A 60,948-nucleotide genomic window follows, 5' to 3' on the forward strand; every position below is an offset into this window, starting at 1 on the left:
ATGCTCTAAAAGGAAACAAAGGCCAAAATATTATTGCATCACTTGGATCATATTTCTTTAATTATCATAGAAAAAAAATGCTTAACATGGTATGTATAAGCTGTTTGGGATTTGAAAGCCTAAGGAAAATTAAGATATTTAATGCTGCCCTCAAATGAACTGAGACAAGGAGAAAGGTTTTAAAATTCCCCCTATATGCAAAGTGGAACCATTGTCAAGCACAAAAATTCATGCTAGAGCACAGCAAAACTGCCTTTGGGAAACAACCCAAATTAACTTAAATTGGGTAGGGAAAACCCTACCTATTTGTTCTGACTCTGATGTCAGCCTGTGAAGGCGTGTGAAGATAGAGACACCAACCCGTTCATACTTTCGAGCCCTACGTGGCGCATCTGACGCACTCCAGGAGGGCAGGACGTGAGGGGTGCAGGATCTGCTATGGCACCACGGCTCCCTCCTCCCCTCCTTCCCAGAGCATGGTGCAGAACAGAGCCCTGGAATGCTGGGGGGATACGGCCAATTATGGACCCAACCCTGGAGTCACCAAGCAGAGCCTGGTCACAGAGTGGTCTCTGCACAGTGAATGGGGAAATCTGTGGTCTGATGGGAGAGGGAGACTCAGGCTGCCTGTGGGGTCAGAAAAGATCTCAGAGTTATGAGACACTTGGGAATATTAACAAAACCCAGCCCTTTGTGTGATGCCATGGTCCCTGGGGTTCCCACCACAGGGCTGTGGGTGCTGGGAACAGCACAGTTGGTAGGGTAACCCCAGCATGTCCCAAGTGCGAGGATCCCCCTGGCACCTTCTGTGCACCTCTCAAAGGACACCCCTACAGGACACCAGCTTGAGCACATCACCCAGAGGTTCATGAACACCAGGGAAGTGGGGAGAAGCACAGATAAGAGCCCTGCAGCTGCCTAAACTCAGTGGGGCTGATCTCAGGTGTCCTGCCAGCAAGACTGGCAGTCCAACTGCTGTGGAGCTTTAAATTGAATTATTTGGGGTTTGACTACTGCTCCAAGAGCCTGGACAAAGGAGGCACCTCCTGGATGAGGGCAGAAGTGCTCCCTGCTCCCTCCTGCCATTTCCAGTGTTTCCTCACTCCCCTCTCCTCTAGCAAGGCTCTCTGCAGGCATAAGGAGCTGGAGAAGTTTCCTGGAAAGGCTGTGCAGAGCAGACACATATTTTAATGTCCAGCATTCACTGCTTGGCTCAGTGCCTTTGGAAGAGCTCCACAAGCTCACTCGGTTGAGCTCAAGACCCATCACCACAGTGTGGGGATGAACCCCAGAACCTCTAGGGTGGGGATGTTCTGAAAGAAGGATATGGGAAAGGGCACTGCATTGAGAACTGCTCCACAACTGCAGGAGAAACATTTCAGCAGCCTTTCCTTAAGGGTCTCAAACATCAGGCCAGTGTCATCAGTTTTTCCAACTCTTCCATGCATGCAGTGCTCCATTAATTATTGTTGTTCATATTCTCATGGTGCCCAGAGGCCTCCATGGGCAGCAGCTCTTGTGGTCCAGAAACAAAAAGTAGCAACACAGACCTTCATGTGAAGGGCTTCCTTTTCAGAAAGACACAACTCAGCAGAGAAACAAAACACCCAAAGTGTGGTGGCTTTTCTTGTGGGGGAAAAAATATCACAAGGAGACAGAGTCAAATATGTAGCAAAGGAAGAAGAAGAACAGGAGTGATGAAGAGAAAGCAAAAGTGAAGTAGGAAGAAGAGAAAAAGGGAGATGCTGAGAGCAAAGAAATGAAGGCAGTGGAAGAATGGGAAGGCTCTGGGAAGCAATAAACAGCAGAGGCATTTAAGAGTGGGCAGTCACTGAGCAGGAACAGTCAGCAGTGGACATCACACCATGGCCACACTCCCAGCTGGGCAAGGTCACCAGGGAAGGGGGCAGAAAGGGCTGACAGATATGACATGGACATTCAACTGTCCCCCAGGAGCTCCAGCTGCCTCCAAGGACAACCCCCTTGGGCCGGCTCACCCAGCACATCTGCAGGGCCACCATGGAGCTTCCCGCCCTCGCTTCACCGCCTCTGCTTTCCAGCTCTTCCTTGCTCTTTTCTTTTCCTTTCCCTTTTACAGAACAGCCCTTGTTTCTGGTGGCTCTCCCAGAGAGATTTGTCTGTCAGATTTTACTCCTTTTGACAAGTCCCAGGAATTTCTTCCCCCTGAGGAAGGAGCAAACCCACGGCCCACCTCCTGTCTGATCCTTCTCCGGGTGCTTTGCAAAGCTGACTGAGCTGTGACTCAGAAGACAAAAAAAGAGCCTTTTCTCCCCAGTGTAGTCAGTGGACAGAGCTGTGCACCTACAGAGGATGATTCAGACCAACTTGGATGTGCAAAACCTTTCAATTTTTGGAAAATGTTCTGAAATCGTCTGAAATCATAAAGCTCCCTATAGCTGCCTAAATAATCTGTGATTTACACTAAAGCAGAGGAGGGAGAAATATGGACTGGGACACTTGGTAGGGACATAATAGAATGAAAATTTAATGGGTCCTCCTTATATTACATTGAATTACATCAAAGCTGGGCTTCTATGAGCTTTTTGGGTCCCTTCCAACTCAGGATATTCTGCAATTCTGTGATTCTACATAATATGGAGTTGTAACTTTCCTGGTTTTTAGAGAGATTTGAATGCATAGAATAACAAAAAAAAGATTAAAATTATGAAGGCAGAAACTGTTTATGTGCTCTCATGCTGTCACTCATGCAGGGAGAAAGTACCCAGAGTGAAATACTTTATGGGGTGAATAAAGAAGAAGAGCATAATCACCTCATTGCAAGCCAGAACTACTGAGAGAATCCCAATAAAGTGAAATCGCTCCGGTCTGCAGCCAAAACACTACGAGATCGAGGTTAGGAAGACCTTGTGAAAGGCTTAGAGAGCCAGGAGTTGTATCACAGTGCTTGGAAAGCTTCTCGCAGCCCCATCCCTCTTTGTCCAGCTCCGGAGGAATGGCGTAACACAACTCTTGTTCCAGCGCTTTGGAACAGCACCAATGATTTCTTTTGTCGCCTTTTTTTTTTTTAATTCCTGGACTCTGACATTGCCTGGCGCTGGCTGGTGAAGAAGTGTGAGTTCCTGGGAAAGGCAGGGATGCAGACAGATGGGTTTTCCATGTGCTGCTCTGCTTGCGGTGACGTGGTGCTAGCACAGCACACCCAGACCCAGCTCACACTCCACACAAGGATTTTCCTTCCGCCCAAGAAAATGAAAGCCTGTAGTGACCCCAGCTGATCATAGCTGCGTGGCAAAATGTGATTTATCTGCTTTACCCATTACCACCCCACCTGAAGTACTCTAAATGAGGAGTGCAGTAACACTATGTATCATAGAGAGTATGGACATGCTATAAACGCTGTTTAAATCCAAACAAAGGACTGCTAACAATACCACCTGAAAGGTTTCTGAGAGCAGTGGATTATGTGTATAATGTAATTACACATGTAAATGTCATCCATTGCTCCTGACCTGTTTTGAGTCAATGGATTGCGTACATCAATAGCCGGAATTAAGAGAAGCTTCACCTTCACAACCGATTTCTCTGCCTGCTGTGAATCATCAACCCCAAATCTTTCTTTGACCAGAAGCAGACAGCCGGGCTGTCCAGCAGACAGCTTAGGTGTGCGTAAGCAAGTTTAGCACAATGAGGCAAGTCTGGATCCAAAGCCTGAAGCCTGTTCAAGTATTCCTGCTCTCATTCCTGCTGGAAAACCTTATTTCAGGGGTATTAGTGCAGCATCTGTGTGTTCATCCCACAGGCTGAAATGAAATAATCTATAACTGCTTCTCCATGAGATTAAATCCCTAAAGGAAATACCAAGGACTGGCTAACTCTTGAAACAGATGATAGAGGAGAAAAATGCCTTTCAGGATCATCAGGAGAAGTCAATGGAGACCTGAGGTAATTTACTCCCAGGCACCAGGACACGTGTGCAGCTCTCCAGGTTCCTTGTCTTCATGAGCACTGTCTACGTGAAGAAATGCTCTCAGGACAGAACAATCCTTCAAGGCAAAGTTTTTGCAACAGAATTAATTTTCCTAATCAGTTCTGCCTTGTATGCCTGGCAGAAATATGACAAAAAACTCAGGTTGTCACCTGAGGAGACGCAATCTCGATGTTGGCTGCTGGCCAACCTGCGGAGGTAGACAAAGATCTGTGTGGAAGACAAGTACCATGGACAAAGTCATGCCAGGACCTGAGACACTTGGATATATAGATTAGATTAGATTAGATTAGATTAGCTCAGTTGGTCAGAGCATGGTGCTGATAACACCAGGGTTTTGAGGTAGATCTGTGCAGGCATTCACTGAAGAGTTGGACTTGATGATCCTTGTGCGTCCCTTCCAACTCAGAATATTTGTGATAATAAAGTTAGTGGGAAATGTGCCATTCTGTGATTATATATTATTATATATTATATATTATATATTATATATTATATATTGTATTTTTTGGAAGAGAGCTGGAGGGAGAAACTGGCTTCTAGGAAAACTCAATCTGGAAGGGACCACAGGAAGTCCCTGGTCCAACCTGTAGCTCAAAGCAGGTCACCTCTGGAGTCAGCCCAGAGCTTCACCCATGACGCAGACATGAGCAGGTGGCATTTGGAAGGTGACTGGCACTGGAGTAGTCACTGCTTCTCCTAACCCAGCTTGAGGCCTATTCAGCTCACCTGATGCAATTCTTAAACAAAAGGCTGACATTTTCCACACAACTTGTAAAGCTGCACAACAGTTTGGTGCAATGGCAAAGCCCAAAGTATGTAATAACTAGTTGGATTAATGGAAGAAGGGCCATTCATTAATTAGTAACAATAAATAAATGTAAGTCAGTATGGTCACCCTTATGCTTTGGGCCTGGGCTGAAGGCACAGGAAAAACCCTGCAAATAAGAATTGCTGCCATAGGTAGAGGACCAACAAATTTAAGTGTCTGCAGCCTCAGCTACTCTGGCCTCCTAAAAGCTTTTTCCAAGGCAGCGACATGAACACTGACACCATCACCACACTGGTGCTGTGCACAGCTTTCCTTCTGCAAGGACACTTCTCTGCTTTTGTCCAAACAGCCCCTCCTTGGATGGGAGCAGCCCCAAGACTATATTCCAAGAAAATTCCATTTATGCCATCACGCTATTGCAGAACCCACATTAGCTCACAAAACTTCCACAAATCCATATTTTTAAGGGCTTAGCATCTTCACAAAAGTATTGTTCATGCTGGTAGGCTATAAAACTGTGTAATAACCTGCCAAGGGAAATTTCAGAAAATTTCTCATCTGAGTCATCTCCATGAAGGGCATGAAATAGAGAAAACCTTTGAAACAAATTACTGGTTCCTGAGTTGGAAAAATGACCAATACCTCACCACACACACACACACACACACACACACATATCTACCAGTGAAGTAAGATCTTTCACATCACTTGCTTTTGTTTCTCTGTTGTTGTCCACATTACTGACTCATTCCTGTTGCATGGCTGAGAAAAAAGTCACACTCTAGTGGTTTAACATAGCTTGGTTTTTAAAGAGAAAATCCATCAGTTATGGAAGTGATTCTCCGTGAGGACTGCTAACAACTTCCTCTGGATCCAACAGAACCAAGCAGCTGGCTGGTTCTGACTATTGACACATGGTTAAACCACTTAAGAAAGCTGGACATGCCTCTTTGAAGGCACACATGAAAACGAACAAACCCTGGGAAGCTCTCTCCTGCTTCCAGCCTTGGAACAGGTAAGTGGGCACTGGCTGGGCTGGCCCCACGTGGTCACAGCCCTGCTGTGGCACTGGCCCCTTCCCAGAGAGCCCAATGGGCCCTGTCCTGGTGGAGCGGCTGGGGCCCCTTCCCAGCAGGGCCAGGCCCCTTCCTGGCAGAGCCCGCCAGTCCTTTTTTTAATTCCGGCGGCTCTGCCGGGCCATGCTGCCAGGGTCCATCCCAATGCCAGGAGCAACCATGTGGCTGGGGCCAGCGCTGGGAGTGGCCCCGCAGCCGGCGATGGAGGCAGCCATGAGGCTGGGAGTGGCCACGTGGCCTGGACTCGTCGGCCAAAATTGGCACGGCCGGGGCAGCGCCGCGTGGTCATGGCTGTCTCGGCATGGCTCGCAATGAACTTTGTTTGCTCAGCTGCTTTTAGCCAGCCATGCTGCAGACAGAAAGACAAAGTCAGTGGCAGCAGCTTTTCTTTTTATCGGTGCCCCACATGAAGAGAAGGCTTGGGGTGGCGCCGGCAGTCAGCGCGACTCGCACAGTGTCGGCGCAGACCATGTGCCCAACAGAGAGGCACGGTGAGCGATTTCCCCAGTGCAGAGCCTAGATGAGATCAATCTTTCAGCAGAACTCTGTAAAAACTGTTTCAGTTGATAGAACTTGAGAACAAATGAACCTACGAACACCAATTCTCTCATGAATCAGGAAAAAGGAAAGGGTGAAGACACGTAAAGAAAAGGACGTGGGACGCTGTCCTGTGGTGACTGTTGTCAGTAAATAATTCTAGTGGGTGCACTGGGATTTGGCCAGCACTAGACCCACTACACACACATGGCACATCAACAACAGCTCTTCCAATTTGCAGGGAATTCCAACATTTTCAGCATGGGTTTGTTGCAATTCAAAGAAAAATAGGCTTTCAAGAGTTCTCATTGAGTAGAAATTCTCTAAAAAGAGCTTTCATAAATGCCACCATCAGGAATAATGAAATAAGAGTGGCTGGGATGGATTTCAGCAGCTGTTGATGGATTTCATCATATTTTTTCTTTGGTCATGTACCAGTGATGCAGCTCTACACTCTCTCATAACAAGACCTGTTACAAAAAAAAAATGACTCAATTTAAATTCCTATTCGCACTCATGTGCTCACTCACAAATCACAGAATCCCAGGCTGGTTTGAGTTGGAATTACCTTAAAGCTCATGTAGTTCCTCCCTCTGCCATGGGCAGGAATACCAGGTTGCTCCAAGCCTTTTTCAACCCGGTCTTGAACACTTCCAGGAATGAGGCAGCCATAGCTTTTTTATTAATTAATCAACTAATTCAGTTCTCTATATCTGAGGAGATAATAAATATGTGCCTAGAAGTATATGAAAACATATGAATCATCTGTCCAAGGGCCATATACTCAAAAATTGTAGGAACTAGAAACAAATATTTATAGGAAGTGCCTCTCTTTAGAGAGGGAAGGCAACAAAGCACAGAAAATTCTTTAATCCTTTAATCTTTTTGGTGCTTGAGCACCTCCTTCTTAGCCAGGCTTCATTTCCATACAATGGAAATCAAACTGTTGGGCACCAAGCAGCAGCACAGGCCTGTTTACTTTGAGAAGGAACTCTGCAAAGCCATGGACCAATATCTTGTGCTCTTCTCAGGTTTCGGTGTTTACCAGGTGGCTCACACAGCAGGTATGTAAACATGGATTAATCCATTAGATGAGAATGTATACAAATAAATGAGTCTATGTCACTAATTTCCCCTTAAACTTGGCATGTAAATGTCACCATAGTCACAGCAAAAATGTCCAGGGATCTGCCCAGGCCTGCAGAATATCAACAGCATCATATAATCAGATGAAACCCTGCCTTCTAGAATAAACACTTTAAAAAAATTAATGTGTAAGCAAAGTTTCTTAGGCTTCTTCACTTCTATAAACATTCATGGCAGCTCTAAATACTCTCACCTGGCAATTTCTGATTCAGTAGCACCACTTGCAAGAGAACATTCATCCAAATACCATCTTGATTATTTGACAGGGTTAATAGCCAGGTGAGAAACTGAAGACACAGTAGATGAAGCTGAAGCAGTAGCTGGAGTTGAAGCTCCCCCAGTACAATGAGAAAGCAGAAAATCAAGTGTCACAATGTGCTTTTAGGTCTAAAGAGAGAAGGAAATCTCTGCCTTGAGACATTTTCTCTGTTCAAAACTGAAAGTGAGTTCTTACAAAAATAGGAAATCTGGTCTGGGGATGTGGAAGTTCCTGGCAGCCTGGTCTACACTGAGATCCAGACTGAGGAGGGAGCACACAGAGCTGGGAGCAGGGACAGTCTGCAAAGAAAGGACACATGGCCCAGGCATGCAGGGGTGCCATCAGGAAGGCCACAGCTCAATGGACTGGGTCAAGGGCAGCAAGAAGAGTTTCTAAACCTACATGGGCAGTATAGCTGGACAAGGAAAATGTGTCTGAGTGGGGCAGAGGATTTAGTGATTGTTGATGCAGGTGGGAATAAGGTTTTGCATCACTGTTCACCAGGAAGGTCTCCAGGCTCCAGAGCTTACAGATGGGGCTCAAGGAGGAGGGGATCCACCAGTGCTGGAAGGGAATTGACTCAAGGTCTCTCAAGAAACCTTCTCCCTTAAAGTCCATGAGATCTGATGGGTGGCATCCAGTGGTGACCAGTGTGCTGGCTGGAGTCCTTGCAAGACCTGTCCATCACCTCTGAAAGGTCATGGAGATCAGGGAAGGGCCCAGGGGATGGAAAAGGTAAATGTTGTTCCTGGGGTCTGTTTGCTGCAAAAAGATAAAGGAGGGTGGGGAAAGTAAATCACATAATGGGGTCCCCGAATGGTTTGGGTTGGAAGGGACCTTAAAAAACTCATGCAGTTCCACCCCATGCCATGGGCAGGGACACCTTCCACTAGCCCAGGTTGCTCCAAGCCCTGTCCAGCCTGGCCTCGGACACTTCCAGGGATTCAAGGGCAGCCACAGCTTCTCTGGGCACCCTGTGCCAGGGCCTCCCCACCCTCACAGGGAACAATTCCTTCCACGTATTGAACCTAAATTTCCTCTAAGTCAGTTTGAACACATTCAAAGATTCAAACAGACCTGAAACTTCTCCCACTATTTCACAATTTTCTTAAGCAATGACAGCACTGTAAAAAGTTGCAATGAGAAGAATGAATTTTACTTTAATTTCATTGCCTTCAGCAATTGCGTGTTATGTTGCAATTCATTTCATTCTGTAATGCTTCCTGTTACAGTAGTTGTTGTAAATCAATCCCATTTTGTTTATAACGTGCATAAAAACATTCTTCATACATAATAATTCCACAAGCAGCACTGAAAACAGGTGGATTTCATTTAATCCCTTGACCAGTCACTTACAACAATTAAACCGGCCATAAAAAAAGTAAATAAAAATACTTTGGCCATCCATGGTTTAAGGAATCTGTTTTCATTTACATCCTGCCTGGGGCAAGGGGAAAAATATTTAATTCAAGTGATTTTCCTTTAAGACTTTAGCAAGGACAATAGGAATTATGCAATGCAGCCTATGAATGTGCAGCCTCCTTGTAACAAACTGTACAGAGTTTTGAAAAGAAACATAGAGGGGAAAAGGACTGTTGTCTCAAGAAGGAAAAGTTCCTATAATTCCTACTGCCTGGTACAGAGAGGGAAGTCATCTCCTTAAAGCAGATCCTGGCACTCTTCTCACCTCAACTCCCAACCATCTGTGAGCTCACCGGGGCCTGGCTGGAATTGTCTTTGATGGGGGATTCTTGCTATTGCTGGTCAAACACAGAACATTTTAATGTCGTTTTAGTTTTGTTGGAATCTATTCTCTCTGCCTAAGAGACAAGCAGAGTAACAGCAGTGCATTTAAGGCCCAGACCTCAGATGGTTTTGAGGCTCCCCAGGCTGGGCAGGATTATCAGCCCAGGAATTGATTAGGATTGGGCATTTGGACATGAGGGCTGACCCTCACTGCTCATTCCAGGCAGGAGGAAGGTACAATGTGCTCCCAGGGCCAGTTCCATCCATGGAGGCTCTCAAGATCCTGCTGCTGCCACCCCTGAGTGACTCAGATCTGACCTGCTTTGAGCGGGGTTGGACAGGGACCTCCTGAGGTCACCTCCAGGCCCAGTGATCCTGTGACCCCATGGCATGGACAGGGTGCCCCGTGTGCATCCATCACTCAGCCCTCACAGTGTGTCACCAATCTTTGACACAACTGACTTCCTGCACTTGTGCAAAGCCATTTCCCTGCAGGATATATGATCCGGGAGCAGGATCCTCAGGCTGACCACACCAGCAACTTCCTCACGCTTACACAACCACAGACTTACGAGGAGTTACGCACCGTCCGTCCTCTCAGCTTCCATGAATGAAACACCGTTTTTCGTGGATTTACAGCCCTTTCCCATGACCAGACATGGTCACTGGTTGGATGTGTTAACCTATGCTGCAATACCAGTGTTGGTCACACAGTTATTAGTGGTCTGTTAATTATGCATCCATTTTCTATGCAATTGAGGGAAAAAATAGCTGTATAAAGGTCAGATTCTGCTTTTCAGCTCTGATCCAAACAGTGACCCGCATTTCCATTGCTGTAACTAGTTTTGTACATGAACAGGATCTGGGAAACTCTTAAAGCCCATGGAGAGGAAAAAAAAAAAAAGCTGAAACTGCAATCCAAAAAGTTCCTCCGGTCTCTCAGAGTAGAAGAAGCAGCCCCATGTTGACCATTTCCAAAGGTCCCATGGCAGGGACATTATGTGGTCTCAACACATCCAATGATAACTTCCAGGTTGCTCTGCTCCTTTAGTCCTCATGATTTGCTGATAGACATTGGCTTTGCAATAGCTAAATCCATGGAGAGAAAAGTAAATATTTTGGTTCAATGCTTGAGGAATCCTCATTTTCTGCACACCATGCTAAACTCTGGCACCTGTATGTAGATCCCTGACATCAGCAGGGAAGGAATTGCAGTCACTGGATTCCTGCAGCAATGCCCATGTGGAAAGTACATATGATCCACCTCAGCAGCCAACAGCAGAGGCATTTTTGACCAACAGAAGCAAAAGCCTGGAGAAATCTGCCCCAAAGAGTGACATGGGTGTCTGAGACATCAAGTTGGTTCCAGTGGGTGTTGGAAAAGTGTTTGCACTCACTGAGCTCCCCCACCTGCTGCAGACACATTTTGTGAAGGGCTGCCCACACTACACCCACAAGTATTGTGGGGGCCCAGAAACTTTTGCATCCTTTTTCTTTGCTAGGAAAAGCTCCCTTGAGTGAGGTTATAGGCTCAGAACAGACAGACCAGAAGAACTTGATGAAACTTGATTCCAGCTCCACCACGGCTCACGAGCTCTCCTATCAAGCCCACATGGGGTTGTTATCAAGCTCAAGTTACTCAGGAGAACAAGCTATTCACTGCACTGGTTTGTATCACACCCCTCACTCTGCCTTTCCACTCAGATCCTTTCTATAAAGTGCTAGAAGTGTTTCCTTGTTGATGAACTCGCCGTTCTGAACCCAGCAATTGCACTTATTTGGCTTTTCTGCAACTTTGATAAGACAGAAGGATTTCATAAACTCCAAATCTCTCCCTTCATATGACTTAGTAAGGTCAGTGGATAAGGCTGTTCCTAGAGGCATTAAAGGCTCTCCTTCCCTAATATCTGTATTTCACTCAAATTATTCATATCAAGTGTTGAAGTTGCACAGAGAGTTCTACACACCAGTAAAAGTGCAATAAAACCATTTCCTCTGGCTCTGTCCTGAACCAGAGCAGTCAGTGTAGGGAAATGCAAGTGATTTGGATCTTTTGAGCAGTTTTTGTACCTAATTGCTGGTGCTTGACAAATACATTAATGCTTGACCAAGGCTGTGTCACTTAAATTTTTCAAATACTTTATATAGAAAGAATCAGAAAAAGACTAGTTTTATGAAAACCTTCTCTGTTTCTTAATGCAAGTTAGGGCCAGTTTTTAAAAATCCCCAACTGTAAATCTGGATATAAAGGAGCCAACCAGCCCTCTGAAAGGAAATCACTAGATGACCAAGAGGGTTTGAAGTCCCCCAGCCCTCTCACTGTGTTATATACCATTTGCCATTGCACAGAGTTAACCTATTCTCTTCATCCAGCAGGTTACGGGAAGCAACAGCAAATATCTGCCCATTTCCTGTGTCTGGGACCGTGGGACAGGCAAGGGAAAGCTTCCCAAAATCACCCAGCTGATGCAAATTTTAGTGGGATTTTAGAAGAAGAGCGGAAGCTCCATTCATCATCCCTGCTCGCTTCAAACAGGAGTTAAAGGTGGTATTTTTATTATTCAGGGAAATATAAACAGTTCCTGGACAGACTGGCTGCATGAGAGCCATGACTAGGAAAAGGGGAACCCCTGAGTTTCCTGGAGAGGGTTTTTTTAGCCAGCCAAGGGGCTGATGCAAGATGCCTGAACCTTGCACACATTGGCAGTGCACGATCACTGATCTGCACAAGCACTGCTCTGTGCCTGCACATCCACAGGGGCACTCCCTGGGCTGCCTGGGTGTTCCAAGCTCTCCTGACTCCCAGTAAGGAGAGAAAACAGCTGCTTTCATTCACCCTTTAACGTACTGTGTAGGGAGAGGGGTCAGGAGAGTGGGGGCTGTCAGGCTTAGCTGGGCAGGGAGCACCATGGTGAGACAGAGGAACCAGCACTGACACCAACACCAACCAGCCTGGAGAGAGGAGACAGGGCTGAGTTCACTGGAGGCTGCAGCTTCTCCCAAGGGACACCTCCAGTCTCCCTGGGGCAAGGACAGGACCCAGGGAATGGCTGCAGCTGTGCCAGGGAGGTTTAGGGTTGGATCTCAGGAAAAGGTTCTTCCCCCAGACGGTGCTGGGGCACTGCCCAGGCTCCCCAGGGAATGGGCACGTCTCCAAGGCTGCCAGAGCTTCAGGAGTGTTTGGACAACACTCCCAGGGATGCACAGGGTGGGATTGTTGGGTGTCTGGGCAGGGCCAGAAGCTGGATCCATGATCCTGGTAGGTCCCTTCCCTCTCAGGATATTCTGTTATTCCACAACTGTGACTCTGACTCACATATGGTGGATGTCACAGCATCCATGTCTAACAAACAGAGGCCTCCAGGAGGGCATCCTAGATGGATCCTGGCAGAAAAAGCCACAGACTAACATGGGACATTGGGAGACTCACCTGGAGAGCTGTTTTTGACACAAATCCTCAGATCAACCTCCTACAGGACCTTTAAAGTTGAAATGATCACATATTTCCTGGAAAAGTGAACACCAAGACATATTACAAAGGTTATTTGGTGGGTGAGACTTCCCAGAAAAATCTCCTTTACCTTGTGTTTGAGAGATCACCAAGGTAAAGCATGTCCCAAGGACAAGCCTGCTGGACACCTCTGGCATGGCTGAGCTTGTCTCCCAGGCAGTGACCCTATGGCCCAGCTGGCCACAGCAGGAGCTGCTGTGCTGAGACCCTGGATGCACCCTGGAAATTTTCCATGCTTCAGAGAATCATTCCCCAAAAGCTGATGCAGCTGAAGTGGTGCTTTTTGTGCATCAATCAACATGAAGCCTTTGGCACTGGCTCAGTGGAAGTTACCAAGAGGAGATGTGCTGATCCCCTTCCTCTCCCACTGGGAACGGGAATCTCCAAACTGCTCATCCCCTTGTATGGGCAGCACAGGAACAGTCCTTGCTGGGAACATGAAGTTCCACCCTTTTCTCCCTAATTTGCAAACACTTTTCACAGGAGAAAAATTCTTGCACACGACTGTCACCACAAAACCTCATGTAAGATACTGACGTCACAATCCTCGCGTGTAACCCCAAACTCCTGGAAGTTTGCTGTAAATACCACGGTAGGGACATGGATACACCTTGGATGACATGTTGTCAAGGAGAAGGGGAAAAACATTGTCTTCAAGTGGAGGATAATTGTTGGGAACTGCTGCAGTTCATGCAAATCTTTTCCAATAAGAAAGAGGTCCCTTTATAAGAAAGGTCTTTAAAAGCTTTCACTGAGGCTGAACTCTGAAACAGAAGTTATGCTGTGGTGTGGTGTTTGGGCTTCTGCCCTCCTGGTAACATTGAGATTAAAAACTAGATTGAGGACTTTTCAAAATCAAGATGTGATCTGAGGGCTGGAGCCCCTCTGCTCTGGAGCCAGGCTGGAGAACTGGGGGTGTCCAGGCTGGAGAAGAGAAGACTCCAGGGAGAGGTGACAGGACAAGGGGGAATGGCTTCCCATTGCCAGAGGGCAGGTTTGGGTGGGCTATTGGAAGGGAATTGTTCCCTGTGAGGGTGGGCAGGCCCTGGCACAGGGTGCCCAGAGAAGCTGTGGCTGCCCCAGATCCCTGGAAGTGTCCAAGGCCAGGCTGGACAAGGTTTGGAGCAACCTGGGCTAGTGGAAGGTGGGCTAGGGCTGGGGAGGGGGGGTATTGGATGAGTTTTTAGATCCTTTCCAACTCAAATTAGTCTGGATTCTATGATATGTTGAATCACTGTGGGTTTTTAGAGTTTTTTGGCTGTGATCTCTGACAAGTAGGATTTTAACCTCCAATCTGAGCATGGAGCGCACTCAAATATACACACACATCAAGAAGTGACAACTCATAAAACACAATAATGAAGAGTTTGGCTCAAAAATTAACAGCCAAATATGGATCTCAATCATCAACAGCTCCCTGTTTCTGACACTACAGTGGCTGGGGAAGGAAGTTAGTAAACACATGAATGATCTTTGGGTTCCCTCTTCAGTTTGAAACAGATTGAAATAGGGAGCTTGAAGGCAAAGTTAGAGAATATGAACCAGCCAAACCAAAGGAGCATTTACATCTTTATGAAGCACAATATGGAAAGAAATTTAACTCTGGAATGGGACCATTGCACTGCCAGTCCTCCACGACAAATGCAGCACAGGTTTTCCACCTCCTTGACCAGACATTCACCTTCCTTTCAGGACTGGAAGCATAGGAGGAGGAAAGTCACCTTTTCATGACTTTTACTTTCCAAACTCAGCAGCAATCTGGGTTGTCTGCTTTTATCTCTATACATCTGAAACAGCCTCAGTTCCTCAAGCAGGTGCTCTTACAGGTCAAACCTATTTCTACTCATTTTTACCCTCTCAGAGAAGAGAAAATAATTTTTTTGGTGCTTCTATAACCAGCAGCTACAAATAAATTTATCTTTCATTGCAATTATTTGTATAGCTAAGATTTTTATGTACATAGGTCTAATTGACTATTAGTAATTATTTTGAAAGAATCTTTTCAATTCAGTCCTTCACTGTAAAGGTCAAACATGAAAACATGGACACATATGGAAAACCCTCAATATTTATAGTAAAAGTATTTGCAGACCCAGACTGCTCTGAGTGGAATTTGTGGTCAGTAAATTTTCTTAATGAGATGGAACAGCTGAAGTTCTTAACTCCCTTTCATAGTATTGGTTTGGGGGTAGAATGATCAGGTGCAGAGACCACACTCAGCCTTGAGATTTACCCTGCAACTCCCATCCTCCAGCTGCAGACACCAGCATCTCCCATTGTGCTTGGAAGAGAAACCATAAATATCAGGAGGATAACTCAGTTTCTCAGTGGCCAGATCAATGGAACCCTGCAGACCTGTCTAATTGTGTGATTTGATTCACATTCTCCATGAGCTGTGTGTGCTGAGGGAAAAACTCCAGTGCTTCTGAGACATCCAGCGGTTAATCCAGACAGGATTGTCTGGCTGTCCCAACGGCACCTCCTCAGCCCTGCATCGTTCAACCTGTCCTGGATTTACACAGTGACTCAAAGTGGCTTCTGGGATGCTGAAAATGCAAATGGAGAAAGGTCAACAGATCCCACCCCTGAGTGGTCTTTCCTGGCTCAGCCTGGAAAAGCCTTAAATCCGCAAGGTCTTCTGCATGGGGAAAGCATGGGAAAGGCTCGTGGGACATGAAACACCTGTCACACTTACACGGACACTGACTGGTCACACACCTTCCAAATCCACACCAAGCTCCCTGCACTGTCACACAGCTTCATTGTCCAAATCCATACAAAACTCCCTGCACCAAAGTTCTGATCAGGCTGTCTGATCCCTGGTCTTGGAAAGCCATAGAAGGGAACAAGACCACACAATTATTTTCAGGCACCACCACGAGCTCTCTTCTGGAAGCTGGACACCCTGACTGGCCCAGTTCTGGCTCTCTTCTGAGAATTGGCTGTTCTAACCTGTCCAGTTCTGGCTCTCTTCTGAGAACTGGCCACCCAGCTGGTCAGACTGGAAGGCAGGATGGTTCCAGCCTCCCAGTCATTGCCAAGACAGCTTTCCCAAAACCTGCTCTGGTCACTGGGATTCCCAGTGACTCCCTCTCCCAAGGGCAGGTAACCAGGTGGGTTTATACCAAAACCCTGGCTGCTTTAGCCATGAGTCCCTCAGAAATGACATATTTTCCTGGATTCTTTTGGGTGTGGGGAGCTCAACATCATGTCTCCCTTCTCCATGATGGATTTCTTTTGTTGGGATCATCTTGGATGCCTTCCTTCTTTCTTCAACTACAGTCTTCAAAACTTTTCTAGGTTTTCTTCCAAATCTGAAAGTGAACACACTACTTCTGAAGATCTAGATAAAAGGGTTTGTTTCCACAACTGCCTTGTGCTGAATGAAAACCAAAATCAGAGAGGAGGGAGCTGCATGCCCTGTGATAGGAAATCTGTGTTGAACAGCTCTGCAGAATCCAAAAAGCAGCTGGGAACAGCCCAACTTGTATTTCTGATGGATAAGGAAGAAGAGAAAACAGGATGTGGTTTCTTTTCAAATCCTCTCAGAAGATAAAAACTTTTTAAAACATAAGCCAGAACCCTGACACTAAAGAAAACATGCAAAAGCCCCAGGAAATCTGAAGAAAACCCCAAAGAAACAAACAGACAAAATATTAACTTTTTTCTTAATGAAAAAATTCATTAGCAAGTTGTGTGCAACATTCCTGCTATATCTGACTATGCCTGACTCACAGGCACTGAAATTTATGCAGCATTGAGATCTGCCTGCCCTCAGAAAAGTGAAAGAGAGAGATTTGCTTCACTGTTCATCATCTATTTGAATAAAAACACATATATGGAATAACCCTAGGTGCCAGCAGGTGCTAAAATGCTCCTTAATATGACCTCAAATCTGTCATGGGAAAGCAGCAAACCAACGTGAACTATAACCTCCTTTTATTTACCTGTCACCTTTCCTTCTGTAACTCAGGGCAGGGTTAAGTTTCTCACCTGTATTTATTTAACAAGCTGGATGGATTCAAATCTGACCAAGAATTCATGTAACCCAGGTCAAAAAATATTTGTACTGATAGATGATTTTCCATTTTACACCCACAAGCACAACTTCAATCCAGTACAGCTCAACCATGCCAAAAGTCAACATCAAAACCCAATTTTGCAGGCTGGTCAGTGCTGTATCTCTACTTTCCTCTTCCTGGGATTTTAGAGAGCTCTGGAAACAAGTAATTATAAAATTATGTACAAATTATTTAAAGTCTCATTCAACTTCAAAGTGATAATAAAAAAAAGAGCAGGGAGGAAAATTACAGGTCAACTCCTTCTAGAAATTTTCCATCACATGTAACAGTTTTAGGATTGTCTTGTTGCAAAATAGAAGTTTGGGGGTTTTTTTAATGAAACCACCTTTTTCTACCATAGTGCTGACATCTGTTTCTTGAGAGTGATTCTGCCAATTAAACCACGGGGTAAAATGATGGGGGATAGAGGAGCAAGAAAAATGCTGAAACAGGCAAAAGGAACATGAGAAATTTCCAATTATTTCATATAATTAGAAGAGGATTTCTTTTAAAAATCTGCAATTTCTCCTTAAATATTTCCAGCTAGCCTAATAATAACTTCAGACAAATAAATCAACTTCCTCTCCTAGAAAAATCTGAGGTCAAGCACCATTTGCTATTTTATATTTCCCTGACATCCCTAACTTTACATAGAAGAGTTTGGACAAAAGAAACACAAAAGTTCATTAAATATGCAGCACACAGAAGGAGGAAATGATTTTTCAATGCTCATCAAATTAAGTACCTTAATAGCAGACACAGAAAGGGCAATTTGGGAGCTGGCAATGCACTTTAGTGTTTCAAACTGTTATACTTTAAGTTTCTGTTTTACTTGGGAGATTCTACCCCTCCCCCCAGCTGAAGGTAGAAGTTATGGAGTCTACTTTATTTGTGGCTTTGGGTTAATTTTAAAGCAAATACTTAAATATAATTATGGCCCAAAACAAGCTGGTGCAAGAGGAGCTGATTTGGGTAGATCCAGAAATAGATTTTACTTTTATTTTCTGTAGCTACCAGGACAGAGGAATCCAACCCACTCAACCTGACTTTAAAAAGCACACAAAGGAAAAGAAAAAAAACAAAAAGCTTCAAATTGTTGAGGCTGCCTCAATGTGATCTAGAGCTGGGCTATGGAAACAAACTGTTTTTCTTGTACAGGTGCAGAAGCTTTGGGGTCTGAGAACACAGGGAAACCTGTCCAAACCCTATAAAAAATACAATCACTATAGAAACCCAAGCTGTACCAACCTTATAAAGGTCAGATTTACTGATTTGGTGGTAATTCAATGGCTTTGCTTCCCAGCTACCAGGGGAACACATGGTTTGCAGAGTCACATGAGACAGTCCCTGCATTCGTGTCAGATTGAAAAAGGACCTTCCCTCACTCCCACAGACCCACCAAAAGTACCTGAAACTTTGTATTTTTTCCCATAAAAACTCATTCCATTTTTATTTCTAGCCTGTGATTGGAGACTCCACCTAGAGCACACATCCAGGGAGCTACCAGAGGTGTGATACACATGCTGGGAATGCAGAGCCATAGAATGGGACTGAGCTGGTGGCATGAGCTGCATGTGGGGCTTCCTTACAGCATCCCAGAGGAGCATCATCCCAGAGTGGTGGAGGGACACTCTCCACTGGCCACAGCTGGCATCAGGAAGGGTCTGAGCAGCAGGAAATCATTAATTAACTCTTGTTTCTAATTTATGTGTCTGCACTTGAAACCATTAAACACAAAGCACCTTGGGCTAGCTGTGTGCCTCGAGCCCTGCTTCCTGCTGAGAGAGTTAATTAAAAAGCAGCTGAAGTGGTAGGGAGAAGAGAAACCCACCACAGTCACCCGAGCCCACAGAAAAGGAAGGGCTCAGGAGTCAGATGTTGAGCCTGACTCTGGAGTTCCAGCCCACATGTGAAATGAGAAAAGTCTGCGTCCCTGTTTCCCAGACACATGGGCAATGCATTCCCAGCATCTCCCTGGATATTCAACATTTGCTTTTCCTACTGTCCCTTTCCCCTTTCTTCCTGCAGTTTCAAACAGAACCATCCCAAGCCAGCTGCTCCCCTGCATGTCCCCCAGCCAGAGAGGCAAAAAGCACAGGGCTTCCACCAGTCTGGAATTAAAAGCACTGAGCTCCTTGCCTGGAGGAGCCCCACAGACAGGGAGAGGGATTTCTGCAGCCAGAAAGAGGAAAAGTTCAAGCCCTGGTCAAAACAGATGTTTTTGTTCCAGTGAGCCAAGTTTAGTTATTCCAGGCGGCCTTAAATCAATGAAAGTGCATCTCTGTTACGACTGCCTGAGAGAGGCTTTGCAGAGACCTCAGATCAACTCCCTGGCAGCAGAAGTGGCACCTGGAGATACCAAACGTGTGGAGGAAATGTACTCAGCTAACGCAGTGGGTGTGAGTCAGCTCCCCAAACCTTATCAGTGCCAAAGTTCACCACTTTGGTCAGCCTGGCTCCATCCCTGGCTGTAGATGAGGGCGGGATGTGCTCCCAGGTGAATCACCCCACACACTGACAGATGTTCATGATGTGTGGTACCAGCCCCGTTTAGACAAGACTCTCAGATGGCTAAATATAGACTAAATTAATTCTCTCCAAGCGTGATCTCACCCCAAACCTGTGAAGTCTTGCCTCTTAAGGCTGCAGTAGATGTGCTGATATAGAGATGTTGGCATTCCAGCATCACTGAATAGCCTGTTCAAAATCCAGGGTTAATTCTATTTGTGCCACGTGCTGGTTACCAGTGGTGGATTAATCATCCTCAAGATTTCTGAGGCAAATACCAAATCCCCTTTTTTACACCAGTATGCATGAGCTGTGGTTGATTTCCAGCAATATTGACCATCTAAACTACTCCAAATTAAGATCTCTAGGAAGCATAAAATTTACTCAATTCTGCAATTATCACATCTGTTAAAATCACCTAAATATACAAGCTGGGCCATACAGGACCCACCATCGCCTTTCTCTTATCAAAAAGCTCCTGGAGAAGCAGATCCTTTTCAAGGCCAAAGCTGGTTGAATAATTTCCTCTAAATTCCTGGTCCAGTCAACAGTGATAAGGGTTCAGCATTCTCCTCATTATCTCAGTAATCAAAGTATCCTCTTTTGAATCCAACCGTAAATGGTTAATTTCAGTGAACTGCTCTAAAGCCCAGCACAGGGCTCCCAAGGGTCCACAACTGAGCATCCCCTTCAAAATGAAAAAGAAGAGCAGCAACCTGGGGTGGAAGGATGTTTTATTATTTCCTAGTCTGTATTTGAAAATAATGTATTTTCCAAAGGGCTCAAGGCTTGCATGTGGGAGAAGGACTGAGTTTCTTATCTCATGGACATTTAGATGTCCAAGTGGATGAGGAGCTCCAGCTCAGCCAGGCACTCCTCTGGCACCCACTGCTTGAGGGGATATGAGGGATCACTTCACTTCATTATAAAATTGAGTTTCTTCAGTGCAATGAATTTAACAGAGCACCAAGAAGACACCAGAACTTTTTTTTTGTTTTAGCCACTGCCTGCTTTAGAGGCGGCCTCCCAGGAGATGAAAGCAAGTCTCCAGTGAGAAGTGACAAGAGTTCTTTCTTTCAGTTCCTTTAGGACCCACTGCCAAGTTTCATGATTGTGGTAGGAAATGCTGCTGAGGAGAGTGGGACCTGTTGAGCACGCTGAGCCTGTCCTGCACGCTGACCCCAAAGGAGGGTGGTTTTCCCCTGTTAAAGGCTGATTCCCAGCAGTGAGGGGATGAACTGCAGTGCCACACACAGAAAACCAGGATTCAAGCTCTGCTTTCATGGCTTACACCTATCCCTTCCCTCCTGAGCTATCCAGCAGGATTTTTGGATGTGAGGACACCTGTGTCACTGGGGAGCACTAGCGGAGAGTTGAGCCCAGGCCACAATACCCAAGAAAGGCAGAGCCATGTACAGGATCCAGGATGGATCACACGGGCATGGCAGGGACAGCGCCGGCAGCTCCTGCCCCTCCCTGGGTACAGCAGGGGCAAACACACAGCTCCACATGGAGAGCAAACCCACCGGGCAAACACACAGCTCCACATGGAGAGCAAACCCACTGGGGCAAACACACAGCTCCACATGGAGAGCCAACCCACTGGGGCAAACACACAGCTCCACATGGAGAGCAAACCCACTGGGGCAAACACACAGCTCCACGTGGAGAGCAAACCCACTGGGGCAAACACACAGCTCCACATGGAGAGCAAACCCACTGGGGCAAACACACAGCTCCACATGGAGAGCAAACCCACTGGGGCAAACACACAGCTCCACATGGAGAGCAAACCCACCGGGCAAACACACAGCTCCACGTGGAGAGCAAACCCACTGGGGCAAACACACAGCTCCACATGGAGAGCAAACCCACCGGGCAAACACACAGCTCCACGTGGAGAGCAAACCCACTGGGGCAAACACACAGCTCCACATGGAGAGCAAACCCACTGGGGCAAACACACAGCTCCACATGGAGAGCAAACCCACTGGGGCAAACACACAGCTCCACATGGAGAGCAAACCCACTGGGGCAAACACACAGCTCCACATGGAGAGCAAACCCACTGGGGCAAACACACAGCTCCACGTGGAGAGCAAACCCACTGGGGCAAACACACAGCTCCACATGGAGAGCAAACCCACTGGGGCAAACACACAGCTCCACATGGAGAGCAAACCCACTGCACTCGGGTTTGTCTGTATTTAGCACATCAGCCCCCAAAGCACTGCTGACTCAGGTGCTCAGCCCACGCCAGCTCAAATCTGCCCGGTGGCCAAGGCTGAGATTTCACATTTGAGCACGTACAAAGCTCTGGCTGGTAACTGGGAAATTGTGTCAGTGAACAGACAGCAAAGTCGTGTTCTAATTTTGCTCTGAATAATTAACTAAATGGGTTAATGGTATAAAATTAATTGCTAGTGCTTGAATCATTACAATCCATGTTGGGATCATCAGTTCAGCTAAGAGCTGTATTGTATTTCACAGTCTTTCACTGCTTCCCTCTCCAGGGAAAGAAAGGAAATTAAAGTATTATACAAAGAGCCAAAAAAGAGAAATTATCCATGGCCAGAAAAACTCAATCCCAGCAAATGTTTGGGAGGGAAGTCAGCTGAGAAAAGTCAGCTTGTCTTGGGTCCACTTTGACAATGAGAATAAGCAGTCACAGGAAGGTGCTGCTCTTCCAAACTTCAGGGTTAGTCCAACTTTCCCAGCTCTGTCCTTTGCTCAAATTACAGCCCTGCTGAAACCAAAGCACACTTGTGTCAATACTTCCATCTGTACCTCTTCAGAGTAATTTATTTCCTTCTCCCTTTCCCTTTATTTTTCCACAGACTCAAGTTCCAAGAGACACACTTTTGTTTCTGGCTTTCCTCAACTCCCTTTCCTTTTTAGTTTTTTTCCCCTTAAAAGAATGCATGCAGACTTAGAAATGAGTTCTCTAGGATGAGTTTTAGAGAGCCCAGCCTCTCTGCTGAGGGCTGGATGCTGCCAGTTTTAGAGGAAGTTTCTCCTACTTATTTTGCCCACAGATGCTCACATGCGACTCCATGACCAAAGCACCTTCAGCCAGAGGAATCCAGGGGAGAATCCCTATTTTATCACCTCCCTCATCATCACAACCAACCCAACACATCATGGGTGAGCTGTAGGGTGGAACTGGCCAGCCCCAGATGCTTCCTCCCTCAGCCCAGAGCTGTTTCAGTCACAGGGCCCCTGCACAGGCAGCAGCAGCGCACGTATGACATTCCTGTTCTGCTTTCCCCAAACCATCCCTTCTCTGCTTTCCACAAACCAAAGGGATGACAACTTTCTCCTAGGTACATTTCCCTCTAAGAGAACACTTTTATGCTAAGCTGAGAGTGCTCAGATCTACAAAGCTCACCTGAGCATCCAGGTATTTGCTAATTCCCTCAAAGCAGATGGGGCCCCCAGGCTGGGGGCTCTGAAGTTCACTGCCTCTTCTGTTCTCACAAAGATCCTTAGGGCTTGCCTAGGGTGAAGGAGTCACAGAACCATAAAATCATTAAGGCTGGAAAAGCCCTCCAGGTCATCGAGTCCAAGCTGTGCCTGATCCCCACCGTGTCCCCAGCCCAGAGCACTGAGTGCCACCTCCAGCCCTTCCTGGGACACCTCCAGGGACTGGGACTCCAACACTTCCCTGGGCAGCCCCTTCGAAGGCCTGATCACCCATTCCATGAAAAATTTCCTCCCAGTGTCCAATCTGACTGTCACCTGGCACAGTTTGAGGCCCTTTCCTCTCATCCTGTCCCTTTTTCCTTGGGAGATCCTGAACCCCATTTGGCTGCACCCTCTTGTCAGGGAGTTGTGGAGCATGAGTTGTCCACGAACTCCATACCCATGAATTCCCATTATTTGGTTCAAGTGTTTAAAAAACTCATTGAGCACTTTAAAATAAAAAAAAAAAAAATTGCATTTTAGAAGCCAGGGGGTTTATGCTATTGCAGCCATAATCATAGGGAAATGTCCTATTGTAGGGCCTGTGTTTGCTAATGAAAGCTGATGAGGGGCAAAAACAGATGAAATAAAATACACAAGCTGGGTGGAATCTGCCAAATTTTTATGCATGGAGGAGAGCAAGGAGCTGGCAAGAGCTGTCCTGGTTGGAAGTGAGGAAAAGATGCCCAAAGAAAGGGAATGGTGCTTATTCCCTCAGTGAGGCTCAGCTCAAAGGAGTCCTGACGTGCTCCCTCCCACGGCCCCAAGCCATGATCAATTTGACCCAAATAATTTCACAGATGTTGGTCCAACCTATTCATAAAAACCTCAGAGATACCACACCCTCAGACCCATGCTTTGCTTCCATCAGAGACAGGCATAGGAGTTTCCTATTGGAAATTAAACCCACAGCTCCTCACTCTGTTGCCTGCGGCCAGGAAGGAACAGCTCATTCCCTTAATCCCTCCCAAAGACCCTTCCCAGCTAGAGGATGTGCTTCTTTCCTCCAGGATCTAGAAGCCTGTCCCCCAGAAAACACAACTTAAAACTAAGGCTACAGAGTAAAGTCTATAAAATATAGTGTATAGAAGCAGGACTGTAATTACAGGACTCAGGATCTCCCATATCCATTGAAAACATTCTTGGTTCAAAGAACGTTAAAAGCTGTGCATAAACTCATCTGTTTTTCCATTTTTCTTTGGTGATCAAAGTTCTCCAGACGTTGCTCATTCTTGCCAACTTCCTCTCCACTTTAACTGAGCCAGAGCTCGTTAGGATCCCCCAGCCACCACATCCTGAGCACCCCAAACACAAAGGGCCTTATCCCCCAGCCAACCCCCAGGAATCTGCCTGGGAACTCCTTTGGGAGCAACACAGGAAATCAGCCAGCAGTGCCAGAGACAGGGTTTTACAGTGCCACAACTGGGCTTCATAATCCTTCGTTCTCTCCAGCCATTTCCCAGAAACCCATGAATATTTGGGTCTCAATCAATTTCCAACCCTGGGATCAAACTCAAACTGGAGCCTAAATGGCTGAGCCTAAATGGCAGCCTGGGGCCATGGGCAGGGGTGAGGAAGCCCCAGCTGGGGCCACCCCACATTCCCTGTGAACACACTTATTAGTTCTTAAATTCACCTTTTAAAAGTATTTCCATCCATCTCAGTATCCAGGGTTTATTAACTTAAATACCCATCTGCATTATTATCACAGCACCCTATAAAATCTTTCTTTTCCTGAAAGTATCAGTTCCACCCACAAACATACTTTTAATTTTATTTGGTCTCTCTATTAAAATTCATCAATGTTGATATGCCTAAATCATAAAATAGCAAAGAACTGCACTTCAGCTGAGACAAAACTCCTGGGAGACAACATGTTTCTTTTTAAGAAATGTTTAAAAAAAGAGCACCAGGAAGAGCAAAATTAATAATATGTTTTGCTGCAGGATTATTTACTGTGCCTTAGTGTCACAGGCGTTTTTACCAGATGACTTGCCTTCAAAGCCTGAACTCACCCTGCACTTCTGATGGGCTCATAAAAGTTCAAGGCAGCAGGTTCATAATCAATAAAAATCAAACTGCCTTTGAAGCACTGCAGGAGCGTGTCTTCCTTATCCCTCACCTGCTCATGTCCCAGGCTGGCAGCTGCAATCCTGGGCATCCTGCTGCAACAGGTACTCCAAAAACTCCTCTTGAGAAATGGGATAAATGGAGGGCTGCAGCTCTGGTAGGGACCTCAGTAAATCCCATGTGTGCATGCCAATGGCTTTCCTTGGAGGAAACATCCAAAGCCATGATCAGGGTCGTTCTCCTCAACTACAGAGGCACAAAGGGACATCCATGGAAACATCATGGCTTTTGGGATGTCCTGAATGAGAAGGAGGCCTTGGTGGACCCCAGTGGGGTGTTTCTGAGCACCCCACAGCTGGGTTAGGCTGCTGAGAGCCTTTCCAGGGAAGATTTGACACCTCCAGGTGAGGAGAGCACATGGTCACTGGTGCCAAACCGCTTTCCCTATGAATTCCTACTCCCCTGTTACACTGGGTGCCTGCTTCCTTTTCCTGAGGAGCTTTCCAAACACCCTCTTTCCCATGGCCCTCTGCACCCCTGAGACTCCTGCTCCCAGGTGGATGAGGCTCCAGCCACAGCAAAAGTCCAGGAGCAAAGTGACCGAGGCAAGAGGAATGTGCTGAGCTGCACTGGAACAGACACTGGCAGCTCTCACCATGCCCAGACGAAGGAGGAATATTTTCCAAATTTTTCCTCTGTGTGTCATCTTTCTCCTCTGGCCAGCCAGGGCATTTTCCTGCTATTCTCCCCCATCAGAATATTCTGTGATCTGATCTGATCTATGGAGTTGGTGCCTCTGGGCACATGCCGGACTGTGGCCACATCTTCCCCTGGCTTTACACCTTTTAGGGTTTTTTTTTTTTTTTTGCCTTTCTTGGGCTCTTCTGTTCTTCCCCCAGGAAATTTCTCCAAAGTATCCAGAAGCTTGCTAAGTAAGAATTGCAGGTCCAAAGGTGTGGCCTCACCATAAGGCACAACCACAAAAGGAAGGCTCCACAAGTCTGTCACCCATCTAAATTGAGATTTTGGCTTGTACAACTGACAACAAGTTTTTAGCATCTCTTATTTTCTGCAACAGAACAGGACTGGGCAGACTGAATTTGCAGTAGAGTTCAGTGCCTGTGTAGTACTTGCCCAACATTGTTTGGCCTTGAATCCACCAAACAACTATATTTGTATTCTTTAAAGGTCCATTCCAAGAAAAAAAAAAAAACAAAGAGAGAGAGAGAGAGAGAGAGAATTCATCAATAGGAAGATAAATTCTCTCTTGAACAAGGGAAAAAAACCCAAAAATATTCTTTCGCTTATTCTTTCACTATTTCAGCAGCTATCTTTTAAAAATCAAATGCAAAAACCACTTTGGAACTCAAGTTTTGTTTAGCTTCATAAAACAGCTGAGGGAACAATTCCATCTTTAAACCTGCAAAGCAGCACTGGGCAGAACACTCATCTTTAAATATTTACAGTCTTACTTAGCTAAACACTTGAATTAGTTAAAAAATGTGTTCAAACTATGCTTCATAAGGAGACATGTCTACCTGGAATATCAAATTATTCTTTAGAGTTAAGTAAATATTTTAATTTTCTTTAATTGTGTTCAATTCAGCAACATTCAAGACAAACATTTTGGAGCACTGATGACCCTTGAAATGAGAAAATAAACAGAATGCTGAAAAATTCAGGTAGCTGGTTGTGTGGAGGCCAAGGAAAAAACTGGCCTAAAATTAAGTCTTTGTAAGACAGCATGATCCAGCATTTGGACTAGGTAAGCTTCAGAAAGGAAAGGGAAAATCTGGCATCCAATTAAACCACTGTGCTAATTAGCCAATGTCAGTCATAAATCTAAACCAGCACTGTGTGCTAAGGGCAGGCAAAGGAGAGTAAGCTCAGGAACTAGATTGCTCCCAGAGGAGCAGCTGCTGGAGGAGAACAAAGCTGGAGCGCAGGGGTTTTGTGTCTGGAAACCATGTGGGGTTTGGATGCTCTCCGTGAACATTCCTGCATGTGTCCAGATGCTTGTCCAGTCCCGTGGCTTGGGGAGCTGCCCCAAAAGGGCAGCACACCCACAATGGTGGCATGGCCATGCTGAGATGCTCCACTGGCTTATTGGAAGGTCACTGCCTCTTCACTAGGAGCAGGGAATCTTTGTCTCTTCTCTTCCATGTGTCAAGGGGAGTAAATGCACCTTCCAGTTGCTGGCAATTGCATATTGTTGAAAAGTAGTGTTTTTTTCTATTCGTACATGAACTTTCCATACACTCTAGCCTGAAGGATTCCTCAGGGGCCACACTGGCTCCTCCCTGTCCATGCACACATTTCCTCTTGGAGAAAAACTTCCCCAGCATCTCCCAGTTGTTTCCAGAGAAGGACTTTGCACATTACCTGGGAGCAGAGCTGGATCTCACCTGCAAAGTCACTGCTCCCCTCCCCCAGGTGTGACCACAGGGTTCTTCAACTTTTGAGGCACTTTCTGAGGGTGTTTTTGAGAACACATTTACAAGAGCTGAGCACCACTGAAAAAGTTTGCCCCAGTTTCTGTTCTCCAGAAGCCAAATGCTGCCATTTAGCTCACAAGGACACAGACAAAGACTCAGGCAAAAAACGAAGAAACACAAAGCTCTCCAGCCTGAGCACAGAGATTGTGTGGAAAAGGTGAATTTCATGAGCAATGGAAAAGTCTTAATGCCTAACTTCTGAGAAGGGTTTCTCAGGGAGATTTCCAGAGCAGCTCAGCCTTCTGGAGAAGCCAGGGCAGTTCCAGGGTACGTGACAAGATGTGTGATACAAAACTTCTGCAAAGCCCCAAAAGCCAGAATTGCTTTTCTGGCCTTACAACTGCTCTGCAAACTCCCAAAATCTCTCCCTCTCCTTTCCTCAACCCCCAGGTTGTAGCATGGAATGACACCAGACCCACAGGTTACACCAGCTCTATCCCAGGAACACCACACATACATATGTACATACATGGATGGATGGATGAATGGATGGATGGATGGATGGATGGATGGATGGATGGATGGATGGATGGACGGGAATAACTCTTGCATTTTCTCTGGACCATGACAATGTTACACCATTTAGGAGATCTTAGGAGGGGAGAAGGGGAGATAAAACTCAAAAAAAATCCATTTTCCATGCAAAACTCCTGTGGTGTTGTTGTCCTATTGTGAAAATACTAGGGTTAAATAAAGGCTAAACAAAGAGAAACTCAACATATCTTCCACAGCCAGAGCTGTTTTAGAAGAGCTTAATTCTGAGTTTTTTCCCCTGAAAATCCTCCATCTGAAGCAGAGCTGATCTGCCACAGCTTTATTCTGCTTTGTCATCCCCTTCTCCCAGAGGGAACAGCACAGGATATTGCTCTGATTAAACCAGTTCCACTTGATATGAGACTCTGGAGGTGTTAGCTGAAGGGATAGCCTTCAATTTTATTTGCTGACTTCTGGATGAAAGTTATTCCACAGATTTATTTAAGTCTGCTCACAGATTCATTTAATGTAAGTTTGGTTTTATCCAGAGTTTTACCTGATTTTTTTTATGTTCCCCATCAGCACTTCCATTGTGGTGTTGCCCAATCTCTCTATCACTTAGACCAGTCATGTTGATCAGAGGAACATGCATTATATAAAAGAGGCTTTTAATTAGCAGAATTAAAATTCTGAAAGTCAGATTGCAGAGTTACTCTTCATCCTGTTAGAATTATGGCACATTTCATCCCATGCTGACTCTCCTCTGCTGGAATCACTGACTAATCACTCATTTCTTCCAGAAAAAAACACATTGTTTTGCTCTCTCCAATTCAGAATAACAAAGAGACCCAATAAATGCAGGCATTATGTGGTTTGATGTGCTCTGTGTTTCAATATCTTATTATTTTTACCTCAGTGATGCATCCTGAACAGTGTGTGATAGGCCAGATCAGCCAAAGAGACAAAGCTCTTCAGGCAGCAAAAGATGCTCCAGTCTGTGAAATCAGGTGCCATTCTTTGTGAAACCTACCTCAGTTAGAAGGAGGACCATTAAAATACATGGTCATGATAATGAGAAAAATAAAATGAAATTGCTGTTACCAACTCATCAGACAGAAAACAAAACATGTGAATGTGGAGAATTAATAAAGTGAAGTTTTCAGTCTTACATGCAAGTTATCTGAAACCTCTTTTTCCTTTGCAAAGATTCTCCTCAGAGAAGAATTGTACAAAAATTGCAATTTCATATTAAAAAAAAAATAAAGCAATGTAAAAAATGAAGCAAGACAGCTTTGCAGAAGAGTGTGAGGCCAATCACGCTTGTAACTAAGTTTCCTACATTTACCTTTGTGTTTCTTGTGGCTTCCTGGCTTTGTTACACCTCCTGGACCAGAAAGGGATGGGGGATGCAGCCTTTTGGACGTGCAGCACAAGGACAATGCCAGGCTTTGGAGGATATAAATAGAAGTCTGAGCTGGGCTCTGGTGTTTCTGAAGCTCATCTGAAATAGTAGAGGGGGGAAAAGGCATCTGTCACCACATTTCGGTCATAAAAGGTTCTTTTCTGGAAAGGGATGGCAGACGAGTGGACCAGGTTTGTGTATCAATATCAGTTCCTTCATTTCCACATATCAAAGATGTTTTATGCATTGCCCTATTTTGGCCCATTTCTAGTGCTTCTCTGAGCCTACACAGTTCTTCCTGGTCAACCTGAACCAACCAGGAAATCCTGTTCAGAAATACCCATCTCCTGTCAGGGTTCAGAATTTCCCATGTTCATTGGACAAACATCATCCCACCCAGGTTCTCCAGCAGCAAGACACCTGGGAAAATGCAAATAAGGCCATCAGGAAAGATATTTTGGTTTCAGATCATGTTCTGGGTGAAGTTTGCCCTTTATATCTATCCCATTTCTTCCTCTTTTATGTGCAGGAATTTGGCAATGATTAATGTGCAGTCATTTGTACAGCAGATACGATTCACACGTAGAGGAGATGCTTTTAGCAATGAAAATGAGACAGAGGCAGAAGAGGAGGTATCCATAAGAAAAAAAAACCTCTCCATGGTTATTTTCAGGGTTGAGATGGTTTAATGCCAGCCCAAGTGGGCACAGGTTGTGGGCAATTCAGCACAAGAAGCAAAGACTCCTCTGTGACTGCTGTGCCCCACTGACACCACTGGTACCCCCCTGTGCCCAGCACACCATCACCCCCCAGGAAGGCACCTTCCCTGGGATCCCTGTGGCCACAACTCGCTATGGGAAGGTGGGAATGGGCAGGACAGACAGACGTGCCGTGGTGCCCTGGGCTGGGTGCCCACGGGTTTCTCCACATGGGGCAGTGGCTGTTCCCTCAAACCACAGGCTGGACTCTGAGGGGACAGCTGGGAAAACGTTCTGTCATCTGCAGCTCTGCCCCACGCAGGAATAGCCCACATTATAGAATACCAAGTGGGTAAGGAAAAACCACATTTTCTCATTCTTAGCAGGGAAACTGTATTTTCCAAACAGCCCATTCCCGCTGGCACTCAAGGCTCAGACTGAATAATTCCTGGGATGGTTTACCTCATCCCACCCAGATGGTTTTGACCTCAGGTTGCCTGCAGGACACAGCAGGATCAAGGCAAGCAGACAAACCAGCAGTGCCATACATTAACTAGTCTAGAGACCTGAAAAAGCTGGCAATGGGATTACAAGTTTTCTACCTTATTTTTTGTTAACTTCTCTGTAGGGCCATTCACACTCTGCCAAGTAGCACAAACTGATCAGAGGAGACAGAAACTTCAAGCCAGTTTCCTAGAAATCAGATGAAGGTGGATTCTTTTTATATAGTGGATACAGAAGAGAAGTGATGTAGACAACCTTTTAAGGAAAAAAAAATGCCTCTGACTGTACCAGCCCCATAAGGCTTTGGAGAGAAACTGGAAAGGTGTATTTTTCCACACACTACCCAATTCTGGCTGTCATGTTCCACCTGCCCCCTCTTCTTCTTTCTTGTCCACACTTCAGAAACCATCATCTCCATCTCATCTCCTGCCTTTCTCTCACTGAGGACACACCAGCTCTTGAACTGTCTCATATCTTCCCCCTGGGCAGCCTGAGCACACATCCATGAAACCAGGAAAACCAGCCCAGGAACAGACTAGGAAGCTTCAGAAATCCCTGTTTCTAGATGATTCTAGAATCTGTAGCAAAAGAGGGGACTTGTTGCTATGGTCTGTGTTTGCTCCTCCTTGTGCCTATGGGAGAGATTTCCTGGACCCACTTCAGGTAGGTGCTGGACGTCCACCTGGGCAGGAAATGTGGATGAAAGAAGAGCCACGTGTCTCACAAGCCTGTGTAGAAGGTAACCGTGCCTCAGACTCCAGCTGACTCCTCCCTGCATCAATGTTCATGCTCCCAAATAAACAGGAAAGCACACAGAAAATATTTTCTGTTTGGAGCTTTCTCTGCTTTCCCTCCTTGCTCCAAAGTGTCTTTGCAGAATCTGGGATCCATTCCTTTGGAAGGCAGGGAGCCTTTGGCTTAGAGCCTCCCAACACTCTGACTGTCAAACACCAGAATGCCAATCATGAATCACTCTGGATGAGGCAAAACAATCTCTTGCATAAATGAAGAAAGTCCAGAGCGAGAGCTAGCGTGACTAGAGAGTAAACTTCCTCGCTGAGCAGCTTGCCACACTCTAGAAAGAAAACCTTTGAAAAAGCAGCTGACTGATCATATTTCCTGTTGATTTACTCTCTCCAGCCACAGAAGAAATGATGGTGACACAGACCACTCTGGCTTGCAAAGCAGCTCTAAGGAATGGCTGTGGTTGGATCATGTCACCAACAGAGGCATTTCATACATGCACTCAGTCACATACAGCCGTGGCAACACCAATTTATTGTGTCACCATTTCACACCTTTCTCTTTCCTCCTCACAGATAATTGAATTACTGCACTTCTTTTTAATCCCAAGCAGGGTGCATTGCTTGCACACCTCTCACTCAGCAAGCCCTGCAGAAGATCCCCTCTCCAGGGCAGCACTGCTGTAGGGAGTGTGTCTGAGGAGGGAAAGTCTCTTTCCAAAGCTCACTGAGTGCCAGGGCACAGCCAGCACCCCCACACCAAGTGCCAAAACCAGACCATGAGCTCAGGGTGCGGGGTTTTCCTCTCAGTGCAGGACTTGTGAGGAGCAGGGCTGGAGAGAGCCTGTCCTGCTCCCCAGGTACTGCCTGTGCACTGCCTGGGAGCCTCTCCCTGCCTCTGCTGAGTTCCCAGCCGCACATTCAGCCTCTAATTTGGGAAAGGAAAAACCCAGTCTGGCCCAGCACCACCCTGGAAATCCAGCCCACCTATGTGTAACCACCACCAAAGCTGCTGTTTACAGCTTCCCCCAGAGCAGGTCAGCGGGTTCTCCGCAGCCCTGCACTGCATGGAAGGGGCACCCACAGGGATGCCAAAACATTCACTGAGCTCTGTACACTGCATTTCTGCACCACACAAAACCTTCCCTGAAGCTGTGGATTTCGTCCTTCTCCCATCAGGAGACCATAGGAGAAACCATCCAAATCTCCTGGGACATCTTCTACAGCCCAGCCACCATACTGAACCCCTCACAACAAAGCCAAATGAAGCCCTGGTGATGGAGTGACTGAAAACAGCTACACAAAGAGAGAATTTTCTAAGTACTGCACAGCCACAGCTGGAATCACACAGATTGCAGGCCACAGGCATGGCCTCACCAGCTAGCTGAAAAAAAAAAAGTTTAATATGAAAAACTTAAAATTTAAAATTGAAAAATTAATAAAAATTAATTTTAAGGGGTGAAAATGGCACCAGTATTTTGCTAAAACTATTCAAAATTTCAGTTTGGAAAATGTAACTCACCCTTTGGAGATACTTCTCCTTTAGGCATTAATCACTGTGCAAAATATTCATCACTGTCATCTTCACTTTTTATCTTTCACATTTTCACTTGTTTCTTTTTCACTTCACTTTTCTTTCTGCAGAAAGTTAAGGCATAAAGTTAAGACATAGTGTTCCCCTCCAGCCAGAGAGCCTAGGAAGGGCTTCCCCATGCAAACCTTTGGTCCAGTCCATTGAGTGAAGTTCTACCTCAGACTGGTTTTTATTGTCCATACACTAAATGAGAACTGGCCTTGGGCCAGAGAACAGGAACGGGGATAAGACCCCACCTCACTTCCTGCAACATCCCACCTTTGTTGGGATCATGGTGGAGCTCAGCCTCACATTCCTGAGCTCCTAAGGGGACAGAAATGACAAGTTCTGTCTGTGCTGAAGTTTTCCAGATGTTCCCCAACTCCTGCAGAGCTTTTCCCCGCTCTGTCCCCACACTGGTCCTTGTGACCAGCCCTACACGGGTCATTTCCCACTTCACCTTGCTCAGAGTCCCTTTTCACTGAATGTTGGGGGCTTTTTTCAGTCCCTGGCATCAAGCAAACCCTTTTACTTTGAGAAAGAAGGCCCAGGGAAGAGAAGGGCTCCAAGGCAGAGCTCACCATTTCTGACCATGGTTCACTGTTTTCAGGGCTCCTCAGTGCCTCTGGCAGAAAATCATTGTAATTAAGTGTTAAAAGTTTCATGAGGAAACCTTTTCTCACACTGGAGGCTTCACCAGCCTCTTTTTGACAATGCACAAAAGTAACAAAATAAAAAGCTTTGGAATTTTCCAGCATTTCTTTTCCCTTTAAAGCTTAAAAAAGAGCTTTTAAGGAAAAAAAAAAAAAAAAAAAAAAAAAAAAAAAAAAAAAAAAAAGAAGAAGAAAAAACCAAACCAAAAAAACCCACACACCAAAAAACCACACCACCAAATTCAGTCCCCAGACATGGAAAATGCTGCTGAAGGAAAAAGTTTTACAACTTTCCCCTCCCCTGAGCAGCTGGTGTCAATGGCATTTTTGAAGGAGCACAGAAGATCAAAGAGATATTAATTAAGATTCAATAAATATGGGGTGCTGGAACATAGGAAGCCCAGCCTTAGGTTGCTGCTGTTTATCACACTCATTTAGGCCACTGAAGAGAGCACCTCCTTCAGCCAAAATCTTCCTACGAACTTGAAGGTCCAACAAAAATTCATAAATCTGCACATGTAAATAACTAGGATGTGCTCAAAATTTGCCAGCAGAAAAGCAACTTATCAAAAGCAGTCTTTTTACCAAAATGTGTGAATCTTGGAGAAAAAAAAAAAAATTGCCCAAATAGTTCTAAGTTATGGTCAAAATAGCTTCCCCACAGGTTGATTGCTCCTAGTACCAGCTGGCTTCTAGGTATTTTCCTGGCAGACTATTCCAAGTTGGCTGTAGGAGCTGTTCCAAAATGTTTCAATAATTAAGCATTCTGTGAAGCAAGAATTTATACTTTCTGTAGAAATTGTAAATGTAAGGACATAAATTGTCCATGTAAGCAAGAATTTATACTTTCTGTAGAAATTGTAAATGTAAGGACATAAATTGTCCATGTAAGGACTGTAACCAAAGGCCAACTCATGCAGCTTTTCTTCAATCCTTCTCCCCCAGCACAGGCAGAGCAACAAAAAAAGCAGGAATGAATCAAAATCTAGAGCACATGCTTAGGACACAGATTTGACATTCAAACCTACAGAACACAGGAAAAATCCAAAAATGTTTATTGCATCCTTAGATGGAAGATGAAATTTTCACATGCAAAAATTTGCAAGAGATTGGGGCACAAGGAAGCCTCCTTGCTGTATTTTTATGACCTTTTATTTATAAAGGCTCAGCCACATTCTGCATCTGAAATACAACACACACAACTGACAAGCCTGAGAGAACAAAACCTGAGTGTTCCCACCCTCAGGTCAGAACTCAAATTGCTGATTAGCACCAGGGCCATGCCCAAGGATTCTCCCCATACTGCAGCCTTTCTGGAGGGATAAATTATCCCAGAGGAGGGGCAGCTTCTTCAAGGTCCTTATTTTACTGTGAAATATCTTGTGCCTTTATTTGTGTACTGATTGCAAATTGGGCTGTAATTAATAGCCAGGCAAATATTCGGGTTTGGTGAAATGCAGTGAGCTACCAGCCCCACCGGTGGGTGTGGGAGAGGTGACTCAAGTGACCTATATCAGCTGGCATAAAAGACTGAGAATATGAATGAATATGAGAAATGAATGCTGAGAATGGACTAACTCATTAGAAAGGGACAGATGATCAGCTCTGCAACACTCTCCATAATTCCCCAAACTGAGCAAAACGTTGCCATCAAATAAAATCATGAGAATTGTGCTGTGGTTTGGGGGAGAACAGAGAGGAAAGGAGGCCTTTTGGTTGGGTGTTTATGGCCAAAGATGTTCCCAAGCCAATATCTATCCCAAATTATAAATCTCCAGGTTTTAGATGTAAAGGGAATGCAGAAGTGGGGGAGTGGACCCAGAGAAATTCACAGGAAGGAGAAGGGTACCAGGCTGAGCAGGAGTGGCTCCTGCGGGAAATTAGGGGAAAATACACAGAAAAATTCTGGCTCTTCAGCTGATGAACTCAGGAAGCAGCTTCAGTGGAGGTTTTTATAAGAAGCCAGATGTAACACTGAGTTACCTTCGAGTCCTGTTTGCTCGTTCAGGTTTTGGTTTTTTGGGTTTTTTGTTTTGTTTTGTTTTTTTGCTTTTTTTTTTTTTTTTTTTTTTTTGAGGTGAAACAAACTTTAATGAAGGTACGGAAAATAAAGTTTTGGAAAAAAGGTGCACTCAAACACCTTTTACAACTGAAATTTCAAAGTTTCTTATGAGCAAATATTTTACTCCTGTGTTATAAAGGTGGAGAACAGGGAACAGAAGCACAAGAGGCATTTTAAGATTTTCCTGAAGTCCAAAAGTGACAAAACAGAGGTATTAAGACAACTAAGTACAAACTGTAAAAGTCCATTGAAATAAATTTGTCCTGTTGAAGCTCTTACATTATATTTATCCCCTAAACATCCACCTGAAAGCAGCATTCTGCCCTTGACTTACTGACTTAATTCCATCCACTTTAGTGCTGCATTTCCAAAGCAGCAGTTCACCCCAATGGAACTTAAAAGTTCTTCAGGGGAAACTCCTGAAAGCAACTTCTCCTTTGCAAAAGGACCTGCCCAAGATTTAATCTTCCCCTGAACAATTACTTCTGTTTGATGAGGAAAAAAACCCTCATAAAATTGTTATAATTGGTGTCAGCTTAAACCACACACAAACTAAGAAATTAAGGAATATCTCTATTAATACTGCTTTTGTAATGCAGTGTCTGTCTCCCAAAATGAACTGCAAGCACCTAAAAATAGTCACAAAAAAACCTTTGGGGCAATATTACCTCTGAAGAACAAACAGCTCCAGAATTTTATTCAGCACACAAGATTCCTCTGCTCCAACTCCCTCCTGTTCACAGGCAAGGAGCCAATGAAAAATAGTTTTTTAATTAAAATCCCTGGAATTTGTGCAGTCAAGCTCTTTATTAACATTATAATTTTTAGATGTTGAGTTAGTACAAGAACACCACTATTCAAGATTTATCACTGCAGCTTTCGATTCTTCTTTCTACATTTAGCTCTTCCAACCATCTCCAAACTTCTAAGCTGAGTTGTTTTATTAGTGGAGAATTAAGGTGCCCACACAAATACTTTTTCTTAAAAAAGTCTAAATTTTCTCCTGCTCCTGAAGAGTTTTTTCTTTTCAATTTCTTTTCCATGTGGCAATTATACAATTGCATGTTCAGTTTATTGTTTTATTTCTCTTGGAATTCTGCTAAAAACGACAGCTTTTCTCAGTAATGGGTTTAGTTTACTTTTCCTTTTAAAGATATTTCCAGCCAATTTGGATTAAATATAGCAATATATTGTTAAAAAAGAAGAACCTGCTTCCAGCTGCCAACAGTAGCTGGGAATGCACACCAGGAATGTAACTCTGCATAAATGAAAAGAGAAAGTCATCAAATATAAAACTTCTCACATTGGGTAAAAATTACTTTGAAAGGAAGTTAAAGCTGATATTCCAAAATTGTAACTTTGTATTGGAGATCCTACCCCAAAAGTAAGCAACATAAAATAAATATAAACTAAATAACCTAAGTAAATAACACAATTTCCTTCATTTTAAATAAAGAATTTCAAAGTTCATTTTAACACAAAATGAACACTCAATAAGGTATTAAAAAAAGAATATATACAGGCAGCAATTATAGTACTGTCTGTATTTGAGGCACAAAAGCTCAGTGTCGAATCTCATAGACACAGACAAAGTATTTTTCCATATTTTCTCCTTTTACAGCGTCCTTCCAAGGCAGCTTTGGATTGTTTTGGTGTTCAGACTTCCCTTCCTGGGAACAAGACATAAAGAAGGTAAGTTCTCTGAGAGTTTCACAGAGCACAGGGAACAGCTGTTGGTTTATGAAGAATCATGGCCAGAAAAGCCTAATTTTAAATCTGTTTTTACGCTAAAAGTAGGGAAAGGTTTGCCATAAATTGAACAGGCAATTTGTATCTTCATTACTCCACAAAAAAACTTGGCCTGAGATCAGGAACTGAATTTCACAATGAACTTGATTTTTAATTAGCTGAACAGAGAAAAATGGGCTTTGCTCTGAGCATGTGGCAAACTGAATAAACTGTGAAAGAAGAAATCTGTAATTTTGATCACAATACTCCCTCTCCCTTCATGAAAAATGAGTTTTTCTCATCCCTGAGCAGAACCAGCCTGACCCCAGCACTTGGTCAGGATTAACCTCCTCTGATGAGTAAGGTCAGTGTGAGTCCATCCAAAATACTTAAGCAACCAAATGCAGCATACAACATGAAAATGAAGGGATAATATCAGTTTCTGCTGAGTGATGAGCACAGTCCACCCTGAGTGCGTGGATGCATTCTCAGAGTGTGAATTCACACATTCTCAGCCCAGAGAGATCCCACCAGGGAAAATTTGCCAGATGCTTGATTCAAGAGGAAAGATTTTCACTTAGCACAGTTAAATACCAGTCTCTTCTCTTTCTGGGTAAAACAACAAAATGAAAAGCTTCTTGCAGCAGATTGTGCTAAGAAAAGTCATCATGAATCACATCAAGAGTCCTTCAGACAATTTTAGAACAATTATTGCTAAAGGAAGTTGATTCTTAATTTCCTCCATTAAAACCTTCCAGCCTCAGTCTAATAGTGAAGCACTAATAACCACCCACTAATAACCACTTCAAGTGTGCATTTCCAACAAAATTCCATCTGTCTCAATGAAGACAAGAACTGTGCTACCAAAGAAGCTAATTTCAAAGTCCCACATGGTAAATGCCCAAGATGTTATCAATACCCTACACAAACACCCTACAAGGATGGAAGAAACTCATAAAAAAAGGACAAAAACCTAATACTAAAAACGTTCCACAATTTAAGACAGCCACAACTGGATCAGCAGCAGGTGAATCAAAATTGGATCCTCTCTGCTTTACAAAGGAAGGACAAGTGGCATGAAAGGGTTCACAGTGAACCCAAGCAGCTGCAGTGGAACTGCTGCTGTCTGCACCCAGGGACAGCCCTGGGGCAGGGGCTGGAGAGGAAAATCATCTCATTGCTCTCCAGACTTCCTTCAAAACCAATTTCCGCATGTCCTAGGGAGCACATGAATAATCTTCCTCTGGAATTTTATCAGGAGATTATCCAAACAAATGGGAAGTTATCAAAACAAGTGGGATGTTGTTGTCTCCATGGTGTCCCCAGGCAAAGTAAAGATGCTCGAGGTGGCTTCAGCAGCAGCTGCTTCTGGGCTGGGAGGTCTTTACAGGGGCTGTAAGGCTGGAAGAAAGTCCTGGAGATAGGACTGATGGAATACAGAGCAGCCAGGTTCATTTTAAGTTACACTGCCAGGAAACTGAGACAGGATTAATTATATCTGGATTATGATGGGAGGAGGTCCTTGTTCAGGAGAATTGGTACCTACAGGTCATCAGACCTTTAGGACATGGCAGATTTGCTGCTTTCCAAGAGGGATCTGCCACACAGAGGCGTCTTAAATGCCTAGAAAATGAATAAATACCCACTCCAAAAAGCAGCAAACATAGGACAGTGGCTATCTTAAAAAAAAATTGTGACCACAATATTAAATATCTAGAGCAAGAGAGACATTAAAATATTTGGGGCAGCAAGTCCGCAGCCAGGGCAGCATAAATGCACTTTGCAACTTTTCCTCTCTGAAGGAAAAAAAGAAAAGAAGTTATTTGGTCTCATACTAAAATGGGATTAGCTACATTTTAGGGAAGAGATCTCAGTATAAACCCTTCCAACTCACAGAGAGGAACACTGAATTCCTCACATGCTGTATTCATGTCTTCTCCTGCATTCCCTCTTTCAAGTCCTTCTAATTTGAGTATCAGATTCAAATAGCTGCAATTATGGAACAATTCAATCACAGGGTGAGGGAAAGGAAAAGTAAAACCCACACCAGAGCACAGATTGGCAGGGTGTGTTCTGCTTTAAACAAGGATTATAATTAGAAGGATTGTTCAAAATCAAGTAAATTCGTGCAAATTCCTAGAATATTGGATTATTTCTCTTTATTACTCCTCAGCTGCAATAGGTTAGTCAGAATAGGAATTTTCCTTTCCGTGGGTGTTGTTCAAAGCTTCCATGCAGACACCTAGAAAATTCACCAGTTACCAAGGCTGTGTTGGGATTTTAAGAACAATTAAAGCTAAATTTGTAATACTGGCTGAAGAGCTGAGAACAAATCTGACAACCAGAAAGAAGCCTCTTTTACAAGCTCCCTTCTGCAAAGTTGAGCAGAGATCAGAAGAATCTCAACACACAAAATCTGATGCAGACTGAAATTATTGGGAGAAGCAAATTTATCTTCATTTTATTGTCATAATAGCAACCAGCCCTTTGGCTGACGTTCCAGACTCTTCAACCCTATTATGTTATAAGGAATTTGAGACACACTGTGGAAAACTATGATTAAATCCAGGTTTCTCATGCGAGTAGGACCCATTCCACCAGCACAGGCATTTCCAGGCATGGCCCACTCAGTGCAGAAATGCTTCCCACTGGATTATGCACCTTGGGCAAAATGTCAGGGGGACAATACGATCTGGAGATCCCATGCAGAGCTTGTTTCCTGCAGGAGATCCCTGGAGATGCCCCCAGCAGGTTCCCTGCAGGCAGGAAGGGGCAGCAGGACTTTTACACATCACCCACATACTGACACCAAGGCAAAGTGCCAGGTCCAGGTCGTGTCATTTGGGGATTTTCCAGCCTCAGAACAGAAAACTGGAAACTGAAAGAGCGTCATTGCTACACCTGTGTTTTCTGAGCCAGGCATAGACACCCCAGCTGCAATGAAGAATTCCCATTTTGTTTGGCTTCAGATGTATTGCCTTTGATGAAGGGCAGTCAAAGGTTAGTTTGGGCAGTTAATTGTTCGTTTGGAAGCAGTCTGTCAAATCAGCGTCCATTTTTTCAAACAGGTTACACTCAAAGTATCTAAAATGCACCAATACAGAACAGGCAGTTGGTGACAAAAGGGACCCCAGAACCCTGAGATTCTTTTCTTTTGCTGATGTTGTTCTTGAAAGATTGACTGAGGTCGGGTTTTGAGTGAGGAACATGGTGCTGTAAAAGAACCTGCATTATGTCTGCGACCCTCCTGGTCACAGCTGTGCTGTCCAAAATCAAAAGAGATAAATAACTTAAGTTTTATGGATAAATTCAGGTTTATTAAGGTGTACCTCACTGAGCTGTGCTTAACGCCAAGACAAAAGCTGGATGCAGGATTCCTAAGGGAACTTGATCTGTCACTGAGCTTTACATTGAAAAGCCAGAAAGGTATTGGGCCACAAGAGACGACCAGAAAGCAAAGACATCCCTGTATGATTAGGAAGTGTCAAGCACCTCTTGAGGCACTTAGCTGATCATGAAAGTAATAAAAGTAGTTGCATTAACATTTCATGAGAGATTTCCCCTGCCTCTCCCTCAGTTACCCTTTTGCTACCACATATTTAGAAATACTTTTTTGTAATCGCATCACTTGCCAGATGATTTATAAAGCAGAATGAGCAACAGCCAAACATTTACTAGAACTGTTGCTGTGCCACAGTAGGACAAACAGGCTGGGCTGCATGGTCCATACATAAACACTAATGATCTCATTAACTCAATCCATTTCATTAATCACTACCAAAGTAAAGGCCACACTTCTACCCTTTTCTGTCCCTGGATACACTGCTCCTCTCAAATGAATGAGTTCAAAGTCATCCTCTTAAAACCTATCCGTGGTCACCACCTGGCTTGCTCACACTGAACCCTTGTGAAAATGGGGAGAGGTACTTTGCATATTCCCCTACTAATTCCAAGAATTCAAATAAGTCCCCATTCTCTGAAAATGAGTCATTAGTTTTGAGTCCACCATCATCATTGTTTCCAGTCAAAACATCTCAAAAAGGAAATTACAGCAGCCAAGATAATCAAGCATTGGGGGAGACATTTTAACACCTTAGATCTCACCATGGAAATTTGCTCAGAAATTTGAATGAATCAGTAACCTGGAAAAATAACAAAATGAGTAAAACACAAACTACAATAGGTCGTGATTCATTTTTTTTCACTGTTAGGGGGCTACGTGCACTTACCCCATGCTGAAGAACACACTGGAGGAGGAGAAACCTGAGGCAGCAGCAAATGTCTGTGACACATCCCAGGTTCCAGGGCTCCATGACTGAAGGGGTGCTTTGACACCAGAATGATGAATCCAGTGAGAAAATAAGTGGACAAAGGAAGAGAGCGCAGCTGATGGAGTCATCTCTTCACTGCAGGGATCTCTTCCGAGGCATTGGGCAACGTGCTTTGCTCTTCAGGGTGATGCTCAATGTTAAACCCAGTGAATAACAGGCTCTGTAGTCATTGCCAGCCCCAGCAGGCATTGAAAATGGTGAATCCTTTCCTTCCAAGCCTGGAAAAAAGGTCAGGTGGGCACTGATTTATCACTGAGGGGAACCTTTTAGTTTTATTTGCTGATTATTTCTGCTTGGTGGAGGAAAGGAGTTAGAAGCCATCTGGACAATTTTAACTGAAAATTTTCACTTTAAACAAAGCAGAATCATTAAAAATCGGTTAAAGTTAAAATCAAAAGGTTTTCCAAAGATATCAGTGATTTCAAGATTCAATAATACATTTTCATGTAGTAAAACATTAAGTCAAAATCAGTTTTTAATGTTTTCATTCCAACAAAAAAGCATTGAAGATGTTATTTTGATTCAAAAAAAGCCCTTTTTACAAGTTTGCTTAGCCACATCTCTCTTCTGCCCAGCTCTAATCTGTGAAGTCTATTCAGCACATAAACTGGACATATAACAGCAAGCATGGATGCCATGGTTTGATACTGGCCAAACACCAGGTATCCACGAAAGTCATTCCTTCACTCTTCTCCACTACAGCTGGTCAGAGGAGAGGGGAAGAAATTTACAAAGGGGTCATGAGTTAAGGATTGGGAGAAAAAAACCTCAAGGGCAAAACAGGCTCAAATCTAAAGGTATAGAGTAAATTATTATTAATAGATTCAGAGGAGGATAATGAGACATAAAATAAGCCTTTAAAGCACCTTTTTTTCCCCCAGCCCTTCCTTCTTTCCCCATGACAGTGCAGAAAGACAAAGCATGATGGGGGTTTGGTCAGTTTATCACTCACAATCTTTTTCTGTTCGCTCAGAGCCTTTTTTTCTGTTATGCTGTGGGGTCCCTCCTAGAGGCAAACAGTCATCCCAAAACTGTTGTGGTGTGGGTCACTCGTCCACAGGGTGCAGTATTTTAAGGGAAGGCTGCTCTATTTTGGAAGCAAGACCTCTTCCTCTCTCTCTCTATCTGTGGAAGCAGGGGCCCTCTCTTTCTCTAGTCTGGTCTCCCACTAGATCACAGCTTTCCCTGCCATCCACCAACTCTGGCATAAGCACTTTTCCCATGGGCTTTGAGTGGATCTCTGCATCCCCTGTGGACTTCATGCATGACAAGGGGACAGTTTGTTTCACCATAGTCCATCACAGCACATGTCACAGCTGGGACAGCCACAGCACACAGAGTTCACCGTACAATTTCAGAAGGCTTCAACCCATACAGAGTAACACCACATCAGAAGGCTGCAGGCATCTGCCCTTCTTATCCTTTAGCCCAACCTTTTATCCCCTCATGTTCACACATTGCACCTGTGTGCCCTCTGTTCCCTTTGGTGGTTGCTGGGTGCACCTGGGCACTCCATGGCTCATTGCTGTCAGTGCTGCTCACCTGCTTCTCACAGCTGTGCCCACTGGGGATGAGGCTCAGCCACAGCCCCACTCCCAGTGACCACAAACTGTGTCCTTACAGTAGTCTTCCCAGGGCCTGCAGAGGAATCTCAGCTCTGACGCTTGGAGCACCTTTTCCCCCTCTTTCTTTTCCACTGACCTTGGTGTCACCATGTTGTTTTCCCTCACACGTCCTCACTTCCTCCTCTTCTCTGACTAGAACAAAAACTGCTATTTGTAGGTGCTGTTGCCAACAAATTCCACTGATTCAAAGATTCTTGTGAGAGATCCTGCAGTGCCGAGAAGTCGATCTCCTCCAGGTTCCATGTTGGGAAATTGCTCGTCGTGCTTCCGCTGCCGGCCAAGCAACCCGGCCGCGTGGGCAGCGGCGGCCGCCATGGTGCTGGTGCTGTTCAACGCCTCTCCTCATGCGGGGTGCCGGGAGGAGAAGCTGCCACCCCTGCCCTTCTGCCCGCAGCACGGCTGGCTGGGGTGGCCAGGCAGGCAAGGCTCGTGTGGGCCGCCCCAGGGTGGCGGGGGCAGCCGCAGCGCATTGCCGTGTGCTGTGCTGGAGATGGCCCCCCTGGAAATAAAAACTGTGTGTGTGCTATTTTGATTTTCTTCTTAAACATGCAATCAAAGAGGCATTACCAACCTCTCTAATTGGGCCAGCAGCATGTCCATGTCCAGAGCTACCAGAGATTGGCTCTGTGGGCCACAGTGGAAGCTTCTAGAAGCTTCTCATAGAAGCTACCCCTATGGGCCCCCCCTGCTACCAAAAACAAGGCTGTGCCAAATCAACACAATGGATCAGATCAGGGGGTTCCAGCAGAAAAAATAGGTGTTTTTTCTGATTCATAAGTTCACAATTGGCTAATAGAAAGGGGAGAGGAAAGAGAGTTAAATCTGCTTATTTTTAAAAAATTTATATGCATAACATGTCTTGAAGAATCCATCTAGCATGCCAGACAGCTAGCTGGGATGGCTGCAGTAAATTTTCTGAAGATAATTTTATCTACACTCAACTAACCTCAGAGAGTAAAGTACTTTTTCTTCAAAAAGAAAACAAAAACAAAAGGTGTTTTCAGAGCACAAGTGTTTCTTTTATTTCAGAGACTGAAGTCATAGCAGGTCAATGAGAAGAAAAACAAAACCAGAAATATCCATTTTTCCTTGCACTGGATTCCTAAACCCCTGTGCTGAGGCCTCTTGAGCCAGGAAAGCAGAAAGTTTCTTTGGCTGTAAGTATTAAATTATAGAATCCTTAATTTTGGAAAAGACCTCCTACAGCATTTAAAAAAAATAAAGTTACGTGACCATCCTTTATTGATCATTGACAATATTTGCTCCAGTGTTTGTGTACAGGGATTACAGGACTGTTTCTAACTTTTCTTTGGGAAGCAGCTTTGGAAAGCAGCTCTTCCCCACAGGGTTTGCAATAGTTCAGACACTTTTAATCCCGGGGAGATGCTGCTGAGTCCATGGTGCTCCTGCCCTGCATGGGCTCCATTCCCACCCTGTGCTGTGCTCCAAGGGATTCCCCACACCTGTGCACAGCTGCGGGGGCTCAGGACAGTGGGAAAACCACTCTGGTGTTTTGAAGAGCAGGGAGGAAGGAGGGAGGTCTGCTGGCTTTCCTCTCAGCCCCCCCAAGTCTGATACCAAGCCTGTTTTCCTGCTGTCTGGAGACCAGGGTAGAAGTGCCAGGCTGAGTTTGATTTTGCCTAGCAATTATCTCCCATCTTTTGGTAACATGCTCTACCCTCCTCCTTCACAGTCAAGAGCTGTCCTGATACAGATGTTCTCTGAAGTGGCTCTGGAGCTGCTCTCCACTTCAGCTGGGGGTTTCTGTTGTTTTTCTTCAAATATTTACATTGGAGCAACCCACTGAAATATCCAAATGTATACACAAAGAACCCCAAAGCAGGAGGAGACAGCCAGTCCTACCTCCTTCATCTCCTTGTTTTCTTGCTGCAGCAGAGTGAAGCCAAAATACATGTCTGGAAGGGGTCAACACGTAAACCACTGGAACATGGGAATGAGGTTTTTCCATTACTAGATAGAGCCTTATCTACCACTTTGGAAAAGATTCTCAAGCCTTACCAGCGAGAGATTAGGGGAAAGTCAGCAAAAATGGGAAAATTTCTCCTTCTAACAACTCCAGTTTCACCTATTTCAGTTTATGAAACAACACAACAAAGGCAGAAAAAATATAGGAGAATATAATGATCACAACCTTCAGTAACAGCTGTGGGATGTATTTAACTTGGAGAGGGGTTACAATGTTAAGGAAGCTTTAAGTCACCTTTGTGGTCCCCTAAGCCCAGGCCAGATGTGTCTGCTCAGCCATGGAACATAAATTACAGCATCCTGCTGGAATTTAAGCCAGTTATCCATGACCCCCGGGGCTGCTGAAAGCGTGTGAGCAGCAAGTGCTTCTTGCAGGGTCACTCTCCACCTGTTGCCAAGGAGGGAAAGGAGGAAGAAGAAGATGTCTTTTTAAAGTGTTTAGTCTATTTTCATTTGCTTGTAAAACTATGATTATTACACCTGGAAAGAGCAAGTTACATTTATTTCACCTTAAGCCTTCACTTCGCTCATCCTCCTTTCAGGTACTTGCATCATCCACACAGTTTCCTCATCATCTGCCTGTCATTGCTAGTTAGAAGTCCCACTACTTGTAAAGGGCTACATCTCTGCAGAACAATTCAGTGGTATTTGTCTTGAGATAAAAATGAACTCTGTGCTGTAAAACCCAAACGTTTACACACACAGTTTTATCTCTCTCTGCAGTTCCTCCAGTAAATCATTTGCTGGCCCAGCACACCCAGTCCGAGGTGGTGCTGACACTGCTGTGCAGGCTCTTAGAAGTCCTTTGACTGTAACTATGAAAACAGCTGAAATCTCACTTGCCTCTTTCCTCTTGCTCCTGTTACAAGGGCAAAAGAGGAAAGGTGTGACATTAACCCCACACACCCCTCCATGGATTTCTCCACTGGGAACACCTCAGCACAGCTGTACAATGTTTTACATGGAATCCCAGAATAGTTTGGGTTGGAAAGCACCACAGAGCTGATATTGTTTCACCTCCTTCCACGGTCAGGGACAGCTTCCACTATCCCAGGTTGCTCCAAGTCCCATCCAACCCAGCCTTGGAGACTTCCAGTGATCCATGGACAGCCACAGCTTCTCTGGGCACCCTGTGCCAAGGCCTCCCCACCCTCACACTCAGCTTCTTCTTCACACACAAAGATTCACGTGCATATCCTGGTGAGACTTCCCTGGATGGATTTATTTTATTCAGGACACCCCGGAGTTCAGCTGCACTTCATGAACCACTGCTGACTATGAGAGATGGGGATGTGATGCCTCGAGCACGTTCCTCTCTCAACTGACAGCTGATGATAGTGAACTTTTCATTCCCCCCCTGGCTTACAGAGCCTGGGATTTCTCAGAGGAGGCTAAGGGGGTTAGGTGGCGACACCAGGGGGTTTCAGTGGGCACTCAGCCACAATATTACACACGCATCCTATATTCTCTGGTATGTCCTGACCAGATGCTGGTTTACAAGCAAATTCCTATCGCTCATGTCATAGGCTTTGGGCTCCTGACTTATAAACAACACGGGACAGCTGCAGGATCACACACAGCACAGGAGTTTCAAAAGGCCACTCCTGTTAATAACTAAATCTCAAGGTGGGCAGGGCTCCAAGTTTTCCTGAGTGAGTTGGTGTCAGTTGAAAGATTGCCAGAAAAGACAACGCCATCACACTGGAGAGTTCTACTCCAAGCTAAATGAGATTCTTCACCGTGGATGTCCTTCTGCCTTTCCATCTTTATATTAAACTCTTTGGGCAAAAGATTTGGTGAGCTCATCTAACCTGGCAATATCAGAGCCACAGAAAGATAAGAAAAAATATGTAAGTACATATGAAAATTAAAGCCCCGCAGACCTTCTCCTTCTGTTGGATGGTGATCATCTCATGTGGAAAAGAACTTGAGGTTTAAATACTCACAGTGATTAGCAAGGCAATCATTACTGACAAAATGATAAGGACCAAGCAATTATTGTCAGCATTTCCCTGGATGGTTTCTGATGCAGTTGGTAAAGGAAGAAATAGTGACAAGACTGATTCCTATGTGCATTTCTAGCATCTCTTCATGAGCTGAGTTAAAAGGGCCTCTGTTAGATATTGACAGGTTCATTTATAATAATCTGCAAAAGATTCTTTGTTCAGAAATTACCTTCAGATCATCCTCTTTCCTCAGAGCCAGCCTTTAAACATTCATCTAAATCCCGTAGTTTGATATATTCTGCAGCTGCACATTTCTGAGCAGAGGAACATGCCACTCCCAGCATTCCCACTGCTCAGGAAATAAAACTTGTGAGAGATGTTCACAAACATTAATTCTGACATCTGAAATCTAACTACCACGGATTTCTACAGCCAGTGTAAATAAAATAGCTGCTTATGAGTTCTTTTACAGAAGGTTTTAGAACTGCAAGATTTTGAGGCATTATTTTGATTAGGCTGCAGTGCTGGTAAAGAAAAGATCCAAACCCTTGGAGGCTTATGGAAAAAGGAAAGAGCCTTCAGCACAGACATGTTAACACATAAATCTGGCAAGAATGGGAGCCAGCACAAGTATGATTTAAGAAATACATTAGTTTAAGTAACAGAGATAGTAAAAGCCCCAGGAAACAGAGAAAACAATCTCTTTCCCTTAAAATCTGGGATCTACCAGATTATAGAGCTGTTGTATATGGTGCCATTAACACTGTGCCAAGACAAGGCAGGAATCCTCCCCCTCAGGTAGTGACTGGCAGGTTCAACAAAGCAACACTTTGAAAAGTCAGATGAGGCAACAGAAATGCCCAAGGACAGAAAAAAAGGCTAAGGGCCTATTTATAGTCTGTTCCTACCTTTTTGAGTTTGGGAATCTGACATGCCAGCGAGCTAAAGGAAGCAATTAGCCCCTTATCGTAGTGGTACCTGAGGAAAGGCAAAGACTTGAAAGAGAGCTAACGACTATGAAAATGGGAATATCCGTTAAAAGGACTGGTAAAGAAAAATTTAAGAGCCTTGTGAAGGGTAAAAGCTACAAGAAAGGACAACAGATCATAAATTAAGGAAACACTTCAAGCTAAAGTTTATAACATGGAACCTCAGGATGTGTTCTTGTCCCTTAAAAAGCAGAGTTAGCACATCATCCCACTCCAGATTTTTATTAAATCACATGCATTAAAAATAAATTTGAATCTCAAATACCCAAGGCAAAGAGATCATGGAAGACCTAAAATCTCAAAAATTATTTTCAAACTTTATTTAGGATTACACATGGATAAAACACAGTCTGTTTGGATAAGTCACTGCACTAAAAGGGCAATTCTTGATAGGAAAAGTAATTTTCAATTAATTAAACTTCTGCAATTTTTCACTTCCTCCAAGGAAGCAGAAGCAGCTCAAGAAGTCACACTCTGCCAGGTCTAAATGTGTGTGGAACATCAACATACAGAGGTGACACATATACATTATATATATATATATATATAGTATACATAGTTCTATCTATAGGACAACATAAACCAGCACATGCATCTGAGACCCAAATTCTTTAGCAAAAACTCAGACAGAAAAAGCCCCAAATTTTAGCTCCCACAGAACATGTTCCATGACTCCAGCTCAGAAGACAAAATTACAAGTTTACTTCTCCACTGAAAACACTGGGTTGGAAGTTCCTGGGAAGCAGTTTCCATGGAGCCCAAGTGATCCCATTTTTTACTGTCACTTCCCAGAGTTCAACAACGTTATGCTGCAATCCTTTTTTTTTTTTTGTAAGAGCTGGACAGTGCAGGAGCTGCCAAGAAACCTCTTTGCTGGCCATAATGACCCCTGGGCCTCCCTGGCTGGAGGGGCGGCTCGGCACAGTTAAACTCTTCCATGACGCAAGGGACTGTGCCTGATGACCAACAGAGGGCTCCTTCTAAAGACCTCTCTGTGATTATGTGCTGATTAAATACCTGCGTGTACTGCTGTCTTATTTCCCCATTTTGCTCCAAATTCATCAGGCTTGGCCCTGCATCACTTTATGACGTGCAGTGTTATCAGGACCTATGAATAACTGTCCTTCTCCCCTGTGTGTCTGCCCCGGGAAGTTCTGCCCTTTTTTTTTTTTTTGTCCATCCCCTGGTTTTGTAATAATTTTCTCCCTGTTTTGTAACCACAGACCTCATACAGACCTCCCACCAGACCCTGCACACAGAGAAGCAGCACAAGAAGCCTCACATGGTGGATTCTCCAAAGAGCTGTCAAAAAGATGCCCTTGATAAACTGCACAAACCCCATATTAGCACAGGCAGTTAGAGCTTCACCGCTGTCCATGGCTTTCAACTTTAAATAAACTTTGGAGGAGCAGCTGGACATTGGAGGGAAATCTGAGAAGGAGCTTAAGGAGACCAGCAAGGCCTGCACTTCTCTGCTGTTAGAAATGGTTTGTTTGGGTTTGTTTCAAAACAGGCAAATACGAGAGAGATCCAAAAGGCCCTTGCTGGGCTCTCAGTGACAGAGCCTGCCAGAGCTCCAGGAGCATTTGGACAATGCTCTCAGGGATGCGCAGGGTGGGACTCTTGGGGTGTCTGTACATGGCCAGGGGTTGAAGTCCATGATCCCTGTGGGTCCCTTCCCACTCAGGATATTCTGTGATTCCACAACAGCGCAGGGGTGACTTACCACACACAGAGTGACTTTCCACCACATCACCCATGTGTACTCTGATCCTTGGAATCATCATCCAAAGCAGGGGGAGCTGGGTGGCCTGGCTTTAGGAAACAGCAGGTTCAGCTCTTTGTACCAGGAACAGTGACATCTTGGATGCAGACATCCACCTACTGCAGAGTGCAGCTACCTGTTGTCCTGACAGAGGTCTGTGTGACAAATTAATGTCTACAGGAGATTACCTGGACCCTGTTAGGGGAAAACTTCCAATTTGCTTTTAAAACCTTCACTGAACTATGTGTGGAGCCCTGGTTAATCCTGGGAAGAAAAACAAACACATGAAAGCTGTCCCCACTTGACTATCAAAGCTTTTGAATAATGGGGTGACTAATGGGCCAATTTACTCTGTTCAGTTTTGAACCTGATGCTTTTCTCTGTGAAAATACTTTCATTTTGTTACACAAGTTCGCAACAGATTTCTGCAATGCATCCTTTCCACCTCGCCCATGGCACCGAGGCGCCACATTGTTGACATCCTAGGTGACACTGTCTGCGTGATACCAAATTAAGGCTGTGAAGTTCAGCAATGTCCAGGATTTGGGGATAGTGGTAGGGGGGCAAATGGGACATCCCAGGCCATGAGTGCTGGCACACAGAAAGACAATGGTATCCCAGCCTGCATTCCCAGAGTGTGGGCAGCAGGAAAAGGGAGATTCTGCCCTTCTGCCCCAGTCAGGTGAGACTCCACCTGCAGAGCTGTCCCAGCCCTGGGTCCAGAGGGACCACAACAATTGTCAGAGGGCTGGAGCACCTCACCTATAAAAACTAGTTGAGAGAGTTGGGGTTGTTCAACCTGGAGAAGAAAATGCTCTGGAGAGACCTTACTACAGCCTTTCAGTGCCAAAAGGGGGCTTAGAAGAAAGGTGGAGAGAGGTTTTTACTATGGTCTATCGTGACAGGACAAGGAGTAATGGATTTGGGATGAAAGGAGAAATTTAGATTAGATTTTAGGGGGAAATTCTTCAATACAAAGGTGGGGAGGCCCTGAGACAGAGAAGCTGTGGCTGTCCCTGGATCCCTGGAAGTGTCCAAGGCCAGGCTGGACAGGGCTTACAGTAACCTGGGACAGTGGAAGGTGTCCCTGTCCATGGCAGGGGGTGGCACTGGATGGGCTTTAAGGTCCCTTCCAACATGAAGAACTCTACGATCATATTGAGGAGTGGCAAAATGAAGGTCATACATCACTGCTGTGGAAACACATACATGGCAAACCCCTAGGAGAAGACAAAGGGAGAATTGCTTCATCTCACTCCAAGCTGCCATTAATGTTAGTAAGCAGAGGCTATAGCAGTAGTGAAAGAGGCACAAGTCTCATTACGTGGCAACAAATCAGTGTAGAAACTGCATCATTTAACAGCTCCCAGCCTCACCCTTTACCCATTGTTCTGGTGAAAGAATTTGCTGCCTAAACACACCAAGCCAGCAGAAACTGAGGTGTAAGGAGAACATTTTAGTACCTTAGGTAACAGTGCTCCCTACCAGCTTCAGATTCCAAAGAAAATCTGAACGAGAGCAATCTTCATTTGCCTAGATGTAAATTGAGAAAGCCATACATCATGCTGTCCTATGCACTCACTAAAAAAAAAAATTAAAAAGTAGGATTGGGAAGTTAATTTAATAAAAATTTAGGGGAAGCACACCTGGGTGCAAACAGGATTTCAACACTCAGAATCCCTCAGCCACTGCCAAGATTCTTTAGGAGGAGACAATACCTTTAAAGAGGGAAAATGAATATTACAAATTATGTATAACTGCTTTTAGCTGAAGATTTCCACAAATGCCTTTCCAAAAGCAGTGGGTGCACCACATTTTCCACAATAATTTCATTGATAACCTACCCTCCATAGAAACTTCCCAATGAATGGAGTCCCAAGAATTATCCAATTAAATCAATTGGCTTGATTTTTGTAGAGTAACTGTCACTCTTCAAAGAGGGATCGGGCCAATTCAATTACAGGAACACACAGAACTACTAATTAAAATACTATTAATTCTTACCTGACTTTCCATGTGAAAGCACACAGAAATTAATTTAAAATAACATATTTTAATATGTTTAGGAACATTACCTGTGGTTCGTTTAAAGAATATTTGAGGAGACAATTCCTTACAAAACACAACCTGGTTGTTGAGTGATGGCTTTTATACTTTGCTCACTCAAAACCACTCCACAGACTTTATTTCCCCAAATATCTTCCATAATCTCTGGCAGACAGCTGGTGTAATTGCTCTCATGCTGTTACTACCCCTGACAAATCATGGGGAGTGGGTGTCAGGATAAAGAGGGAGCACTTTGTTCCACAAGCACATCACTGAAAATGTTTCATGTGCTCAGCCAGCAAATGACTGCATAAAATATATGTAAGATGATGACTGCAGACACAGTGATCCCTCTGAATTATCCTCTACTCCTCTTTAAGATGTGCAAATATTTTACAAAATGTCAAGTCCTTGGGAGTTTTTTAAAATACTATGTTTGATCTTCTAAAATCTGTTAAAGGTAGCAAAGCTTAATGTACCATATACACACCAGCACCTTCCTTCTCAGGGACGTCTTTAGAAGCTCAGAAGAGATGAATGTAACGTTTCTATCGCAGGGAAGGGGGGAAAGCACTTCTGAAGCACAGAGGAGGTAAGGAGAGAGACAGTGGCACTCCAGTCATCTGGCTCTGCTTTCCCAGGAAAACACTGACCTCTATGGGCAACACGGAATGGTGCAAATTAAAGGCCAAATGTTCGAGAAAAAAAGGAAAATCAAAAGCTTGGTGAAGCTGTCTGGAAGACAAAGTCATTATACTGAAGTAGGATATGGATCCCCCCCTCTGGATGCAACAATGGACTCCAGAAGCAGTCACACCCCTCACCAAACGCTTTCAGCAGTTTTGCGATGACCCTTGCTGGAACAGATTTTAGTGGCAAACAGACTCAACTCAATGTACAGAGCACTCCTAAAATCAAGGGAATGACTCCCTAAAGGAACCTTCCAGTGCCTCAGCCCCTCTGGCCCCCAATCTGGCACACCTCAGGTGTTCCTGAGCCCACAAGGGAACGCAGACGTCTCCGCTGCACACCAACATTTGAGCCCGGCCTTGCCAAGGCTGCCCAGGCTGGCATCACTCTGGGCATGAAGGCTGGGCAGCCAGGATGAAGGAGCAGAAGTCCCATGCCAGAGGATGGAGGATCACCCCTCTTCAAAGGCAGGAAGGTCACTGCCAGCAGGAACGGAGCCGTCGTCCTGGGTGATGGAGACTGGGCCACAGCGGGAGCAAAACCAACACACCAATCATGACACAAACTGCAAAAATACAGAAGGACAGTGGATGACTGGGCAGTGAGAAGGTGGGACCGGTCTCTCCCTGACAGCAGGAGGCTGCTCTGACCTCTTCAGTGGAAAAGTAACTAAATGGGCCACAATTTTAAGCCTTGTTTTGCCTCAGACCGGCAACAGGGTAGGATGCTGCAGCTCCGTGACAAATTGGGCATGGAAAACACATTGCACCTCTTCCTGCTCTGCATTTTAATCTTCCTTAACTTAATGACAAGGATGCAAACAAATGGAGTTTTCCTAATTGGTTTAGGATCAGTTTCCATGTCAAGATTTAATCCATCTTTTTGCAACAAAGGGCTTTTTGAGCCAGTGATAAACAACTGTAATTTTGTAGATATTCTTGCAAGTGCAAATTCTTAATCATTAGATATAAAACTATCACAAAATAACACCAGTAATCAATTTTTTTTTACAGATATTTTGTCTGAAATTGTGGCATGTACAGTGCAGTCACTAGCAGTGAAAATGTAACCTAAATTAAAAACATTAAGGGCATTAAGGGTTTTAACTTAAAGCTGTAGAAGAGATATCTCACCAGAAGCAAGGAGGAAAGAAAAATATATAATAATTTTAAAAAAGAGAGAAAATCAGGAAAATCCTAAAAAATTAATAAAGCTTACCAGTTAGAAGACTAAATTGTTTGAAAATGTCATTTTTAGGCCTGACAAAGATTTTTTGGAGATGCTAGTTTAAAAGGTTTCCTCCACAGGTACACTGAACATTTTTAATGGTTTTTTTATGTTTCTGTGACTTGCAGCAGGGAGAACCTAGAGGGTGGTGGAGTTAAATCATATCCAGGCCTTGCAAAGGAATAAGAGAACATGTCACAGTCTGAGGTTGCAAAATTGGACAAAACAGCAAAAAGTAGAAGGTTCAATATTTGGAAAAAATGGTATTCAATATCCTGCTCAAATACAAAGCAGTCTGCAATGGAATGCCAGCTGAAATCTCCAAAGAACTGGAAGCTGACACGTTTATATTTTGGCATTCCCTGCCTGGCCCCTTTCCCCTGTCTGTGTCTTCCTGTGGGGCTCTCGAAAAGCTCCATCAGCTGAATGGAATTCTGACTGCTGAATACTCACTGCTGAATTGAATTCTGCCTACACAATGCTATGGTTTTATATGTTTTACATGTTTTCACAGGGAATGAAATGTCTTGGTTTGCCCTTTGGAAGTGAGCTAAGTGAGCTTCTCTATTTAATGGGATCTTCCATTAAAAATTAACAACTATCTCATAAAAGACATTTAGATAGTCCAGAAGGAAGTGAAAAGAATGAAGAACCTGGAATCTCTGGCAGCTCATGCATGTCAGGTAGGAAATAACTCTTCGGAAAGAGAGACACTGAAGTCCCAGAGTGGATTGGGTTGGAAGGGACCTTAAAGCTCATCTCATTCCAACTCCCTCCCTTGGACAGGGACAGCTTCCACTAGGCCAAACAGGGAACAAAACCAGCAAACAAGCAAAGATCAACTGTACATAAAATTCTACATAAATGCTGAAAGTTGGGGAAAAAATGTTGGAATGTCTCATTTTAAAAGAATCTGTTGCCATTTTAGCTTTCTTGGAACTATGGGGTTTTTTTTAAAGCTGGGGCTCCAGTCCAAGCCCCTGCTCAAGCAGAGTCAGCTAGAGCATGCTGCCCAGGAATCACCAGCTGGGTTTGGGAAGCTCCAAGGACAGAGGCTGATAACAATCCTGATAACACCCAGTTGTGAAAGTGTCCCCTAACCTGATCCTCCCCCACTGGGAGAAGGAGGGGCTTTCCTTGTCCCAGCCTTTCTGACATCAGGAAGATGAGGCTTAATGGAGGCTGGTCTTAACAAGTACTCAGGCTTCTGGAGAGCTTTCAGTGTTATCAGCAACAAAAGCTGGGATAAGCTAAGCCACCAGCCAGCCACTCCAGCAACTCCTCCAGAGACACAATTTCAAAAGCTCTGGGTACCCTGCAACTCTTGCTCAATACTCACATGGAGCAATAACCCTCAAGATTGCACCTGTGAAGGATGTTGTCTATATAAGTTTTTTAACTGGTTCAAGTTTGCTGATTTTGGTTAGACAGGGAGTGATAGGACACGAGGAATGTCTTTAACCTAAAGGATGAGAGAGTTAGATTAAATGTTAGAAAGAAATTGTTCCCTGTGAGGGTGGGGAGGCCCTGGCACAGGGTGCCCAAAGAAGCTGTGGCTGCCCCTGGATCCCTGGAAGTGTCCGAGGATGGGGCTTGGAGCAACCTGAGATAGTGTCAGGAGCAACCTGGAAGGTGTCCCTGCCCATGGCAGGGGGTGGCACTGCATGGACTGTAAGGTCCCTTCCAACCCAAACCATTCTGGGGTTCTCTGATATTCTTGATTGCAGAGCATCCAACTACATGTCACAGCCACAGATGTGGGTATTTAAATGCAAGTCTTCCATTTAAAACTGTTTAGAATTTAATTTTCCTTAATGCCACATAAGGAATTCATAGTCTTCCACAGAATAAAATTCTCCCTCACCCTTTTTTCATTTGTGCCCTGTCAGTGCTTAATGAGTAACTGGGTATGACTGGGTGATTTATTTAAATATTAGCAGAATTTCTGTAAATACTTTTATCCTTTTTATAAACTGGAGCCTCAGAAAAAATGAAAAGGCCATTATGATTGTAAGGGCAGCTTTCCTGCACCCAGTAATGGGTTCTTACACCATTCCTATAATCCATCAGTACATTTCCAGCATTTTTAATACACCTGGCTCTGCAATAGCAAGGTGCCATCTGTGATGGCTCTTGGAGCACAGTTGTTTTTCTCTCTGCCCAATTATATTTATGCACCAAATCCTTTAAACCTCTCTCCAGTCTGCAGCTTCATTGGCTCAAACTAATGAACAGAATTTTCTAATTCCCTCCTGATAATCCTATTACCTGTCCAAAGCTATTTCTGCAAGGGTCATCATTGCAGAGGGATGTAAATCTGGGGCCAGGTCTCACTGTGGTCAGTTGTAATCCAGCTCCTCTCCTGGAAACTCCAAGGACATTGGTCAGCACCTGGGAACAGCAGAGCTGAGTGACTGAGCCTCTCAGGTACCATGATTTGTTTGATCCAACTTTGCCTTTCAAGTTTGATATCAGTAGGGGAAAAAATAGAGTGTTTTGAAGATGTATCAGTGGTGTATGAAAAATTCTAATAAAGACATGTAAGTGATGGGGTCTCTCAGAAGAGCCTCACATTTGGCAGCTTGGGTGAAATGGGGCTGGTGACATACTGACTTCTGCCAGCTTCCCAGCTGTGAATTTGGCAGGCTGCTTTAATTAAGTTGAGAACAACGAGCTGCCAGAGCTGTCATTATTTGTGCTTTAAATGAATGCATGGGCAGTGAGTGGTGCTTCACTCCAGCTGGGGTCATCTGGGGAAAATGGAAATATATTAGAAATCAGATCCTGGACCTGCTGACAGTGTGTACCCAGACTATTGGAAGTGACACCTGTATCTAATTTAACAGGGCTTTTATATTCCTTGTGTGGAATCCTGTCTCACTTTATTTGATTTTGGCATTGATTTGATTCAAAAATGGGATTTCTACTCTTTTGTAACCTACCTTTGAATACTAATCTGTATATAAGGATCTGCAAGAGAATATAAAGACACCATTCCTTCTGCCTCTGTTGGGATGGAGTTGTGTGCTTTGGGGAAGGGTGAGTGAAGGACTCAAATCTCTGGGAAATTCTCCAGAAAATGTTTATGTCTGGGCCCATTTTGGAGCCTCCAAGGAATTCTAAATGCTAACTTTAGGATTAATCCTTCTTATCCAGGTATCTAATCTCAGCTTGGTTTTGCAAGAATTGTTTTCTTGCAAAAGCATGTTTTAGTGAGCACAAATATTGGTGTAAAATAACAACAACACAAATGTGCCCTAGACAAGACAGTTCCCTCTGTAGCTGCTGTGACAGCACTAGTTTTTGCCAGGTGACAGGTATGTAACTAAAGGTATAAATGATGCATCACATAAAAAGATGGGCCCATTTTTTGGCCCTGAGAGATTGCTTTGGACAGCCGAGATCCTCAGAAAATGAGCATGATTTTAATAGGACAGGTCTGAATGGTCAAGAAACCTTGGGGCAAAATTACACCTTGGATTCTTGTTTCCACCCCCTTACACAAACAGTACCATCTGCACAATCAATGTCTTTACAGGTTTCCTGCAAGTATTTGGCATCTTTTTGACAGGAGGGAATAATTTCAACCTAACCAATTCTTCTGCAGCTGATCTGTACCAGATTGCTAGAATTATATGGAAGTGCTTCATCCTGTTTCAGAGTGGGATTTTAAGCTGATCTTTTTTATAAATATAAAATTCTAATCCTAGCAATTATAATTACAGCACAGTTAAAAGATGTGGAAATGCATTAGGGCATGACAGATAATCACCAAAATAATACAGCTTGAAAGCAAATAACAGAGTTAAAGATGATTACTATACACTAGGATGCTCAACTGCTGGTTTCCAGTGATAAGGAGAATTCCTCTCCAGCAGCAGTGGGTCTCAAAGCCACCACAGTGTTCCCATATTCCTCATTTACAATGTTCCAAAACGCTACAAGTATTTCACACCTTCAAAATACTCATGGTGTCATCTGGTCCTACCCTCAGCTCCACTGCTAAGGTTTTTCCTGGGTGAATCACAGCACCAAAGGGCATTTCCTGCCCCTTCCAGCCCTCCAAAGCAAAAACCAGAGCATGACCAATGCAATCAGTGGAGAAATAATTCTCCATAAATATTGCACTGGTTTCCAGGATTAGGCAGCTCTGGGAGGTTGTGACTCTCACTCGGCACCAGCTCTGCAACTTCAGAAGAATCTGAAATGTAGAACTGAAAGAACTTAGGAAAAATCCACATCATCCTTCCCTTCCCATCCCATCTTTCAGACCTACTGTGTTCTTTCACACAGCCAGTGATACTACACCAGATTAACCCCACAAGGCACCTGTGGACAGAAAACCCTCCAGAGACTGTACTGCCCACTTAGTCAGGCACTGGTGAGCAAGGAGAGGAAAGAAAATCAGCTTGCCCCCGAGATTTGATGTGTGTAAGGTGGCCAAAGGACATGGGGAACTCAGCTGAAGACTCTGGTAGCCAGCTTTCAGCACTATCCCATCTTAAACTCCATAAGAGGCTCACTCTAGGGCACATGGCCAACCACAGTGAGAATGAATTACACCCTTCATTCCGAGCTGCTTGAAGGAGCACAGTCTTCAGCCTCAGTCCAAATACAGAGAAACCTCTCCTGAATTTAAATGTAAGCTGGACCATGCTATAAACCAACATATTATTGTGTTGAGCAGAATGCATCCCACAGCTCCTTCCTTTAATGCTCAGTGCCTACGGAATTCCAGGCAAAGCTGTAGGGCATCTCCACAGTCAGCATCCCAGTCCAGAGAAACTCCTATTGTGCTGCTTACTGGAATGAGGATATCAAAGGGCTATGAGTAGAAGAAAACAAAGTGAAAGTGAGAAATGGGGTCTACCCCAACGCCAAGTATGAGCAGAGTTGGCCAAAATCATGGGATTTGCACTTCCTGACAAAAAACAACAACCCCACCCCGTTTTCAACTCCAAGTGAAAGGCTTGGTGAATTCATGTCACCTCATGTAATATTTTATTTTTTAAGCTAAAATAAAAATTTTCAATTTTTGTTGGCATTTTTGTTATGGACAGACATGGAAAATGAAGGCAACAACATGCAGAGAAATAATGATGAGCCTGAAAAATAGCTCCATATATTTGCCTGCCAAAAACAAGGAACTCTTTTTTGATGACCCTTTCCAATCTATTAGCTAGAGATCAGACAGATAAGAAAAATGCAGGAAATTGCAGTGAGCAAATACCATATAGTTTTCCTTGCTGCATTCTATCAGGGAAAGGGATGGCAGGAGCAGTGATTCCTGCAGACAGAGCTGATCTGCAAAAGCAACCTCTTTGTTTTGGAAACAATAAAGGAATGCATTCAAATGGCATCTGGAAATGACATTTGTTTCTGTTTGCATATCCTTGCCATTTTAGCAGTGTAAATCATTCATAATGTGACATAATTAAAATATTATTGAATTATTCCATTTGTGCAGTACTTTACAGAGTTGCTTTAAAGGGAATTAAAGACTTTACTGTAATTTGAGATGAAAACATGTTATAATAAAGGCTTGGCATTCTGGCACAAAATGCAAAATAAAACAACTGGGGTGCTGACTCCTGTCCTTAAAAATTGCTGGAATTCCATGAAAACAGCTACCTCCAGCAGAACCCAAGGATAATCTTCATTCCTATTCCTCTTGGGAGCAGGGATGCTGTCCAGGCTTAAAGCAGTGACAGCACAGCAATCCCATAAGGCAGGCCTTAAAGCAAATGGAGGGTGTTTTAAAGGAAGTTATGAGATAAATCCTTGGACCCCCCCTCTCTGCAAGCCCACAATGATGAACCACCTTCCCTGGCAGCTCTAAGTTAAATCCAGGTCCACGGCCATTGTTGGGCACCGGTTCAGAGCTGGGTTCTCTGAACACTCAATGTCACGCACAGCCAGTCTTGGGGAGGCCTCAATTCTGTCCTGAGATCCCAGGTAGCAGCACCTGCCAGCTGCTCACCTTTGCTCCCTTCCACACTGGATGTGCCCTGGTTTATTTTGTGACACTCCACATTTGGTCCCAGACAAGAGGCACATTCGGAAATACGGCCTGGCTAAAAGTAGCTAGGCTAAGCCTTAAGCCAAACAGGATGAAGTAGGTGCTCAGAAAGAGTTAGGAGAAGTCAGGCTCTGCCAGAGGAGGAAACAAGCCAGACGTGGATGGTGTGAGATCTAAACATAGTGCCTTCAGACCCTAGGGGCTTCCTCAGCACCCACACCACAGCCACCTCCAGCCCTTCAATTCCAGGGACCATCTCTGCCAAGGAGAGCAAATTTTGGTCCCCATTATCCATGCCTTCATGCTCTCAAGATGAGCCAAGTTCTGTAGCTCATCCAAAAAGGGTTTCAGGCCACTGAACCAAGTTGTCTCAGCAATGTCAGTAACCCACAGCTCATGGCAAACCTCACACCAGAATATGTTCATCCACATCTGCCTTAGGGGACCAGTGGAAGATGTCCCTGCCCATGCCAGGGGGCCAAGATAACCTTCAACATGCCTTCCAACCCAAGCCATTCTATGATTCCATTACTTAATTTTAGAACGTGCCTGTTTATTTAAAGCAGAGTAACAATCATTTTAGGACTTTAAAATTTGATTATACCTTTGTGTTCAGCATGAATACTGAAGCATCACCCAAGACTCTCCTACAATGTTTAAAGTAAAGGGATTAATATAGACTTGCTACCATATAGTCTAATCTGGTGCTGTTAAATAGTTAAATGAATTGTGATTTGATTTTTTTTAAGAGACCTGGTTGGAACAAATCAATAAATAAGGCTCTTACAAACTGGTTCATGTTTGAGTTGTTCTATTACAGCTCATACTACAACAGTCATTTAGCAAGTAAATCCAAATCTCTGACATCATTGCATTC

At 44.4% G+C, this 60,948-nt stretch overlaps 2 long non-coding RNA genes across 6 annotated transcripts; one reads left to right on the plus strand and one right to left on the minus strand.

The window, feature by feature from the left end:
* The first annotated feature begins 6,336 nt into the window (after positions 1-6,336).
* On the plus strand, positions 6,337-29,184 carry LOC137479176 (uncharacterized). 5 transcript variants are annotated; one of them, XR_011002015.1, is made up of 3 exons: positions 6,337-11,357; positions 11,880-12,048; positions 29,001-29,184. It is a non-coding gene; the product is annotated as an uncharacterized lncRNA (long non-coding RNA). The 5 variants fall into 5 exon arrangements; XR_011002017.1 differs by having other exon boundaries at positions 6,337-11,170; positions 11,877-12,048; XR_011002014.1 differs by having other exon boundaries at positions 6,337-11,170.
* Positions 28,993-60,594, minus strand: LOC137479177 (uncharacterized). Its single transcript, XR_011002019.1, has 3 exons — positions 59,840-60,594; positions 29,430-29,580; positions 28,993-29,110 (listed from the first exon to the last, which is right to left on the minus strand). It is a non-coding gene; the product is annotated as an uncharacterized lncRNA (long non-coding RNA).
* Between the last annotated feature and the right edge of the window lie 354 nt (positions 60,595-60,948).

The sequence above is a fragment of the Anomalospiza imberbis genome, chromosome 9, assembly GCF_031753505.1.
Source record: "Anomalospiza imberbis isolate Cuckoo-Finch-1a 21T00152 chromosome 9, ASM3175350v1, whole genome shotgun sequence".
In the NCBI taxonomy this organism is placed as follows: domain Eukaryota; kingdom Metazoa; phylum Chordata; class Aves; order Passeriformes; family Viduidae; genus Anomalospiza; species Anomalospiza imberbis.